The sequence below is a fragment of the Rhamphochromis longiceps genome, linkage group LG12 (genome assembly GCF_057381845.1).
Source record: "Rhamphochromis longiceps isolate RC_006_pf linkage group LG12, R_longiceps_female_GT1.1, whole genome shotgun sequence".
In the NCBI taxonomy this organism is placed as follows: Eukaryota; Metazoa; Chordata; class Actinopteri; order Cichliformes; family Cichlidae; genus Rhamphochromis; species Rhamphochromis longiceps.
This window is the reverse complement of record NC_140568.1, coordinates 2,856,259-2,917,206: the sequence shown is the minus strand read 5'-3', so window position 1 is coordinate 2,917,206 and position 60,948 is coordinate 2,856,259. Positions and strand designations below refer to the sequence as shown.

Genomic DNA, 60,948 nt, shown 5'->3' with positions numbered 1-60,948 from the left:
CCCAGGACACGCTGGAGAGACTAAATCTCTCGGCTGGCCTGGGAACGCCTTGGTGTTCCCCCGGATAAGCCGGAGGAGGTGGCTGGGGAGAGGGAGGTCTGGGCTTCTCTGCTTAGGCTGCTGCCCCCGCGACCCGGCCTCGGATAAAGCGGAAGAAGATGGATGGTTTCTTTTTCTTGCCAAGCTGCTTGTTATGCATAGATTAAACACTGGTTGATGCCTTGCTTTTTTGCAAATTCTGTTCAGTATTAGGTGGTTGCACAGTACTGTATATATGACAAAAGTTAAGGAACCATTGTTCTGTTATTTTATTTTTATTGATTAATTTGTTTTTATATTGTGAAGTTCAGGTTTTGAACCTGATCACTAGGTTTAAATGAGTCAATAGCATGAATGCAGTACAAAAAAAAGCAGTTCCCTCTGGGCTTATTTGCTCCTGGTGATGCTCTTTATTATTTATGCATTGATACGATGAGAAGCACTCATTTTTGCCCAGTTTATATAACCTAATAAAAGGGTAAGTTACTCAATTTAAAGACATCGGAGACTACACATACAGCCCACAGAGAAGCTGTTGAGTCACAGCACCCAGGAAAACTAATTGATTAAATCCACTCGCTGCATTCTCTATGCACCATGAGGAAGGGGTGGGACCATCAGGAGCTGCAGCACACCTGCTCATGTCAGACGCACAATGGCCAGGTTATTGCTAGTGCTCTGTGCTCCCCGCTGTCATCACTGCTATTAGATGCTGAGGAGGAATGTGCAGACCACAGCTTCCCTCTGTCCTGGTTCCTGGGCAGCTGCCAGCTGAACCATGACTGTCTTTTGTATACAGCTGCAGGACAGTCACACCTGCAGACACCACATGGAGGAGTAGCCCACATTTTCATTAACTTTTATTCAGTTACTTTAATGGTCATTTCCTGTTTTATCAAACGCTGTTAGATGAAGAGTTTAACTTCTATTAAATCATGATCCAGCAGCTTCTAAATCCTGTAGCCTGTAATGAATGAATGTAAAAAGAAATTAAGGAGGTAAAAACTAAGAAATTATATATAAATTGCCCAAAATAATAATGTGGGGTTTTTTTGGCACTATATTATATAACTTATATAGTACTTTGGCACTATAAAAGCGTACACCAGTTCATGAAAGGTAGTTAGGGGCAGAATAAACTGCTACAAATGTGAGATCGGGATGAAGATCCCAATTCCACAAGTTAGCCCCTCAACAAAACAGCCAGTGGGTTTTTCTGCAGGCTTTAGGACTGAAGTTCTTTCAGCTGCTCCCTCATGGTTCACCACATCAGATGATCTTCTTTCCCTTTTACACTGACTGCTCTTTCTGATGCAACCCCCAGGGGATTTGTGTCTCGCCTCAGTTTTGAAACAGGAACCTTTTACATGTTGGGCAAATGTTGTTGTGTAGACCACAACACTATGGAACCACTTCACTTAGGCTTTTGGATTAATGAAAAAAAACGTTTCATATGTTTTGAACTGGAAGATTATATTGATAAGACAGGCACCAGACATAAAATGCTAGCTTTAGGTTATAAAGACATTTCACATTGGTCACCTCCACTAAACTTCTGTGTTTCACTTAATGACCATCAATGTCTCAAACAATGTCTCTAGTGTCCTTCAGCCACTTACCAGCTACCACATGTTGAGGGAAAATGTAAAATTCATGTGTGCTCTTTTCTTACCATTTTCATGTTGTAGCACAAAATGTGAACGGTTACGTTGAACCCAGACATCTGAAAAAGAAGAAGTGGGAACAACAGTGACAACCCATCTGCAGAAATCATTGCAAATATTCTATTTAATGGTGGAGTTATGTGAAAACTTGCATCCTGCATCCTGAGGCTTTTATGTGGGGGGGGGGGGGGGGGGGGGGGGTGTTTAATATTTTTGGTTAATATTCTGTAATGCTCAATTAAAATTAAATTCTCAGAAAACTGAGACCATATACATATCGCCCCTCACCAGGTGAGAGGGGCAGAGTTTTCACATATATAAATTCTGTCTAATCCACTCACTGCTGTGGGTCCTGTCTGGGTCCCTGTTGTGTCTTTCTTGTTTCGCTGTGGTCAGAAGCAACAGCACCTCCACACGTATCCTGCACATACTTCCTGTTTGCTTCGAAACTGTGATCCCCACTCTTTCTGTGCCATTTGGTTTGCCAGATTTCCAGGAAGTCTCACATTGAAAGAATCTAAAAATATCAGGATAGAAAATGACAGCTGGACATGGATTCATTCGTGCTGCCTTGCTTGATTCATGCAGGAAAACTGACTTGTTGGAGGAGTTGATAGGAAGTTAGGCTGGTGGTTGGTGTCAGATATTGAACTGAGAAAACAAACAAATCCCTGATGCCTCCTGACCTCCATGTGGTCTGGAAAAGTTTGCCTGGCTGACAAACAATGGTTGGCACACAGTCAGGGCAGCAGGCTGCCAAACTGGCAACCTCTCCACCCTCAACTCCTCCTGCTCCTGCATCAGTGTCCGATGCACATCGTGGCCAGTGCACACATCCTGGCTTTGTGGGCCAGGAATGCCAAGAATCCAGACTACTGCTCACCTCCCTGCTGCTGCCCAGCAAGGTGCTTCCCCCCCCCCCCCCCCCCTCTTTCCCATTGCTGCTCAGCGTCCCAGTTGTTTTACAAGCCAGCTGGCCGGGCTGTCTGGGTGGCTGCTTGCATAAGTCGGGACACTGTGTTTGATTTGATGTTGCACACAGTAACATGACTGCTTCAGTCTGAAGCTGCAATGCCTGCTGTTAGGAAGAGAGCTGAAGGCCACAGGCTGGCTCACTGCAGCATGCTCAGATTTGATGAAGCTCTCAGGGTGGGCTGTGGGAGGCTTGGGTGAGTCTTCAAATCACGTCTGAATGTGAAATCTTTGACACCTTGAAATGTCTTGGTCATTTCGGTAAACAGAATTACAAGATAAGTGAAGCAGTAAAATATATTTGCATGTATAACTATAATATAGGAGCTGCAGTGGACTGTGCTAGTTTAAGAATGAAAGCATCCTCCAAAGATGACATAAACTTCATAGGCATGTGGAGTATTAGCAGATGGAAAAGTGATAACTGCCAGCAAGCAGCTGCACTGAGTGACAGTTCATGGCTGTTTCATGTGGATGTGATCAGGCTGGGTCACAGTTCAGGTGTCTGGCACCAGGGCCAAAGCTGGTCCTGAGACACCTGGACCTCCTTCCTGAGAGCAGGAGTGAAAATAGTCCACTGCAGGAATGAAAGGAGTCTTTGTGGATGTTTCAGCAGCCTTTCTTCTCCATGTTAAATATTGCAAGTAAACCGGGTCTAATGATGCTCAAGGCGCTTTACATGCTGGGAGTGATAGATGTGATAGATGTGATATGTCTCATTCACCCATTCATCCATGTTCTATGTCTCAGGACTGAATCAGAGTTCTGTGGGGAACTCTTGTAGAGCCTAGAACACAACCTACATAAGTGGCTGACGTTGCTCACATTTATGCTATTGTGTGGTGAATTACATGTGAATTACAATGTGGTGCCTAGAAATAGAAAAAAATTAAATGCTGAGACATTTTTCTTCTTCGTCATTATTCTTTATGTTCAGGGGATGAGTGTTTTTCTCTCACTCTCAATAAAAGTGTAGCTGTAAATGCACGACAGGAATCAATGGAACAGGCTAATCACAATAGTCGAGGCTCTGCCAAGGATTTCAAGTTTTTGTTATAGCTTATCTTTTTACCTGCTTCTTCTTTTGTCCTCCGCGTGTCCAGTTTCCTCAAGTTTTGTAAGGACACACTGCACACCATGCCAAGATATGTATATGCTATTTCAGAATTGTGTTATCCTTGTCATGTTATTTGTAGACGTGCTTTTGTCACAGGCTGCAAGTAACAAAGTATAGATCTGTCCGTCTGTCCGTTCGCTTCCGCTTATCCTTTTCAGGGTCGCGGGGGGCGCTGGAGCCTATCCCAGCTGTCATAGGGCGAGAGGCGGGGTATACAGGTCGCCAGTCTGTCACACGGCCAACACACAGAGACAGACAACCATTCGCACTCACATTCACTCGCTCATTCACACCTAGTGGCAATTTGGATTAACCAATTAACCTATCCCCACTAACTGCATGTCTTTGGACAGTGGGAGGAAGCCGGAGTCTTCCTCCCACCGTCCAAAGTATATACAATTTAAAATAGTCTGTTACGTGTAGACACAACACCGGTTCATCCCTTGAGTTAAGTGTCTTTGTAAGGCTTGAAACATTCATAGCTCAGTGTTAAGTGGCTTCACAAACTAAACTGTGAGGTGCAAAATGTAAAGCGTTAAGGGGACGATCGTGGACTTTTGCACAGTGCTGCTTTTAAGGAACAGGCCAGAGAAACTTCAGCAGCCTTATCGAAAGCCAAATTAAGTTTCCCATGTTTCTTGACAGCCTAGGCCAACTTAATGCAAGGACTTTCCTGCTCTCCAGCAAAACACTCTTTACGTGCCACCACGGTGACAATGGGAATGCAGAGTTTTTCCTGCCAATCATGGGAACACGAGGATAAGCCTGTGTTTCCTGGAATGCTGCCCATTAGGAAAGAGACGGAGGGAACACAGGATGTTCTGAGCACATTGTCCTTCAGTGTAGAAGAGAGCTGTTTACAGGGAGTTTCTCCATTCTCACAGTTAATCATTCTGAGCCTCACTGAGCGGGATTCCCTCCTTAAGTTTTCCATTACACCTGTCCAACCACTGGCTTCTTTTTTTCATGTGCTAAGTATGTCCTCTGCTGTTTCCTTTCTAGCGTGTTCATGCATAGAAAACTAACGATTTTCACACACAGTCTGAAAACTACAAGCAGTTTAACCAGGATTTAGCAGCTCTTGTAAACCAGGGTTTTCCTGGTGACACCTTTAATGACACCTTGACTCATCCATAATTACACTGTGACGTTAACACATCTGTAAGTGTTTCACACCTCCTCCTCCTCTCTCTGGACGCTCTGCTGAGAGGCGCGGTAATGATGTCACAGGGCAGGGGCATGTGTGTCTATAAGTGCAGAGAGAAACCTCTGACTGAAGTAGAGCTGAGCCACGCTGCTGGAGAGGCACAGGCAAATTTACCTCTGGGTGCCAAACTCACCTCTGGATACTTTTCATCCTGGAGCTGCAAAAATAACTTCTTTCCTCTTGGGAATCTGGATGTGAAAGCCTACTTTTTGTTTGCTTGCTTTATTTGCTGGGATCAGGATGCTTTGTCCTGTTGCTTTGCAGCGGATCTCCTTCACCCTGTTTATGCTGGGCAGAGCTGCAGTAATGGTGAGTTTCTGTGGCTTTAAATGCTTTTTATTTCTGTGATCTTCCATATAGTTATTTTAGATAACATTTTGATTACCATTTTAAAAAATAAATAAATAAAAATCAGTCTGAGCTGACCTCTGACCCTGGTATTTAGGTAGACAGTGCATGCCCAGCTGAATGTTCCTGCCCCCCCTCGCCTCCACTGTGCCTGCCCGGCGTCAGTCATGTAACTGACGACTGTGGCTGCTGCAAAGTTTGTGCTCGGCAGTTTAATGAGGACTGCAGCACGACAGAACCTTGTGATCACATCAAGGGGCTGCACTGCCATCTGGGGGCTGGAGGAAACCCAGAGAGAGGACTGTGTCAAGGTGAGCAAGGAGTTTATTGAAAGCTCACAGCTTCAAATCATTAAAGGAATAATTATTCTGATGTTGGAACAAAAGCTACAAACAAAAACACAGCTCCTGTACCGAGAATCAGACAGCAAGGGTAGATGCATGCACACTGTTGAAATTACAGAGCAACTGTCCACAAACACCCTGCAGATGCATTTTAAAGGAACTCTGGACACTTTTATGTAATGACTCTAATGGCTCTGGAGGAGCTGCTTAAGGTCTAGCTGGAAAATAAATAAATGAAAAAGCAGGAATGCAAACATTTATTTGAAATAAAAGGTGCTATGAATCTGTGGGATCATTACAGATCACAAGGGAGCATTAAACTGTTCAAAAAGCATGAAATCTCCCTGATAGGAAATCCATTTGATTTCTTGGTGTATTTCTCTAGAGTATGACGTCTTAGCTGAAGGGCCAATATTAGGCTCACTTACAGGTTACTCAGGTTAACTTTACTAGATAATGTTTACATGCTTATTTATTATTCTTTTTTTGCAATACATTGCTTCAGCATCTCTTTTGACCTCCAGTCAGAAATGTTTTGTTTTAGCTCGTCCTCCATAAGAAACCTTTTCTTTGACTGCTCAGCTGGCCTGGTGTGAAGAAAAGTAAAAGGTTGAGCAGATTTTACAGATTTTATGAGTATGTGTTTTTTTTGATTCCATGGATCTTGACCTTCACACATGTACCTTCAGGGAAATAAAAAGTCAGTTTGATTTGCACTAAAGCAGAAAAAGTGACACAGCAGCACATTAACACACAGACGATGCTTGATTATTGGTTGATGTTAGCATCAAAGCTGCAGACGTGATAACGCTAACAGTTTTCCTGTTGTGAAGCTGCTGCCACTATAATACACTCAAAGCAACACTCTGAGTCTTCAGCTAGAAAAGTGGCTTTAGCATGGAAACGAAAATGGAAAATGGTGAACTATGAGGCAGCTGACAGCATCTGTGTTTAGAGGATGGCCTCAACACATGTTACATAGATAAACAACAGAGGGAAAGCATGGAAAAGCCAAAATGGTAGTTCATCAGCAGTGTTTCCTGTGAGCGAGACGTAAAAAGCTATACAACATACAAAGTGAGAGGTAAAAACACAAAAACGCAGCAAACAGACTCATTAAGTTTTTGCCGTATCCTTCCATGAAGTTCAAAAGTGTCTGCTAACAGCTCAGTTTCCTGTTTTCTATGTCAGCTGAAGCTCATGGCGTACCCTGTGCATTCAATGGGCGAGTGTACCAGCATGGTGAGGACTTCCAGCCCGTTTGCCAGCACCAGTGCACCTGCATGAATGGTGTGGTGGGCTGCATGCCCCTCTGTCCCTACCAAGTGCCCCTGCCTCGGTGGCGATGCTCAAAGCCCCGGCTGGCGCAGCCCGAGGGTGGCTGTTGTGAAGAATGGGTGTGTGATGATGACAACAGCATCAGCGAGGAGCTGAGTGAGCCAACAGAGAGCCAGCTGCACCCAAACCACATCAGTCCTTTGCTGCCAGTCCAGCGACAGAATCCCCTCCCAGCTGCCAGCGGAGCAGATACATTCAGAGGTAAAGTTGAAAATACTGTAAATCATCAGAGCAGCACTCTCAAATAAGTTGATGACTTTATTGATGTGAAATATTCACAAAACCCTCAAGAACTCCAAGAAGTGACTCACAAGGTAACTAATTGTCTGCTGGCATCCATGACTTCATTGCTGTATTGTGCTCTCACGCAGAGATCGCATCGTTCCCCCTCTCTGAGGTCTTACATGAGCCCCAGTGTTTCCCACAGACCACTGAGTGGACCCAGTGCTCTGCCACATGTGGGATGGGCATTTCAAGTCGTGTGACCAATCACAACCCAGACTGTCAGCTAGTCAGAGAAACCAGACTGTGCCAGATCCAGCACTGTGACCTGCAGCTTCCCATAACTAAGAAGGTAGTGTATACTCAAATGGAGATGGATGTAGAATGCCGATAGGAACATCTGAGATTTGTTATTTAACTGTGGCTGTCTCTGTCATCCTGGAAGAAATGTCAGCGAACCTTCCGCCCACACGAGCCAGTCAGCATCACCTTTGGTGGATGCTCTACAGCTCAGCGATATCGGCCTCGGACCTGTGGGACTTGCACTGACGGCCGCTGCTGCGCCCCGTCTCTCTCTCGCACCGTGCAGCTCCGCTTCCACTGCCCCAGTGGAGACATCCTCTACAATGTAATGTGGATCCAGCGCTGCAGCTGCGGTACGAGCTGTGGTAAACACACCTATCACTCCAGCACCTCCGTCAACCTCTACAATGACATCCACACTTTCAGAGACTGATGCTGACTTATCAGCGGACTCTGCACCTCCCCCTCGCTAAACTCACTGCCTCAATGTCTGTCCGCTGGGTGGGAAAGGAGTCCGCTCGCTTGCACTTTAAGCTTGCTGTCATGATGATGTCACTTTGTCCACGCTACAGGCGGTGCCTCTCCAGCGTCCTATGCAGTCTCGAGGACGACACAAAACAGTGTGACTGCTATGCCACAGTGTAGGCCGAGAGCTTTAACTGAAACTTTAATTTATTTTCAACTTTGTTTTCTTTTCCACAGAGGGTGACACGACAACTTGTCAAACATAAAGAAGGCTTTTTAACAGGCATATTAACAGGAAGTAATGGTTATCAAAGACATGCATCTTTGTTCTTCACCACATTTTAAAATGCTGAGGAGCAGTGGCATCGATTGTTGGTTCACATGGATTGTGCTTGATACAGTCCACCTGTTCCCCGTACAAGTACTGACGGGGAAATGTGTGAGATGTGTCTGTTTTACAGCGACAGGCTTTCAGAAAGGAGTTTACAGACTGTGCTTATTATGCTACTTTGGTATATTGATTAAAATCCTACAGGCTATACAGACTTCACTCTTAGTTGTGGAGTGAGAATATTCGAGGATCACCTCATTTTTCGAGGTGTGATACCGTTGTGTTTTTTAACGTGTGTCTATCACTGTGTACATATAATAAATACATGTTTGGTTCTTAAAGCTTCATATTTGACACCTGTCACTTGTGTATTAGAAGTTTATTGGTTGTAAACTCCTGTACGTCAAATAAAAACTTAACCTGTGATGTGTCTTTATGGTAAACAAAAGTTTGAGGTGATGTTATGCTGGGTGAAGGTTCCACAGCATAAAATGAAGCAATATGAAATAAAATGTTTCTAATTATTCCATTAGTGTTGTGGAAAATGCAGTGTGTCCAAGTAAGCAAACATTTCCAAGCTGAGGTTAAAGATTCGTACACCAATAGGATTGTCTTTTATGCACTATTGTTCCCACCATTTGGTTGGTACATAATGATGTAAAATAATAACTTCCCTCAAAATGCAGTAAACCTAAAGCAACGAGTTTTGTAAATGTAAGAAGTAAAAAGTAAAGAAAGTTATTTAAAATGGAGTAAATGTAAAAAGTTGTCAAAAGATAAATATTCACCAGATACCTGAAAACTCAACTTAAGTACAGCAACAAAGTATCTGTGCATTACTTCCCACCTCACCTCAGGTCCTAACACAAGCTTCTGGTTGACTCTTGGGCACAAACATTGCAGTGGACTACCACATTCCTCACCTGGCCTGTGCCTTTTTCTGAGAGGAGAGAGGAACATGGTGGCTTATTGGCTGCTATCATCAGAACTACTGGTGAGATCTTGGTCACTCACTCACTCTACAAACATTGTGTCTCAGAGTGGCTCTGTAAAACTCGTTTGTTTTTGCTTCTATACTGGACTACTGTAACGTTATTTACACCTTCTTCTAAAAGCTTCTTCTGTTGATCCAAAGTGCAGCAATGAGTACCGACACAACAACAAAGAGACAACATATGTCGCCCATATCGACTTCTCTTCACTGGCTCCGTGTTAAATCCATAACAGACTTTAAAGTCTTTCTCCTCATTACAAGGTCTTCAAAGACCAGGCCCCATCTTTTCTTAAAGACCTCATACTATGAGCACAATAGAGCACTTCAATAAATATTTAAGTAAGATACAAACACCTGAAGATTCTACTTAAAGTAGAAAGTATCATACAGTTATAGCATATATACCTTGTTACGTCCCACCTCTGCTCATGTCCTCGTGCAGTGTTGGCTCTTTAGCACAAACCTTACGGTGGACTACTACATTCCTCACCCCGGCCTGTGCCTCATTCTGAGGGGAGAGTGGAACACAGTGATCTATTGGCTATCATTAGAACTACTGGTGAGTTACATGTTGGCCAACTCTGTAGTCCTGACCATGATCAACTGAACTAGAAAAGGGTTTTGGTTATTTTGTCTTAGTTTAATTGGGCTGCATGTGCTGCACATCAATACTGGGTGTGGGTCTAGTGCAAATATGTCCTAATGGGAATACCACTGGTCCTACTGCTGTACATATTAAAGGCACCATGCTGGTTTGAATCATATCTAATAGATTAAATCTATAAATATAGATATTCATAAAAATGGGGAGTCAGGTTCACACAGTCAGGCTAATTATGGAGTTCCACAGGGTTCTGTTTTAGCACCAGTTCTGTTTACATACATACATGCTTGCATTGGGCAGTACAATTATTATTGCAATTATTAATTATTGTTTAAGTAGGCATATCTGTGTTGTGTAGATATAACCATGTAAAATTACCAATGACAAATAAGAATAAAATTGAGCTGCAGAAAGAAACATACGGTACATAAATGCCTTCTCACCATGGAGACTTCCTTACCATCCACTTCGCTGTTCAGTGCCTCTAGATGACGACAATTGTCTACCTGCACTGTTTGTCTGGTGTAAACTCAGGTAAATGATCCGAGTTGTTATACACTAAAGCTGGTGGCCCCTGACAACAATTAACTGCTGCTTTGTTTAAGAGTCATCCTGGTGTTTCAGTGAATTTTACACCCCCAAAAGAAGTACCCCAGGTAGATATAAGGGAATATTCCTGAGAATATCAGTATATTATATCAATATATATATCAATATATATATATCAATATATATATATCAATATATATCAATATATATATATATATATATATCAATATATATATATGTGTGTATATATATATGTGTGTATATATATATGTGTATATATATATATATATATATATATATATATATATATATATATATATATATATATATATATATATATATATATATATATATATATATATATATATATATATATACATATATATATATATATATATATATATACATATATATACATACATACATATATATATATACATATATATATATATATATATATATATGTATATATATATATATATTTGGAGCACTAGGTGCGGTGACTCCCAAACTAGGCTGATATGTCTCTGTAATGTAATGTCTCTAATACGATTATATTGTTACATTAGTTACAATGCTCAGTATGCTGCCTCTGTCTTTACCTCAGGCCCTGAGAGCATCTGGCAAACAGGAAGGAAGATCTGAGGAAAGGAGGATTACTTACAAGAGCAGTTTGAAATATACAACATCCTTTTTCATAATCATTGTATTGTAGGCTCTTTACTTTACCTCTGATTTGGTGCTATATAAATGAAACTGAAATGAACTCAACCATTGAGATTGCTTCTTTAAGGGTGAGTGACATCATTGATGTAGTCTGAAGCTTCTCTGTTTCAGAAACTGGCTCAAGTGTTGGTGTGATTTATGAACATGTATAAAGTGCAACAGAGTACCACAAAATATTTTAGTGGTCGTGTTGGAGTTTCACCTGTGACAGAGGAGCTTGTTGGCTACACTTTGAGCTCATCTCTCTCAGTCAATCAGGGGTCGGCAACCTTTCTGATGATGAGTGCATCTAAAATTCCCTCAGAAGTCAATGTGCCATATGATTGCATTAGCAATAAATTTAATAATGCTCTATATTAACAGTTACACACTATATAGAACCACTTTATAGAATTATATATGTTCTCAGATGTTGGCAGCTGTCAGCGAATAGTTATCAGCTATTTTGAAACAAAAAAAGACTTTTTATCCATAACAGCAAATGAACTGTACAACAGAAAATGCAAATGCTATCTATGGTCTCCTCACAACAATGATAAGAAAAATAAACTGGGCCAATATGGCATGTTTGTTAATACAGAGACACACATGTTAATATGATTGCTGGTCTCCGAGTGTCCAGCGTTCAGAGGCTACCTGAGGACTCATGTGAGAGAAAATCTGCTCACACAGACATGTAGAGCCAAACACTGTCAATAAGGCCTCTGCAATGTTCTGAAGACAGTTAAACCTGTCAGGTAGTGACGTCCAGCAGGTGAACATGCAGCTCCATGAACACACACAGCTGTGGATTCCAGCTGTGCTCGTAGTTCTGCAAACTTTGACCCCACAGAGTCGAGCTTTTCAGTTCAATCAGCTGCATGTCGATGTCCTCTGTGTCCAACCAGTTAACGAGAGACAAATCCAGCTGCTCATTAAAGCTTCTGGTTTGATCAGAAAGAAAACATTGGTCCAAACACCTGAAAGTCCCAAAAACACATTGTGAATTCTGTCCTGAGTCTACGGATGTATCCGTGTATTTCCGTGGTGCTGATGCTGAGCGAACAGCTGCTGAAGCATTTGAAGTGTCTGAATGTGGAAATTTCAACATCGCTTGAAAAAACTGTCAGCTAGCAACGTCCCTCTCACCGGTAGGTGAAGTTATTTTTAGCCAATTACAAGTTGAATCTGGTAGTTGGGGTTGTTAGCTAAGATACCGTCATTAAGAAGCGGCACAACTAATGTGTGTATGCGAGCTAATTTGCGATGTGCAGCGCTGGCCCGGCCATTTATTTTTGAATGCACCTTCTCAGATTAACTCACTGCGTGTCGTGCGCAGGGCTGGACTGGGACAGAACATCGGCCCGAGCATTTTGACTAGAGACCCACCAGGTATTACAGCCATAAAGCCTTTGAATGAAAACAGACGCTGTGGTGACAGTGATGTACAGTCTTGTTGGTATATGTATGATTTCTATACATTTTACATCAGATACAATATCCAGCTGGATAAATATATTTCTCCTGCTTGTTATTTATTCCTGTTGTCTCTATTTATACTTTATTCTGGCACAGTTAGCATGACGCACAATGGCAATAGAGGGCTTTATTATAATCTTAAAAAAACTCAGACAAGATAGGAAATAGAAACTAAGGTACTTGGAAACAAACAGAAGACGTGGAAGACAATAAATATAGAGGAGGGTGACTAAGAGAAGTTGAGACAGTTGGGAACGCAGCAGGGACAAATCAAGAGAAACAAGGAGGAAACTGGATTAGCTTAGAAGACCATACTGATTATTAGCAACTATGAAAAGTTTCTGTTCCATCTCAAATGTATTAGGCCTGTCTGGAATGTCAAAATAGCATAAAACACACTAATCCTCAGAAATGAAGTTAAAATCTTTCAAAATGATATCTACAATATAAATGTGTAGGGTACATTATCTGGGACAGCATCATGTTTGTGTGTTTGGAAGAACAAAACTGAACAGTAGGAACAAAACGAAGAAAACAGAATTTTACCGCTAAATAATCCTAATCCGAACCCACAGAACAGCATGTGACTCCAGCACATGTGTACTCATGAAACATCGAGGTTTATTTAGAGTGGATCATTTCTGAACAAATACTACAAAACTCACATGACCCTGACTTACCCTCAAGATAAACAGAAAATAGAGCCTCAGATGGAAGGATGTCTCACAGAGCGTGCTGCATAAATGTGACGGCTTGGCAGCCTGCCATCCAGTGGTGCTCTACAGTGGTTTATATTGGCTGGAAACTCAGACTGGAAGCTACAGGTGTTGCCCAGCTTTGCAGCAGGCTGTGACTTTCAGCATGGCCTTGACAGAGGAACAGGAACTGTGTCGGAAATAAACAGGGGCCTCGGGGAGTATGGAAGTTGGCTCAGGTTGCCACTCTTGTCCATAGCAAAAAAACGAAACGTGCTCCCACCGCTACCATGCACTCTAAAGAAGGATGTACTGAAGTGGGATAATGAGGAATGACATTGTATGTCTCCATATAAATTATTACTATTATTCTTGCTGTGCTGAAAAAGAACATGTGGAACCAGGAGAGTGTCACAGCAACATCTTTTATGGAGCTAAAGTCAACCTTTCCACAAAGCCTTCTGATCAGACCGAGAGGTCACAGTCGAGGAAGCACTGTGACGTCAAACACTGATTTATAGGATATCCTTCTAAAATTGCTACTACAGTGTTTCCAGTAGTACTGCGACTGCTGATCCTTTTGATAATAAGGCAACTTTATGTATTACAAGGAACCTAAAGAACTAGTAGTGCTGGTCTAGTTTTCTAATATAGCAGGTAAAACAAATGTCGAGCACATCAACGATTTTCTAAGTAAATATATTTCTAAAGGTGCTATTGACATGAAATTTTCGCCAGATGCCAGTAACGACAAATCTAATCGACACATGCAAAGAAATCAAACCATAAATTAAAAAAAACAATGCTATCTTCTTCTTGTGTTTCCTTTTTATTATTTATTGGGAGTTGGCAAACAGAGAAATGGTGCATTACCACCAACAACTGGTGTGGACTGAAATACAAAAAAATATCCTCCCAAACAAATGAATCTGTCCTAAAAAACAAAATATGGCTGGATAACTTTCACTTTTCGAGTTCTTGTGAAATAAATCAACCAAGTCCAGTCTCACTTTCATATCTCTGAGCTTTTGAATCAGCGATTCATTTTCAGCATCATATTTCTGACAATGCACTAAAACATTTTCTATGGTTTCATCTTCTCTATTGCAGCCAGATTTTCATATATTTTCATGTTTTTTTTCCTGTTAAAAATAACATGTCTGTCTCCTCTCTCCTGTTCCTTTCTGCGCTTCTCATTTCTCCTGTTTTGCTTTGGATTTTGTAAAACCATCGCCCTTTCCTCTCTTCCTCCTGTTGCTTTTGCCACCTTTCTTCAATTGTCTGCCGTATTCTACTCTACTGTAAACTGATAATCCATCACTGAGCCTTTTCCTTGCTTTGATACTATCCCGCTGTGGTTGGCTGTGTTAGTAGATGCATCTATATAGATTTTGACATAACCGTAATACTGATCAATATATGCCTGCACTGTCTGTGAGTTTGGAATTAAACTTTTTGTCCAATAGTGTTGAATCTACTATAGCATCAGGGGACAGTGGTGTAGTAGATTTACCACCACATATCCATGGTGGTATTATTTGGCTAATGCTGATCTTGTCCAGATTACATTCAGCCGCTTTCCGATTGACTGTCCACCCACTCTTCATTTCTCTTTTCTCTTTTTCCCAGCAGGGTTGGAAAATAGTTCTTGTTGGATGATCTTGACCATGTCTTTGTAGACTTGCACAGTAGTTCAGTGTTAGCTGCTCTCCTCTGATTTCTAGGGGCATTTCTCCCATTTCTACCTGTACTGCTGCTGTTGGGGTTGTTTTAAATGCACCTGTGCAGAGTCTTAGCACCTGATACTGGATACTATCGAACTTATGAAGACTTGCTCTGGCAGCAGAATTATATACAATACTGATCTAATTTACCCAATATATATGGCTTTCAAAGATTTCCTATCAGCTCCCCAGTCAATTCCCACTGAGCACCTCATTATATTTAACACTTTCTAGCTTTTGTCTATTATTTTTTAAATATGGACAGTCCATGTCACCCTTTCATCAAACACAACCCCAGAAACGGAAATTGTTTTATCCTTTCCAACTCTTGTTTATATCATTTGACCTTGATTTCATCCCCACTTCTAAAACATCATTTTAGTCTAATGAACTGAGAATTTAAACCTCGTAGCATAAATGTAAACATTTGTACGACGAACAGTGGTCGTACACCTTAATGTTATTCATCTTCCTACCACAAAAACACTTAATCCATTAGAACATTTGATCATTTATACCATCCATCCATCTTCTTCCGCTTATCCGGGGCCAGGACACAGGAGCAGCAGCCTAATTAGAGAAGCCTAGACCTCCCTCTCCCCTGTGTCCGCCCCGGGGCCTCCTCCCGGTAGGAGATGCCCAGAACATATCACCCAGGAGGCATCCTTGTCAGATGTCCAAACCTTCCTGTGGAGGAGCAGCGGCTCTACTCTGAACTCCTCCCGGATGGCCGAACTTCTCACCCTATTTTTAAGGGAGAGGCCATCCTTCAGAGGAAGCTCATTTGTATTCGCTTGTGTCTGCGATCTCGTTCTTTTGGTCACTACCCACAGAACATGACTATAAGTGAGGGCAGGGACGTAGATCAATCAGTAAAGCTTTGCTTTTACACTCAGCTGATCCAAAACCCCATTTCTGCGTTCTATTCTCCGAGGACTCTATACTGAACTACTTGTTTCATAAATATAACACACCCTCCCCTGTACCCTCCCTTCTATCTCTCCACACACTCTCATACTCTTTATAAACTCTTTAATAACAAAATCCAAACTTGGTCGAAGTCAGGCTTCCTGAATACAGATAATATCCAGTTTCTTTCTAAGATCCTTAATGAAACCTCTCTTACCCATTCACTGTATAAAACTCAGACTGTCTTCTCTCCTGGTCCTCCTGACGTCTCATCTCCCCCCAGTCTCTTATGAACATGCTCCCAGGACATTAAAATAAATTAAATTAAAATAAATAAATTAAAATCCTTTATGCCAAAAATGTCTCTGCCCCTTTCACAATTATTTTAATCTTCTCTGTTTTGTGTTTTGCTTGGTCTGTACGGTTTATTGCACACGCAATGAACAAAATCATCTTCTCCACTCTGATTGCTGGATGGGTTTCTTCAGTCTGTCGTTGGTCTGCTGTTGAAAATTGCTGAAACTCTCCCTTCCCTTCTTTTGCACTTTCCCCTTGCACACTGCAGCGACGTGCCCTCTGGCATTTATAAGACCTGAGAGGCAGAGGTATATGTGGCCTTACTGGAAAACTCATACATCCGATCTTAACTCTACCTGGAAGAACCAGTTCTTGGAATTCCAGCATTACAGACACATCAACTCTTTCCTGATTGACTGTTCTCGCCAGTCTTTTAATCCTGCTGACTGCACTGTAAGATATACTTCCTCTACTGGAATACCTGTGATTACTCCCACTTAAAACTCCCCCAATATTTTCCTCTCTCACACACTTTTGCAGGTACTTTCAGTATTTAACACTTTATTTGTCTGCTCTTCTGTTTTAACGGCTATCAACAGACTTCCATCTCTGAGTACTTTAGTGTTACATCTTCAAACTTCTTTTTCAGCTCTCTTGACTAAATTATCAGGCCTAACTGCACCCCTTCATCGTCAGTATTATTTTAAAGTCTTCTCTGATAATCATTTTTTTATTACGTTATCTGAACTATTCCCCTCTAAACTTCTTTTGCTGCTCTAAGTTCCTAACATACTTCTATCCTCTCTTCTCCCTCTCCCCGATCCACTGTATATATAAAATTGAATTGAACTGAATGCCAACCTTCAAAGTCTGTGATCCAAATCCATATTCCACAGCCAAAACCGAACAATCCACTCAAAAAGTCTCCCGATTATCCTCCTACCATGACACCAGCTGAAAGATACCATTAATTAGAAAGCAATCCTGCTACTTAGTGCAAATCAATATCATTCAGTCCCAACTGATGCCCTGTAAAAAGCTTTCCCTGAAGAACTGAAGCTGTTATAGCTGCAAAGGGTGGGCTGATATATTAAACCCTATGTGTTAAGAATGTGATGTCACTTAGGTTCATATGGATGAGAAAGCAGATGAGAAAGTACTTTTGGCAGTATAGTGTATCGCTATATAAAAGTAAAAACATGAATTCATTATCCTTTATAGATGTGAGCTTGTTGTTTCAAGTTCCCGTTCACAGAAAAAGAAAATCAGACACAGAAATTGTCGTTATCCAGCCTTGAGGCTTCTCAGCTGAGGAAACAACAGGAAACAAACTGAAACAAACTCCATTCCAAATGGCACATCAGACCTTTTAGACTTTGGATAGATGGAAAAGAAATTAAATGGTAATATGGCCTCTATACTTTTCAACTTTTTATTGCATTGTCATTAAGTCAAGTCTAAGTTTAAATACTGAGTTTGAAAAAACAAACAAACAAACAAACAAACAACCAACCATGCATATTGCACACATATGATTAGACAGTGCTAAAGGAATTGTTGCATTGCATTAGGTAAATGTTTTCCACAGAGAACTCAGCAGTTTCAACCAGAAATGCAGGAGTAGTACCATGGATCACAGAGGAAGTATATGTGTGTGCACTATTCCTCAGGTCAACAGTAAAGCTGACCTGAACATTTGAACAAGTCAAGTGGCTTTTACTGTCATTTCAACCATGTACAGTACAGAGTGAAACGAGACCCTGGTGCTACATATGGCCGCTGCGTGCTGCTCCGTGAATTACTAAGAGGCTTTAACTCTTCAAAGGTTACACCCACAATAAAAATAAATCATGGCTTAGATTTTGAGCAGTATGTTACGAAAAACATAACAAAATAGACACAAACAACAAAAAAACTTCACTATTACAATTTGGCAAACATTCTTCACATTGCTCCTCTGACTCCCATTGGTTACAAACATTTGCATCATCCCATAAACTATAGCAGTTTTTTTTATTACGATTATTTATAATGGCATTTAAAAATAATGGACAGATACTAAAACAACTTAAAGAAGCAACTCATTGCTTGTCTCTGTCTGAAAGTGTTGAGGCTGATGGATTTGAATAGTGAGTGTTCACTGCCCTCTAGTGGATACAATGAGAAAGTGTGTTGCCCCACCAAAACAACTTGAACAGAGTTTTGGGAGTTTGGGACTGTCACCAGGGCGGTCTAACCTGTTCAGTGCTGGTATCACAGCACAGGGATGGTGTATGTCTGAAAGCAGCTTTAGATTAAATGTAATAATCTAAATTCAGAAAAGCAAAAAAGGAACCAGCTGGTATCATTATCAGTGACTACACTCAACCATCTGTGAAACTGGTTCAGTGTAGCATATTAAATATGTATTATATTGGCATATTATTGTAAAAAACAACCAAACAAAGCTTTAAATGTAAATCTGAAAAATAAACTGATTCCATTATTTCTCCAAGCTCACCTCCAAGTTCAGAACATTATAGGACACGATCCTCTACTGGAACTCAGCTGGAAGTACACTCATGAATGAAAATCTCTGACCTACTGAGACTGCTCTGCTGAAGTGCTGCTGATCACCGACAAATAAAACAGGGTGGGTAGCGTGTACTAATTATCTACCATACACTTCCTTTCATCACTGTATGCAAGTATGCTTAACTGGCTCACTTTAACTATTGAACCATGCCATACTATGTTCCAAAAGTAAACAAACAACAGGATGAGAGAGATTTTGGTCCTTAGTGACATGATATCATCATGCAGTTGCTGTCTGACAGGCAGCGTTATCTTGCTGGAAGCAGCCATAGGATGGCACACTGTGGTCATAAAGGATTGGATATGCTCAGCAACAATATTCAGGTTCGGCTGTGGCATTTAAGCCATGCACAGGTTGTACTAAGGTGCCCAGAGTGTGCCATGTGTCCGGCCATTCTCCTGCGACCTCTAGCATGAACCACGTATTTTCACCGAGGGAGCTGCCACACACTTGGCTTTGCAGGGGAATCTCAGTAGACGAGCATTTTCTGAAACATTCAACCAAACCTGTCTGGCACCCACAGCCATGCCATCTAAATAAGTTCTTTCTATTCTTGGTTTAGGGTCAAACTTCAGCAGATAGTCTAATTCCTAAATGCACTGAGTAGTTAACATGTGATTGATCAGATATTTGTATTAACAAGCCTTTGAACTGGTGAACCCAATAAACTGACACATAATAAAGTCTGGCTTGTAAAATATAGTCAATCAAATACTTCAGTGTATTATTACTTAAGTAGTATGGTACTCTTAAATCATAACAATACACAGTATATAGATAATTATATAGATATGGATTCAGAGGTGCAAACGCATTTACACGATCGTCTAGATATGAAGTTTTAACTAACTTTTCATAATTTCTTGTGTAGAATCTGCAGTTTAAACGACAGTTTTCTGTGACGTAGGAGATATAGATCTAAACTCAGCTATTCACTGCCTTTAAAGAAATGCCCACACAATGTTGAATATTCCAAAGCACTGTAAAATATCCTTCCATAATTATAGAGTTTACACTCTCAGTGAAGCTCTGTAAGGAGCTCAAGGAATGAAAATATGCATATTAATAAGGCCCCATAAACTCATAAATCATTTTGACTGTGGACACGCCTCCTGCTCTTCTACTGGCTGCTACGTGCCTCTCGTCGGCTGCGTCCCCTCTTGGTAATTTAAATAGCCCCCTTACGGAATTTGATGAATAGGGTCGCTGTCAAAAGCGTCAGACGGAGGGGAGAGCTGACAGACAGACAGCTGTGACGGAGAGCGGAGGAGCACGAGCTGCGTCATGTGTCGTCCTCACGCGTACGTCTAGTTATTTATCCGCGGAGTTGGACGTCGGGGAGAGTTTGCTCAACTATTACCGTCCCGGGCTTAATGTTCCGTGGCTAATCCTGTTTTGCTCTTTTCTGGAGCGATATGGATCCTGGAGCATGTCGAGCTTAAGTGTGGGGCCACAGCTTTGAGCGTGCGCAGGCTGAATATTTCTCCAGGTTCAAAAAGTTCTCTCGTCAGGAGGAAAAGCTTCGTCTCCGCAAGGTAACGCGTCTTTTTCTCCTGTTGTTTTACGTCCGCGCGCGCATTTCTGAGCACAGCTCCGCTTTCAAAGCTAGCAGCTCGTGTCATTAAGTAGCATCTAGGCTACGATATAATAATATAAACCTAAAGGACGCGAACAGAAATAGTTTTTGATGTTTCCAGTTACCGGAACTCTACCAAAAGTAACATTTGGTGACTTTCCCCAGCCCTCCAGCGCGCGCGCGCACACACACCTTTGATCTACCGGTAACGCGAGTAAATCCTTTCCCGGTATTTTTGTCATAAAAAGCTTTCTTTTGAAACTACACAGCTCTCGAATGCAAATCTACACTGTATATTTGACCTTTTCTGCTTTACTCGCTGTGCACAAAGAATTCTGGGTAAAAAACATCACAGTAATTCTCTCATGTTGCGTATGTTCTGTTGAGGTCAGCCTGTTAGAGCATGTTGCAGTCATGCTGAAGCCTTGTAAACGTTTAGCATGTGTAACCATAAATGTGAAAAAGTGCTTCAGATTGGAACCAACTCCGTTCTCTTAAGATCTATTCCAGATATTTAATAGCATTAATGTTGTTTTTGAAATCTTTAAAGGGTGAGTGAACCTTGATTGGTTACACCCGTCTCACCCATCCTGTGTATTCAGGAGCCTCAGAGGGCCACAGCATCATGGTGAACAGCCAAGTGCCAGGTGTACCGTCAGACCCCAGGTCTTGTGCAGGATGTGGGGGGAAGATTGCCGACCGCTTTCTGCTCTTCTCCATGGAGCGCTACTGGCATACGCGCTGCCTCAAGTGCTCTTGTTGCCAAGCCCAGCTGGGGGACATCGGTACCACCTGCTACAGCAAAGGGGGCATGATTCTTTGTCGGAGCGACTACATCAGGTGAGAGCCAGAGGAAGGAGGGAAAGGAAGCTGCTGATTTTTAGATTTCCGAGGCCATGCAGATCTTACCAAAACCAAATCTTTGTTTTTGTGTTTGCAGACTGTTTGGGCACAGCGGGGCGTGCAGTGCCTGCCGCCAGTCAATTCCAGCCAACGAAATGGTGATGAGGGCACAGGGAAATGTTTACCACCTCAAGGTAAATCCCCAGCTCTCACGTTACTGTGCTTCATCTCCCGCAGCTTGTTCGACAGAAGCATCTAGGATTTGAAGTGGAGATGTGTCAGGAGAAAAGGGAATTATACCCACATATAATCACGCTTTGAGACTTCTTTTAAGATGTTTTAGGTGCTTTTACAACAGAATTTCAGCATTGTAGAGTTTTATTTTTAATATCTTCCATCCAGCATCAACTGAAAATCGTTCAATTTTGACATGAGATTTTTTTTTCTTCCCCGATCCTCTGCAGTGTTTCAGCTGTGCCACTTGCAGGAGCAGACTAATGCCTGGCGATCGCTTCCATTACATCAACGGTACAATTTTCTGTGAGCACGACAGACCGGGCGCTGCCTTGCTCAACAGCCACCTGCCAGCACTCCAGAGCAGCTCTGTGCTGACAAACCAGAAGGTGAATAAGACGGAGTGTAAATTCACTGTCAGCTAACGTCACTGTGCTGGAATGAAACTTCTGTTAACTCCCTCTTTGACAGGGTAATAGCAGGCCGATGGTATTATTAAAGTGAAGAAAAATATGTGGTAACCTGACTACAACGTAAATGCAGAAAGTCTTACATTCATACAGTACAGCCAATAAAGTTAATAGCTGTAATGCAGTCAGATCGAACCACCAAACTTCAAATTGGTAGATGAACTGCTCCTGAACTACAGCCACTGTGTTATGAAGAAAAACTTTCATTTTTCAAATAACTGAACAAAAATGTTTCACAAGTCAGAAATCACATATTTGATATGTATTATTTGGGTTACTTGGACATTGTCACTAGTCTGCAAAGAACATTAGAAACCCTTGTTCAGTCAAATATGACTGAATTGTTACTTGTAATGACATTTTTCCTTAATGTAGTGCGGTATCGCTACATTACATTAAAAATGTGCACTGATTTTTGTAAAGAACTGAAATGCAACATGTAAACAGTCCTATAATCTCCTTGCTTTTCAAAGCTGCTGCTGTCACACTGCTGTTTAGAACTGTAATAATAACAGGTATTGTGCATTGTTATGCATTAATTTGAAGATGAAGAGAGCACTTGATAAGTGATGCAGGACTCTGTGGTCACTGCTTTTGTTTGTTCATTTGCAGGTATGCTGAGTGGCAAACGTGCCCTGCGCTGCCCTTGCCTTCCTCTCCAAAGCTTCACTCCTTTCTTCTCTTGTGCTACTGTTGCCGTTGTTGTGGATTCCCATCACCACCCACCTGCTTCTCATCCCCTCCCAGAGTGGACACAGTTTCTCAGTTTCTCACTCAAGATATCCCACAACTCGTCATATCAGAGAGACCCTCTGTACTACATGCAAAGTCCCGTCTATGTTGTGGTCAATGTTAAAGTGGTCTGTGCATCATGCAAAGACTCAGGAGTTGCACTAGCAAAAGGCTCTTAAAGGACAAAAGGCTGGATGCCAAGTGGAGGAGAGCAAAAGCTGCTTGAGTGAACATTTGATGGACTGCTGTAAAATGACTGAACTTTTGCTTGATGCCTTGTGGCATTTTTTCCCCTGAGCATCACTGTTTTTATTTTTTTAATTGTATTTTTTTTATTACTAAACTCCTGATCTCGCTCTTACGTACATGTTCACCTGGAGATCTGACACTGAGGAGATAAAATTGATGGATGACAAAAATGTGAAAATATTCAGTCATTGGAAATCCTTTAACCCGCAGCAGAAAGCTTTTAAAGCCTGTCGCTGCTTTGTCACGTGTTGATTTCTCTTGTGCCCTGCACATCGACAAAGTAAAACAATCCCGTGCAACTTTATTTTTCTGCTGTATAGTTTTGTTTCTTTACCAGATGCGTGTTTGGTGTTTGTGTTGGGATGGTGGTGGTATGTGGCATTGAAAGAAAAATTCAATTAAAACGATTCTTGTAACATGTCACAAAGTGATCTGAGGTTAAGCCCGTTAGTGGCATTACAGTGGCAACATGTGGCATGGTACCTAGCGTGGTGGATGTTACTGGCTCTCTCACTCTCTTTCGCCCTGTATGGTGAAAACATGCCTGATTACCCTGAGGAATGGAATTGGGGGGCTTGAGCTCTGACCATTTACAGAAGCAATTAAACATGATCCCTGTATCTGTGCTGCTGGAGCTCCTGGGAGGCTGAACTCGGGGCATATCCCAAGGTTGACTGACTCGGTGGCTGCTTGCTTCTTATAAAGCTTAATCTGAAAGCAGGCTAATTAAAGGGGATGTAGCTCCCTCTACATCCAGGGCGTTTGAAAAAATCTTATGTATTTACTGTTTACCATGTTCCAATTAAAGCTCCCACACAGCCTGGTTTGTTTCCTGTTGCTGTTCTTTGTTCTCTGCCACTTTGCAATGCTTCTGAAATGCATTTCCTTGAGCTGCATCTAACTCGCTATGCCTTTTTAATGCTATATAAAAAGGTTTCAAGTCTTAGCGCATTGTCGGTAGTTTGGAGCTAATCTTGGTGTGATAGTGGCAACAGAGTGCGCCGTGTGCAGGAAGCACAAGATAGCATCTGCTCTACTTTCACACCTTGCCTGGGAGCATGGCAGCCATCAAACTCGCACCTTAATGCGCTTAGTTATTTCAAAGCGTCCCACTTGTCATGCTAGGTGCTGATACCGCATCAATTATTTATTCCACGTCTGATCAAGAAGCGTCACGCAAATTCATTAACGTATGCAAATGATCACAATTATCTTTGTATCGTGATGGTGAAGAAATAAAACCTTGGCACATTCCCGAGTCCCACCACACCACAAGTTACACTTTGCATTCAAACTAATCAAGCCTCATCTGCCTTTTCCTAATTAGCCGGAACGTTTTCAGATGCCAATTAGCGGGTCTCATGAAAAGGCACTTTGCCATGAGGCGTTGTCTTTTATCAGAGCTTCTGCAGGTGTGTGGCTCACCGTGTAGCTTGTGTCATAGGAAAGTGTTTATTCCTGCTAATTAATCATATTAACACATGCAGATGAGTGTAATTGCCTGAGCTCCTCCACCTCACACTGTGTGAAGACACAAGAAGATGCCAAGATATTTTTACATGCTTATGATGAGAAGGACAGGAGATGCCTCCTCCTTGCCCAGATACTCCTGTGACAAATCAAAAATGGCCACCCCCCTTGATGCTGATTTGTCAGTCTGTCAGCCAGAAGCACTTTCTCACGAGTGTGCCTGTGTATGTGAAGTATTTGGAACCAGACAATATGCTGGAGTTGTTTTTCAACTCTGTAATGTGTCACCAGATGTGACCTAGAGTGTGAGCACCAGAGCCAACCCCCAAACAAGCAACCAAAAAAAGCTTTGAGTATACATTTCAATAATAAATCTAAGTGCTCGTTACTTTTGTGCTTTTAAGTTGAGTATCCCCGGTTACATTTGCAGTGTCAACTATCACCCCAAACTACAGAACTGGCAGCAATGCATTCCTGCAAGTGTCAACGCTGCTAATTCTTTTCCAGAGTCTATCATGTACAGGTGATGCATTATAAACTGGAATCTGTGACATTTCAGTTTAAAGACAAATAAATGCTTTGGTAACATGACACAATTTCATTATTCTCCAGCCACTCCTAGCAACGTTGCTTCGAACCTGCAGTATCCCTTAACCTAAGACTAAAACTAAGAACACCAACTGCATCTTCCTTGTTAGATTTTACTCGAGTAGGTCAGAAAATATTTTCAGCCTGGTTCTAATCGAGATTTCTTCCTGTTAAAAGGGAGTTTTTCTTCCCACTGTTGCCAAGTACTTGCTCATTCAGGCGACTGTTGTTGTGAATTGATGTATGAAAAATAAAAAACTGATTTAAATCAAATTAAAGTGAAATTTTTACATTTTAAACTGGTACTATAAGTGACAGTGCTGCTTTTCTTATCACAGTGCAGTATCAGCAGTTTGTGTCATTTTGTGACTAACTTTTTTCATATTTTACTTGTATGAAAATGTGATTTTTCTGTGTATTAAGTGGTATTATACCGCTCTAACATAAGATTATGGATGCACAGCGAATGCCTCTGCATTACCGTAAAAATATGAGAGGCTACAGCAGCACCCCGTAGGGTTAACAGTTATCACAAGGTGCTTCATAGTGAAAGGTAAATCCTTAGAAATATTAGCAAGACAACTCTCCAGCAATCACCTATGAACAAACACTAGAAAAAAAGCCTGGTTCACTTCCTGTTAACAGGAAATATTTCATTTGTTCTGAAATATTTACTATTTATTTTGATTCAATTTTATTTATATTGTAAAAACAAGTGAAGAAGCGCTCAGTGCATCATGGGAAATTCCCCAGCAAGCCCCCGTCTACAGCAGCATAACTAAGGAATAGTTCAAGGTTAGCCCATCCCAAAGGAACATTTTAATGTTTATCTGAAAAGCAAGTGTCTGTCACACCTTAAAGGCCGGTCCGTGAAAATGCAAACTGTGAGCTGGTCGTGCAGAACAGGAGCCTGATAGGTTAACAAACAGCAACGCAGTTCCTTCAGTTCCTTTACACGTGATTATTACTTGCTAACAGAAATCTCGGGTTTACTTTTCTGCTGAGTAGTTTACTTATTCTGGTTTAATGAGATTGTCATTTTTGTTTTCAGGTGTCCTTTAGTACAATATTTGTTCCGACAATATTTTCACGGACCGGCCTTTAAGGTCAACAAAATAAAACCAGTACTGGTACCAAAAAAAGAAGATTTATTCATAACACACGGAAAAGACCCAGGAAAACCGAGTGAACGATTAAAACGATTAAAAAAATAACGATAAAAACCTTGAAAAACGTAAATTCACACCTGAGCCTCAACTCTCGCGGCCTGGTACCAAACGACTCGGGACCGGGATGGGTCCGTGGCATGGGGGTTGGGGACGGCTAGTGTTAAGCTACTTAATTACACTTCGTTTGGATAAAAAATAAACCCTTTCACAACATTAACCACTTATTAAAGGCTGGATTTAATACATTTGCAATAAAACTGACCTCCACTGTCATGATTAACAGCCTATTTCAGAATATAAATTCCATCAGCCTCCTATGCTTGTTAAAAATGATGGCAACAGGGAGCCTCGTATTTTAAAATACAGCAAGGGATTCAGACCAAGTACATGACGAGTTGGAAATCAGATCCTCAATATGAATGATTCAAGTGAGCTTCAGTGTGTGCGGAGTGTGCTTGGTGAATGCTGATAGACAGGTCTTGTCCACCCTGAGGCACTGAGCTCAACACAGGTATGTTTGCTGTAAAAACGCCATCTGGTTTCACTGTTGTCAGAACCCAAGCATGTAAAACGTTGAATGTTGGTGTGCTTAAAGATCTCTACGGCATTTAGCTTTGCTCGCAATCCTACCGAAAGCTCGCCGGCCTGCCAAAGCTATTTATGGTAGCTTCCAAATCCCGAAGAGCTACACGACTGTTTAGAGCCAGCTACAACAATTTCCAACACACACCTAATTTATCATAACCATAGTGTGCTGAATGTGATTTCTGAATAAAGAATAAATCAGAATCAGAATCAGAATAAAGTATTCTGATTCTGATTCTGATTCTGAACTCACTAAGGGCTCCAGTGCTGCAAACCTTGCCATTGTACTAGAGCAAAACACGAGACAGAGCTGAAACATGTAGGAAGCGAGGCATGTTCCAGTCATAACTCACTGCCTACAGCAGGGGAGTAGAGGGGCGTAATGACAGAGAGGGACTTTACAACTCCGAGCCTCATTCAGGAATGTCAGGAAGGGGAGAGGGAGAAAAGTTCTCCTGGCCAATCGGAACGCTTTGAATAATTAAAGTGATTGGCTTAATTAGCTCAATTACCTTAATTTGACCACGGAACACGGCCATATGGTGAAAGGAAACAAAAGAGGGGGGAACTAATTAAAAGTAAAATAATGAGGATTTTAATTAACTGGCTCCCTAGACAGCAGAGCGCAGGGATCAGGAGCCTGCTACCATAATTAAAGTGCTGTAACGCTGGCAACATCTCTCCTCTCTTTCTTATATCTGTGAGGGCTCTATCCATCTAATTAAATCTGTAAATAAATTAGCAACATTGAGGGTTCCTGCTTGACTTAACACCGCCTGTAATCCACCCCCACCACCTTCCCAATAACACGCTCACCTCAATTTCAGCACACTGCACCAACCATATGTAGGCAAAGGTTGAGCTAAGCTCTGTCCTAAACAGACAGATGTGTTTAGAGGGTGGCATGCATTTCATCGTGATTGTGCCGATGCTGCTTGATGAAGAGTTTGCGCCTTTCAAAACCCGGGATTCTGTTTTGAAGCTCTGGATAACACAGATCGCAGAGGTCCAGTGCCAAGGTGACATCTGCATCGTCTGCAAGTGTTGCAGCCAGCCGTCAATGCATGTCAAGTGTCATGTGGCCATCAATGTGTCGTCTGGGCTCTGCCCCTAAAACACCAGCTAGCTCGGTGTCTTTCTACTATCCTTCAGTTATACCTCCCCTGTACTCTCTGCTCAACCTGCCCCTGGCCATTTTACATCCTCCACTGCAACCAGTAGCAGCCGCCGCCCATGGAAGCAGAAGCCGTTTCATTAAAATGCATTCAGATTGACACGAGCCTTATTTGCATATTAAATTAACAAGCACTTAAGAGTTCTGAGCGAACTGTTACACTACCAGCTCGGAGTAAATGAAGAGCAAGCAAGCGTTTGACTGTCATTACCCATAGCTGTCACCGTTGGACACGGTTGAGGAATGGTGTTTTCAGAGCTAGACTCACAAAGACAGATAAATGTGATGGAGTCAACAAATGTAACCCGCCTTTCAACCTCTGGTGTCCCAGCTACATTGTTCTACAAAGACACTGAAAGTGGAAAAAAGCATTGAATGCCTGCAACAGGGAGAAGCTGCAGATACTTCAATCTGCCTGTAAGCTTGTACCTGGGCTTTCTCAGTTCTCTCCTCCTTATTTTTCTACTTCATTTTCCAGCCCTAAAGAATGCTTCTGGGAATCCTTCACCTGTGTTAATCCAAGTGACTGGACTGGTGTTTCTGCCTTTTTGGAGGATTTTTAATAAACAAATAATATCGGCTTTCTAGAAATTTGTGTTCAAATTTTAGTGAGTGAAAATGTAGCATTTTATTTGTCTGTTACTTAGCACTAACTAACAGTGTGTCATACAGCATATCAATGCAGCTAACTAACCAAGCAGACATTAAAGAAGTCTGGCTTAGAGTAATTTAAAGTGCGCTGGTGTCCCTGAGTGGCAGTGTGGTGATTCAGAGTGGGGCCTCTTTTAAAGCCAACAGAGAGACAAACTGAGTGAGAAAAAACTCAAAGTATGTCAAACATCTGAGCTGACGCTAATGTCAGGGCAGCACACTGATCAGTGCATTTATCCTGGATAGCCATCGCTCACTATGATGGTCAGTCACTGTTTTTTGCTGCTCCTCCTCATGACGAATGAATTTCTGTGTCTGCGTTAAGTACTGAAGTACTAATCAAAGCCTTGAAAGAACCGAAGGAACTGTGGCTCTCTGTGGTTGTGAATCCAGAACAATGACTGTAGAAAACTCTGATCATGATGATTAAGAGGTTTAGCTTACCAGACTAGTTTGACAGGATTAGCTCAACACCAACATATTAAAAAGATGCCAACTTCACTGAGTGATTATGATGTGAATTTTGCCAGCAGTGCCTGTGCTAGGGGAGCTCACAGGGGTGTTGTATCAATACCCACCTTAGCAGGCTGTGGGAGAAACCTGAGGGAGGCCTTCTCACCGCAGAGACTCACAGACAGCTGCAGGGCAGGAGGAGAAGGGTGTTTGCAAAGTGGTTGAAGCACCAGCTTACTTCACCTCTCCCCCAGTGTTCTGCTGATAGATAAAAACACAACATCAGTACACAGGCTGCACATATAATAATGGTACATTTACTTTATCTGCTGTTTGACTTTACAGCAATAATACTGAGCAGTTTTCCTGATATTCTAAGGATTGCTGTAAAGTTAACAAATAAATAATGAACTCAAGCAGACTGAACTCACTTAAACAGACAAGCGGCCTCCAAGAAGTTGCCAAAACATCTTAGTGCAAAATCAGGTTTAAACGTGCCTCTGCTTTGTTTTTGTGCTTGATTGATTGCTATAATCGCTCAGAGTATCACGTGTTCGTTTTATTACTGTTCTCTGTGATTTATAACCTGTTCATTACAGTTTTTATCACTTTTTCATTTTGGTTTATTGCTCCTACTTGTGTGACACATTGTAACATTTCTCTAAAAGTGCTTAATAAACAAAGTCATTTCTTCACTGTGTGATATGACGCAGAACCATTGGACTTTTCTGGTCTGCAGAGCACATGTACAGTGTTATATATCACTGTTTGAATGTCTGTTCTTATTCTGTATAATGAATTTTAAGGCACCCTCACTCATATGTAAGACTACAGAAATAAATGCAGTCTATTTCCCATCATACAGTATTTGGTTCCAGTGGAACGAACCACCATTATTATCTGTGAACAATTAAAATATAAAAAAAGAAGAAATTATTTTAACTCCCCATTACTCTTCAGGAGAAATAAAAAGCAAATTCTCTGCATATAAAATGAGTTTTCAAACGCTTTCATCTTTCTTTCATTGTTATCTTTAAAGGAAAATCTCACTCCAGTACAGATACAACCATTGGTAGCATGACAGTGTTACCTAGAGTGATGTAGAAGCTGAGTGTATGACACCGTGAGGAGAGAAGCCAGAGCCTGATCTTCAGCAGAACAAGTGATTAGCAGTCTGGACTGCAGACTCTAACCTTCATATCTTCTTTAACTTTGCTGTCTTGTGTTTATATTTAAACAGACATTAGTGGCGGGCTTTAGCTCAGGAGGTAGAGCTGCCCATCTCAACCAGAAGGTTGGTGGTTTGATCCTTGGCTGCACCCGTCTCAAGATTCCGAACCCCAAGTTGTTTCTCAATCATTGGAGATGTGAAATAAAAAGCACCTAGTAGTAGAAAAATGCTTGTATGAATTTGGGAATGAGGCCCTTTGAGTGCTCAGAGAGAGAAGAAAAACACGATATAAGGAGCTGTAAATTTACCATGCATTTAAAAGAAAGCTCCTGTGTGTCTTCTCAAAGGGATGTGTTTGGCACCGGGGCCTGAACCAAATGTTAAACAGCATCTCAGTCCAAGTCATAGAGTAACACATAAATAATGCCTTGAGTAATCTAATAAACTACTTATCCCAGAAGTATTAAGTAACACAAAGCATTATTTTTTTTAAAGTAGCAAGTAATGTATGCATTAATGCTGGCACAAGTAAATCAGACATATCAAGACCAGCGGCTTCACAGGAAGGTAAGTAAAGAGAAAAAGAAATCCTCCACTATTTAACAAGACAAACTGGATTAAAACACAACATTTTGGGCTGCCTGTCTTTTATTCTTGGGGATAAATAAAGTCTTTCTGATTCTGATATAAGCCGACGCCCTCATGGACCCTTCTGGACATCTTTCTGCAATTTTGGACCAATTGGCTGAAGAATTGTAAAATATTGTGACTTGTCTAGTTATCATCAAAATATTTACTGTTAGTTGATAGTGAAGAGTTGTGGAGAAGGAAAAATCCGAGAAGCTCCTTGTTAAAGTCAGATGTGATTGCATGCAAAGCAGAGCTTGTATCTGATCTCAGAGCAGTGAAATCAGAGCCAGCAGCAGATTGTCTTTCACGCTAGTCTCACATCAAGTTCACGTCAATGCGTCTGTGAAAACACGCAGAAAAAGCTGGTGGGCTGAACGTGAAAAGCTCGAGCCATTGTTAATGAGACACACAGTGAAGCCAAGTTAATCCTGCTTCCACTGATAACTGCCAATTGCTGCTACAAGATGTCGGCAATTTTAAAGGCTAGATTCAGACAGACATGAAACTTTATGAGAGAACAAAGATGAAAGAAGAAGGATTGTGCTCACTTTGATACAATTTAATTGATTTTGATTGGCCAGTGTTCAGTAAGTAACAAAAGCGGTGATGAGTAGTCAGGCTGGTAGCTCCTTAGCCTCCATGTTTACCTATACCTGTGTTAGAGTAGAATCAAGAGAGCAACCACATTATCTGTGAAGTGCTGTTTGGACTGGTGTGTTAATGCTCAAAAAAATGAAAGGAACACACTCGAAAAACCCATCAGATCTCAGTGGGAGATAAATCATGTTGGATACAAACTGCGTAATGTGTTAGGAATGAAAGGATACTGCGGTGTTTAATGGAAATGAAAATGATCAACCTACAGAGAGCTGAATTCAAAGAAAGCCCAAAAACAAAGTGAAAAAATGATACAGCAGGCTCCTCATGTGGGATGGGAACTGATAAGAATTTAGCAATTATCAATATTGCTTATCGACTCTCTTATCGATTGTCATTGGATTCTCTTTTGCACCGTTTTGAGAATAACTGCCTTTGCTAAGCAGCAATAAAGAAATTGCATTCATGCAAATTAATTGCATGCTTGGGGTCAAACATTTATGTATGTTTGTTGAGGTTTTTAACTATTACACATTACAGTTTTCTTAAAAGCAATGCAGTACATTACTTAATTATTCCCAGGAAAAAGTAATTTGCTATACTACTTGTTACATTCCTTTCATGTTACTCTGTAAAATAGCTAAAATACATGGTCTCATAATCACCATCTAACAACATAAACCTGAGGCTACAGCCCCACACACCAACACAAATCCCTAACGAGGACACTCATCTCTAAGATCTTTCTCTTAGTAGCTGACGGCCCAAAGCAAAGATGATGCTGTATTGGATTTGTCTTGTCTCCCTCCCCTCACCCCCAACCAATCACAGCAGATGGCCCCGCCCCTCCCTGAGCCTGGTTCTGCTGGAGGTTTCTTCCTGATAAAAGGGAGTTTTTCCTTCCCACTGTCGCCAAAGTGCTTTCTCTTAGGGGGTCATATGATTGAGTTTCTCTGTAAGGTCTTTGGAAGGACTACCTGTGCAACCTCTGTAGGGTCCAGGTATCATCACTGACCCTATCCAAATGCAACACTAGTGAAAAAATGAGGAGCCCAGGGTTTGTAGTGTATTGTCAACTGTTAGTTATGTAATGGCATGTCTCACGCCATATTTTCGCTGGTGTAATGCAACAAAGCATGTAATTTATTACTTTCTTCACAGAGAAAATATTTACCATAATGCAGTACTTGTTAATTTTTTAAAATGCAAAATACATTACTTTTCTAAAGCAACACCTGCAAAACTTGATTTTTTGCAGTTGATCCTCGCACATTTACGTGTACACAAGTACATGAACTAAAAGAAAAATAACAATAATATTTAAAAAGGCACCAAATGACTTTAGGAAACTGGTGAATTTGTGTTATTCAAAAGCTCTTACATATAAATATAAACACTGTACTATCTCAGGTACTCTGTGTAACATGACTTATTTTTATTTCCAGGTACAGTCACAGTTGTGCCTGCCACTGGGCATCACCCTCATCATTAAAGAAGGAACCGGCAAGATGCTGTCAGATGAATGTCTGGGGATCGAGCTCCCCTGTTTGTCTTGAGACAAACGGGAGAGCTGAGAAAGGGCTGGCCCTCATCAACTCCCCCACTCCACCAGGAGGAACACACGTTCATTAGCGCCCTTTAATGAGAAGCAGATGCAACAACGCTCCTTCTCACTGTCTCGCTCTTTCATGCAGAGCATGAGGTGAACAAACACACATCTGTTTTTAAAAAGACGCTCCAACAAATGCTATGGAGGGTCATGGAACAGAGTCATCGTGTGTTTATATTCATCCACACACACATAGTGCCATAACACAAATAGATCCTTATACATAAAAACACACCTCCATCCTCCACACACACATTGGTCCTATCATGGAAGAGATGGGTGGGGGCTTTTAACAGCTCAGACCTGTGGGCCTCATTTGTCCAATTTAGGTGAATGACTGAGATCATATATCATTGCCTTTATGTCGGACTATTTTTATCATGAAGGAAGTTAATATGGTGGAGCTGTAGGAGACAGAAAAATGCCCTGTCTGTGGATCTGAGTTGAGCTTTCACTGGTGTGAGTGGCTGAACTTCTCATGATTGACAACAAAAGTGAAAGTGAGTGTTTTACTGGAGGAAATGTACAGTGTGTCTGACAGTACTCACGGCACTTCGCTGGTTACAACCTTATTCTAACGTGGATTGCATTCAGTTTTCACCTTAAAATTGTACACATAGTACCCATGGAAAGATTACATCATTTCATTACATTCACTTCAGCAACTTTAAAATGAACCTGTTCTGCTTTTCAGTAGTCATATGTTTTTGTATTCCAGTATTTATTTTTAAATCTACTCATATAATAATTCAAGCCAATACTGTCATGCGCCGTGGTGCGCGGGCACGAAAGGATCCAGGCGCAGACTCCGAGCTAACAAAAAGACACTTTAATAAAACAACGAAAGGCGACCCGGGGAAAGTAGAGAGCAAAACAGAAACTAAAAATCCGGGGAAACAATGACACGAGGAAGCCGGGATCGGGACGGCGGGGGGCTGCAATAGAAAGGGGAGATGATTACTAGGGAGCCAGGAAGCGGGGAGAACATATCAGGACTGAGTTAGAGTAGGGCCTTACGATAGAACGGAACCGTGGGAGCTCGGGAGGGAAGTGTGGCAGTCCGTGGGGGCAGGAAGTCCGTGGAATGGCGAGTGGGCCAGGTGAGCACCGCGAGATCCAGTCGAGCCGGAGGACAGGCAGGTAGCAGACGCCGAGTAGAAACCTGGACAGAAGTAGGCAGGTTAAACAAAGTTCCAAGCAGGAGAGAATGCACACTTTTCGTGGAAGTCTGGTTACCACTGTGGGGATGACTACGGACTGGCGTGGAGCATCCGTCAGCGCCGGATTAAGTGGATCTCCGTGTAATCACCGGGATGGAGAGCAGGTGTGCTGGTGATGGCCCAGCCCGGGGGTGTGGCTACCCGAGCATCACGCATTCCACAGACACAGGACCACGGACCATGACAAATACAAAGGCAATATATTAAACCTTTATGAGCTAAGAAAAAGGTTTATGCTTTTTTCATTAAAGTGATATGGTAACCGGGTAAAATTAGACTGATGTGGTTGCACACGTTAACATGGCTGAATGGATATATTACTGTTACTTTAGATTATGACATACATGTTACTAATAAATACTCAGGACCACAAACATTTTTTATAATTCTAATATTATATAGCATTTTAAGATATATTTGTATATGTATGGTAACAGGGTTGCAAATCAGAGCTAGTACTGGTGTTTTCTCAGAAGAAGATGATAGCAGTGGAATGTAATCTACTGTAAAGGTCAAGGATACATGTGGTTAGACAAATAAAGGTAGGAGGGTCATAGTTTGGTCCCGCCTTCACTGTTGTGATTGGTGAGGGGGTAGGGACAGGCTTAGGGCGTCGGGGGGTTCCCCGGAGGCATCTTCCTTGGGGGGCTCAACCCGGGGTAGCGGTCACGTCCGGTTAGGGGCTCTGTTGGCTCTCAGGTGACTGTTTCCTCGCGGCTGCGTGCAGCGGGGCTAGGGGAGGGTCTGTGCTGACGGACGTGGGTTACTGACCTGGCAACCTGGCTGCCCCTGGGTGGGTCCGGGATGGGCGTGAGGTTCTGGGGGCGCTCCGTCTCTGGGCTGGGGCCCGGGCCGGGCCTCGGGGGCTTGGGTCCTGGTTGGTGTGTTGCCGGGGTTGTGGGCGGGTGGGTGCATGGGGGCCCGGCCCTGGAGCAGGGTGCCGCCGGTGCGTCGAGCCGCCTGGGGGGCTCTTCAACTGATGGGGGGGATGGTCACATCTTGCAGGAGCTTTCCTCTCTTCAGGAACTCTCTGCAGGAGGGGGAGATACAGGAGAGGTGGAGGAAGATCTCAGCCTGGGCGTTTACCGTCTTATGTAGTCTGGAAGATGTGTGGATGGTGGGGTGGGTGCAGTTTTCTCTGTGGTGGGGTTGGGTGGACTGTCCAGGGCTCTGTGGAGCCGGGGGGCGCTACTGCACTGGGCCCCGGTCTGATGGGCCTGGGCCCCCCTTCCCTGGCGGGTCGCGGAGGGTGGGGGTGCCTACTGGGGTCAGCGGGGGAGCTGGCCCCAGGGAGGGGTTACCTGCCCCTCCCTTCCTTCCCTCCCCATCTCCAGCTGCCTCCCTCTTCCCGCTCCTCCACAACCACCCACACATGCAGGGCCTTGGAGTAGGGGTATGTCACCAGGGTGCAGAGGAGGCTACCCTCCCCCCCTGTCCCCTTCTGGCTGCCTCTGCCTCAATTTTATCCCACAACTTAGACATTCACATTATTCACACTCTCATTACACATACATATAGGATCTTGGGGGTGGGCACAATCACGGAGTCCAAATCACCATCAGGGTGTATACCTCACCCCTGACGTCGTTGCCCACCTCTCAATTTTAAATACACTTAGTCATTGAGGGCTAGCAGGAGGGACTATGCGCTTACCTGCTGCTCCTTGGCAGGTAGCTCCATGCCCTCCTGGGTTTTAATTGCACCTTAGAACACATATGCATCAACACTACAATGAGCGGGTGGAGGGAGGTTTGGAGTCTTCTCCCACCCCCATTCTCTGCGGCCTGCTGGAGCGGGAGGGCTAGTAGGAGGAGTTGGCCGTCCGACTGCGGTCTGGGCTGTGGGGCCTCCCTGCTGCTGCGGAGTCGGGGCGGTCTGCCTCTCCCCACCGCAGGGAAAAGGGTAACACCACCTGGGTCTGGGTGCAATTCCCCCCTCCAGGGGCAAGGGTACCTAGACCCGGTTTGTAGAGTACGCTTGGGGAGTGTGATTGTGTGTACAGCGTCTCTTTATGTCTGTCTCCACGTTGGTTGAGTGTGGAGTGAGTGCATATGAGAGCATGAGGGTGGGAATGGATGTTTGTGTCTGTGTGTGCCTGTATGTCTGTGTCTATATGTCAGGTTGGGTATCAGACGCCACCTCTCTGGGGACACCTCAGGCCCTCCAAGGTTTGGAGGCCTATCTCCACCCACCACCACTTCCCCTGCCGGTGGCGGACTCCCTCAGGTGTCGGTGTGTTGGTGGTTCTTTGTGTCTGGGGGTGGGCGTCCGGGTACACACCGGCTCACTCCTTGGCGGCCGCTTGTCGGGGCCTGGGGCCTGGGGCTCGCTCGGGCCCCTTTGGAGGTGGGGTGCCCCCGGCCTCTCGGCCTAGGGCTCGGTCACTCAGGCGCAGCTGGCTGCCGGCGGAGCTCACGGGCGCGTCACTGCAACTCCCCCTGACTTCTGCTCCGCGGCTGCTGGGCGAGCCCTCATCTGGGACTCTCCTCAGCTCTTACTGGGACAGTGGCGCGGCTGCCCCTCTGTTGGTCTTCCATGGTCTCTTGTGTTCTGGGGGCCTCTGGATGTCTGGAGTTTTGATCTCCTCCATACCCGCTTCACACCCTGGAGGACGGGGCTGTGGCCCCCCCACACTCCCTAGCAGATCATTACATGGAGAAACCTTTGGAATGCAAGCATGCTGATCCACACAGGTATGCACACATGGGTATTCACAGACGCGGACTAAAGCTTTCTTGGCTGCTGCCTCAAAGCACACTGTGCGCTGTCTATCTTGCGTGCTGCACAATATCGTTTATTATTTAGTAAATATTGATATCTATGACTAGCTAGTTTATTGTGATGGTGCTTTGTTTTCTCTATTATTATGTTGCTCTTTGTTGTTTGCTGTCTCCTCTGTTTGTTTTTTTTTGTTTGTTTTTTTTTTTTTTTCTCCATACAGGTGACCCAGGAGTTCTTTTTTTTTTTTTTCTCTCTCTTCCCCCCCCTTCTCACCGTCTCTTCTCCCCTTTGGTTTTCTTTCTTTCTCTCCCCCTCTTTCTCTCATTCATTCCCCCTGTCCTATTTATTAAAAAAAAAAAAAAAAAAAAAAAATGACAAAGGATGAACTGAAGCTCTGCCATCACGTAATGTCGCATACTGCTGTTTCTGATGTCATTTAAAAAAAAAAAAAAAAAAAGAAAAAAAAAAGAAAGAAAGGGGAGATGATTACTAGGGAGCCAGGAAGCGGGGAGAACATATCAGGACTGAGTTAGAGTAGGGCCTTACGATAGAACGGAACCGTGGGAGCTCGGGAGGGAAGTGTGGCAGTCCGTGGGGGCAGGAAGTCCGTGGAATGGCGAGTGGGCCAGGTGAGCACCGCGAGATCCAGTCGAGCCGGAGGACAGGCAGGTAGCAGACGCCGAGTAGAAACCTGGACAGAAGTAGGCAGGTTAAACAAAGTTCCAAGCAGGAGAGAATGCACACTTTTCGTGGAAGTCTGGTTACCACTGTGGGGATGACTACGGACTGGCGTGGAGCATCCGTCAGCGCCGGATTAAGTGGATCTCCGTGTAATCACCGGGATGGAGAGCAGGTGTGCTGGTGATGGCCCAGCCCGGGGGTGTGGCTACCCGAGCATCACGCATTCCACAGACACAGGACCACGGACCATGACAAATACAAAGGCAATATATTAAACCTTTATGAGCTAAGAAAAAGGTTTATGCTTTTTTCATTAAAGTGATATGGTAACCGGGTAAAATTAGACTGATGTGGTTGCACACGTTAACATGGCTGAATGGATATATTACTGTTACTTTAGATTATGACATACATGTTACTAATAAATACTCAGGACCACAAACATTTTTTATAATTCTAATATTATATAGCATTTTAAGATATATTTGTATATGTATGGTAACAGGGTTGCAAATCAGAGCTAGTACTGGTGTTTTCTCAGAAGAAGATGATAGCAGTGGAATGTAATCTACTGTAAAGGTCAAGGATACATGTGGTTAGACAAATAAAGGTAGGAGGGTCATAGTTTGGTCCCGCCTTCACTGTTGTGATTGGTGAGGGGGTAGGGACAGGCTTAGGGCGTCGGGGGGTTCCCCGGAGGCATCTTCCTTGGGGGGCTCAACCCGGGGTAGCGGTCACGTCCGGTTAGGGGCTCTGTTGGCTCTCAGGTGACTGTTTCCTCGCGGCTGCGTGCAGCGGGGCTAGGGGAGGGTCTGTGCTGACGGACGTGGGTTACTGACCTGGCAACCTGGCTGCCCCTGGGTGGGTCCGGGATGGGCGTGAGGTTCTGGGGGCGCTCCGTCTCTGGGCTGGGGCCCGGGCCGGGCCTCGGGGGCTTGGGTCCTGGTTGGTGTGTTGCCGGGGTTGTGGGCGGGTGGGTGCATGGGGGCCCGGCCCTGGAGCAGGGTGCCGCCGGTGCATCGAGCCGCCTGGGGGGCTCTTCAACTGGTGGGGGGGATGGTCACATCTTGCAGGAGCTTTCTTCTCTTCAGGAACTCTCTGCAGGAGGGGGAGATACAGGAGAGGTGGAGGAAGATCTCAGCCTGGGCGTTTACCGTCTTATGTAGTCTGGAAGATGTGTGGATGGTGGGGTGGGTGCAGTTTTCTCTGTGGTGGGGTTGGGTGGACTGTCCAGGGCTCTGTGGAGCCGGGGGGCGCTACTGCACTGGGCCCCGGTCTGATGGGCCTGGGCCCCCCTTCCCTGGCGGGTCGCGGAGGGTGGGGGTGCCTACTGGGGTCAGCGGGGGAGCTGGCCCCAGGGAGGGGTTACCTGCCCCTCCCTTCCTTCCCTCCCCATCTCCAGCTGCCTCCCTCTTCCCGCTCCTCCACAACCACCCACACATGCAGGGCCTTGGAGTGGGGGTATGTCACCAGGGTGCAGAGGAGGCTACCCTCCCCCCCTGTCCCCTTCTGGCTGCCTCTGCCTCAATTTTATCCCACAACTTAGACATTCACATTATTCACACTCTCATTACACATACATATAGGATCTTGGGGGTGGGCACAATCACGGAGTCCAAATCACCATCAGGGTGTATACCTCACCCCTGACGTCGTTGCCCACCTCTCAATTTTAAATACACTTAGTCATTGAGGGCTAGCAGGAGGGACCATGCGCTTACCTGCTGCTCCTTGGCAGGTAGCTCCATGCCCTCCTGGGTTTTAATTGCACCTTAGAACACATATGCATCAACACTACAATGAGCGGGTGGAGGGAGGTTTGGAGTCTTCTCTCACCCCCATTCTCTGCGGCCTGCTGGAGCGGGAGGGCTAGTAGGAGGAGTTGGCCGTCCGACTGCGGTCTGGGGTGTGGGGCCTCCCTGCTGCTGCGGAGTCGGGGCGGTCTGCCTCTCCCCACCGCAGGGAAAAGGGTAACACCACCTGGGTCTGGGTGCAATTCCCCCCTCCAGGGGCAAGGGTACCTAGACCCGGTTTGTAGAGTACACTTGGGGAGTGTGATCGTGTGTACAGCGTCTCTTTATGTCTGTCTCCACGTTGGTTGAGTGTGGAGTGAGTGCATATGAGAGCATGAGGGTGGGAATGGATGTTTGTGTCTGTGTGTGCCTGTATGTCTGTGTCTATATGTCAGGTTGGGTATCAGACGCCACCTCTCTGGGGACACCTCAGGCCCTCCAAGGTTTGGAGGCCTATCTCCACCCACCACCACTTCCCCTGCCGGTGGCGGACTCCCTCAGGTGTCGGTGTGTTGGTGGTTCTTTGTGTCTGGGGGTGGGCGTCCGGGTACACACCGGCTCACTCCTTGGCGGCCGCTTGTCGGGGCCTGGGGCCTGGGGCTCGCTCGGGCCCCTTTGGAGGTGGGGTGCCCCCGGCCTCTCGGCCTGGGGCTCGGTCACTCAGGCGCAGCTGGGGGCCGGCGGAGCTCACGGGCGCGTCACTGCAACTCCCCCTGACTTCTGCTCCGCGGCTGCTGGGCGAGCCCTCATCTGGGACTCTCCTCAGCTCTTACTGGGACAGTGGCGCGGCTGCCCCTCTGTTGGTCTTCCATGGTTTCTTGTGTTCTGGGGGCCTCTGGATGTCTGGAGTTTTGATCTCCTCCATACCCGCTTCACACCCTGGAGGACGGGGCTGTGGCCCCCCCCACACTCCCTAGCAGATCATTACATGGAGAAACCTTTGGAATGCAAGCATGCTGATCCACACAGGTATGCACACATGGGTATTCACAGACGCGGACTAAAGCTTTCTTGGCTGCTACCTCAAAGCACACTGTGCGCTGTCTATCTTGCGTGCTGCACAATATCGTTTATTATTTAGTAAATATTGATATCTATGACTAGCTAGTTTATTGTGATGGTGCTTTGTTTTCTCTATTATTATGTTGCTCTTTGTTGTTTGCTGTCTCCTCTGTTTGTTTTGTTTTTGTTTGTTTTTGTTTTTTTTTTCTCCATACAGGTGACCCAGGAGTTCTTTTTTTTTTTTTCTCTCTCTCTTCCCCCCCCTTCTCACCGTCTCTTCTCCCCTTTGGTTTTCTTTCTTTCTCTCCCCCTCTTTCTCTCATTCATTCCCCCTGTCCTATTTATTAAAAAAAAAAAAAAAAAAAAAAAAAAAAAAAAAAAAAAAAAAATGACAAAGGATGAACTGAAGCTCTGCCATCACGTAATGTCGCATACTGCTGTTTCTGATGTCATTTAGAAGAAAAAAAAAAGAAAAAAGAAAAAAAAAAGAAAGGGGAGATGATTACTAGGGAGCCAGGAAGCGGGGAGAACATATCAGGACTGAGTTAGAGTAGGGCCTTACGATAGAACGGAACCGTGGGAGCTCGGGAGGGAAGTGTGGCAGTCCGTGGGGGCAGGAAGTCCGTGGAATGGCGAGTGGGCCAGGTGAGCACCGCGAGATCCAGTCGAGCCGGAGGACAGGCAGGTAGCAGACGCCGAGTAGAAACCTGGACAGAAGTAGGCAGGTTAAACAAAGTTCCAAGCAGGAGAGAATGCACACTTTTCGTGGAAGTCTGGTTACCACTGTGGGGATGACTACGGACTGGCGTGGAGCATCCGTCAGCGCCGGATTAAGTGGATCTCCGTGTAATCACCGGGATGGAGAGCAGGTGTGCTAGTGATGGCCCAGCCCGGGGGTGTGGCTACCCGAGCATCACGCATTCCACAGACACAGGACCACGGACCATGACAAATACAAAGGCAATATATTAAACCTTTATGAGCTAAGAAAAAGGTTTATGCTTTTTTCATTAAAGTGATATGGTAACCGGGTAAAATTAGACTGATGTGGTTGCACACGTTAACATGGCTGAATGGATATATTACTGTTACTTTAGATTATGACATACATGTTACTAATAAATACTCAGGACCACAAACATTTTTTATAATTCTAATATTATATAGCATTTTAAGATATATTTGTATATGTATGGTAACAGGGTTGCAAATCAGAGCTAGTACTGGTGTTTTCTCAGAAGAAGATGATAGCAGTGGAATGTAATCTACTGTAAAGGTCAAGGATACATGTGGTTAGACAAATAAAGGTAGGAGGCTTGAAATGAATGTGTCTTCTTTTAGCAATATGGGTAACAGGGTTGCTTTGGTTACAGTGAAACATTCAGTCAGTGCCTGACCCAATCATGCCACTTCTTCTTTGTCATCTCATTGTTTTTTCTCTTCCTTTTCCAGGCTAAATAAGTTTGGTAACATGGTTGCACATGTTTTTGGGGACACAACTAACAATGCAATTACTGTTCTTTAAAATATATTTTTATGTTAAATTTTTTTAATAATTATAATTATTAAGGTTAGCTGTAGCTCAGGAGGTGGAGGAGGTGGTCATCGACTAATTGGAAGGTCTGTGGCTCTGTCCCAGGCTGCTCCAGTCTCCGGTCTGCATGCCTAATTATCCTCCTTGCTTGTGTAAATGGGTCAGTGAGGTACTCTACTTGAATACTCTACTTTGAGTGCTCAAGTAGAGTAGAAAAGCTCTATTAAAGAACCAGTCCATTTACCATTTATCGAGACCATCATGGAAGAAAACGAATGGATGGATGGACATGCAATGTGGCTATCGAAAAAAAGAAAAAAATATATTTTTGGAACTTCTGAAGAGCTAAATAATATTTCGGGAGCAGTCCTTATTTCTGGTATTGTTACTCTCATTCCATTAATTTGTTGCAATGACGAAAAATAATCACGTTTTTCTTTTCTTTTTGTTTTTCTTTTCTTTTCAGGTAACAACATTTGTAAACCCAAGTAATATTATGTCTTTAAATATTACCTAGCTAACAGAATTATTAATGAATTAAACAAATAAAACTGTGACACATTTATCACACTGCCACATTGGATGTATGCTCAGTGTGGTGTTGCAAAGACCCCTGAACCAAGACAGCTAAGAAGGTCAACTAATATGTTGACCGAAGCACAATCAATAACACCACTGAAGGAAATCTATTTAAATGATTGTGTAACACTGAATGTTTTATGCTTCCTCCTCAAACTAAAACATGATAGCAAGTTTTAAAAAGCGTCTTTTCTTCTTTTCTTTACACAGTCATTCAAATATCAGGCCATGAATTTTCAGACAACAAGGACATGAAAGAAGGTGTAAGCCCACCACCTTTCAAGTTCACTGTGAATTTCATAACTTAACACCATATCATCACTTGGGGACCAGTTAGTAAGCTGACACTCACTGCTGTTTGACAATTGCCAAGTATCACATTTAAAAATGTGTTTCCTTTAATAACAAATAAGGATGATATTGTGGGGCAGAAAATTAAGCTCTGATTGGGGGAATAAGCAGACAGTAGTAAGATTAGGTTTTGTGACTTAGGCCATTGCACTGAATAATCCAACGGTCCATCCATCTTTTTCCGCTTATCCAGGACTGGGTCACGGTTGCAGCAGCCTAAGCAGAGAAGCCCAGACCTCCCTCTCCCCGGCCACCTCTAGCTTGTCCAGGGGAACTCCAAGGTGTTCCCAGGCCAGCCGAGAGATATAATCCCTCCAATGTGGGACAGTGTGTCCCAGTGGGACATGCCTGGAACACTTCGCCCAGGAGGTACCCGGGAGGCATCTTTGTCAGCTTCAGCTGGCTCCTTTCGACGTGGAGGAGCACCGGCTCTACTCTGAGGCCCTCCTGGATGGTCAAACTCCTCACCCTACGGCTAAAGAAGGGCCCAGTCACCCTTCGTGGGAAGTCCATTTCCACTGCTGAATAAATGTAATTATAATCACTTAATTAGTAAATAAATTATATATGGTGAATATAAATAGAGCAGACCGGGGTGGTGGTCCCCATCTTTAAGAAGGGGGACCGGAGGGTGTGTTCCAACTACAGGGGGATCACACTCCTCAGCCTCCCTGGGAAAGTCTATGCCAGGGTGCTGGAAAGGAGAGTTCGTCCATTAGTCGAACCTCGGATACAGGAGGAACAATGCGGTTTTCGTCCTGGTCGCGGAACACTGGACCAGCTCTTTATCCTCTCCAGGATTCTTGAGGGTGCATGGGAGTTTGCCCAACCAGTCTACATGTGTTTTGTGGACTTGGAGAAGGCATTCGACCGTGTCCCTCGGGGTGTCCTGTGGGAGGTGTTGCGGGAATATGGGGTGTCTGGCCCATTGCTACGGCCCATTCGATCCCTATACAACCGTTGCAAGAGCTTGGTTCGCATTGCCGGCAATAAGTCGGACTCGTTCCCGGTGGGTGATGGGCTCCGCCAGGGCTGCCCTTTGTCTCCGGTTCTGTTCATAATTTTTATGGACAGGATTTCTAGGCGCAGCCAAGTGGCGGAGGGCTTTCGCTTTGGTGGCCTCAGAATCTCATCTCTGATTTTTGCAGATGATGTGGTTCTGTTGGCTTCATCGGGTGAAGGCCTCCAGCTCGCACTGGAACGGTTCGCAGCCGAGTGTGAAGCAGCGGGAATGAGGATCAGCACCTCCAAATCTGAGGCCATGGTTCTCAGCCGGAAAAGGGTGGAGTGCCCACTCCGGGTCGGGGATGAGTTCCTGCCCCAAGTGGAGGAGTTCAAGTATCTCGGGGTCTTGTTCGCGAGTGATGGGAGAAGGGAGCCGGAGATCGACAGACGGATTGGGGCTGCAGCTGCAGTAATGCGGACGCTGCACCGGTCCGTCGTGGTGAAGAGGGAGCTGAGTGTAAAAGCGAAGCTCTCAATTTACCGGTCGATCTACGTCCCTACCCTCACCTATGGCCACGAGCTGTGGGTAGTGACCGAAAGAACGAGATCGCGGATACAAGCGGCAGAAATGAGCTTCCTCCGAAGGGTGGCTGGCCTCTCCCTTAGAGATAGGGTGAGAAGTTCGGCCATCCGGGAGGGGCTCAGAGTAGAGCAGCTGCTGCTCCACATCGAAAGGAGCCAGCTGAGGTGGTTCGGGCATCTGACAAGGATGCCTCCTGGGTGAGGTGTTCCAGGCATGTCCCACCGGGAGGAGGCCCCGGGGCAGACCCAGGACACGCTGGAGAGATTATATCTCTCGGCTGGCCTGGGAACGCCTTGGTATTCCCCCGGATAAGCTGGAGGAGGTGGCTGGGGAGAGGGAGGTCTGGGCCTCTTTGCTTAGGCTGCTGCCCCCGCGACCCGGCCCCGGACAAAGCGGATGAAGATGGATGGATGGATGGATGGATGGATGGATGGATGGATGGATGGATGGATGGATGGATGGGATGGATAAATAGAGCACAATCATTTGGTTATGTATTTGATCTTTTCTATCATGGAGGAATGCCGACATTTGGCATGTTTCAATATAATGTGGTGAACGTTGGGACGAATGGCTTCGACAGTGCAACACCACCAACAGTAGGAACACAAAGCTGCTTCTGTGTTTACATGATCTCCATTTATTTACCATTGTTCTCACTGGGACTCTTGTCTGAATTTGCACTTTCTTCCCCAATTTGCTGATCAATCAAACCAACCTGAGTCTGCAATGATTTTAACCAGCTGGCCAGGCAAAGGCAGGCATGTTTAAGTGCAACATTATTAAAAAGGTTTTACTGCTTGCACAGAGTAATATTAATATTGGCATTGCTTGTTACACTTTATCTTTCTTTCTAGTAATTTGTAGCCAGTTACATTTCAAATATAACCTTCCTTGTATCCATAAAGGTTATGTTAACAGAAGGAGAATGGAAGTCTACATCAATAAAAGGTGATTGCTTCCTAATGTCTCTGTTGTTTTGTTTGATATTAGATATTAGATTGATATTAGAGCCCTAGGTCCTGCATGAAAGGTGCATTTTGTACTTACCTGTGTTGTCTTTGTCAAATATTAAAATTCATTTGAGAATCTGAAACATTTTAGTATGAGAAATATGAAAAAGCTTTCTCTTATATTATTTCTGATAACTTTGTAATTTTTTCTGTAAATTTACAATTTTAATCTTTTAGCCCTAATATTCTCTCATAAGTAAAAATATCTTAGTTTTTCTTCATGTTACATGAGCAGTACTTTGTTTATTTTATTTCACTCTATCTACACTCAGCACAGACCTTTTAAAAGTCAGAAGTGCGCCACTTATCCATACTGATACAGGTTTCAGTACCACAGGCATTTTGCCCTTTATAAAATAAATATCCCTTAAAATGCCCTCCTTTGGTGAGTGAAACTGCAGTCTTTTGATTACACATGTGATGCAAGGATAACTTAACACTACAGCCTCCAACTGCTCAGAGATCTCAGTGATTCTGAAGAGCCAGCACAAAGGCTGATCAGAAAGAGTAAAGCTGAAATGTCACTGTCTGGTTTGTATGCGTATATATGTGTGTTCAAGTTTGGCATTTCAGAGGGAGATATCACTGCGAAGCACGGTGAGAGGTGCACAGAGTCAGTTAGGGTGGGGTTGATGTTCAGTCCCAGCCTGACAGTGGTGGATTGTGGTTTTCCTGTTTGAAACAGACGATGCTGGGCGAGAAGTTCAAGTCCCCATGGCTCTGCTGGGTGCCTGGCTCTCATTCTCCAGCCTGATAAGCCCTGCTGCCTCTGCCCTCCTCGGCAGTACTTTCCCTGGATGGAAATGCCAGTGTAGGGCTGAGGGCAGAGCTCACCCTTATGTGGCCTAACCTCGATGACCCACTGGGCACCAATGCTTCTTATCAGCACGTGTACACCTGCACAGCCACTACAATAGGATGCGTGTCTGTGTGGTGACAGTTAAGGGTGGCACGAAGAAAAAGTATCCCTATATTGGTCTGTTGAAACTCGGGGAATTGAAGGCTTCCCAAGAAAAATAAAAATAAAAGATATGCCTGACAGTTGGTTATCTCGGTGTCTCCAGCTGTATCTGCTGCAGTGGAAGTTTGCTGCTCAAAAAGAGATCAGGCCAACAGCCCCGTCCACCAATCTGTGGCCTCATTTTAACTCTGTTTGCTTACTCTGCTGGTCATGACCTCAGAAACTGAAGGGAACTGACACAGTCCCACTTTCTGTGCTGCTAGGTGAATGCTATGATGGATTTTTGTAATAAAACAACCATATTTGTCGCTGTCTGTTAGGCCTGTAAGACTTGCTCTCTAATGGGCTGTGCAACCGCTCAGCTGCCTCAAGGAGGATAAGTTGATCTATTTTTGATATAAGTGGGCTGCTTAATGCCTCTTTGCCTGTGTGTGTGTGTGTGTGTGTGTGTGTGTGTGTGTGTGTGTGTGTGTGTGTGTGTGTGTGTGTGCGCGCGCACAAGCATGGCTTCAAGTGTATGTGTGCTAACACACTTCTGTGTGTGTTTTCTATAATTGTGTAAGCCAATCAGGAACTGATAAGCCTCATGGAGCCAGACGGCAGACACTTAAAGATGTCTGCATTGATAATAAAAGGAGACTTTAGTATAGGCAACCTCTCCTCCACACACACAGGCACACTGTATCGTTTTTCAGCCTGGGTTCCTGTATACTTCAACTGAGTTGTACACAGATTAATCTCATCAATGGGATAGTAAAGCTTCGGCTGAATCCCGGTCTGTGTGATGCTATCAGGACAACATTTGTTGTCATCCTAGTACTGCATTCTTGTGCTTCGGGGATGGGGAAATGCAGCTCTCCCATCAGGTTTAATGTAAATGTCCATGTTGGGACGTCTGAGATCAAAGCACAGGACACACAGTGTTGAAGCGAGCTTATCTAACCGCTGTGGCAGGACATTCATGATCTCAGTGATCACTGAAATGAATCCTCTATGGCTGCTCTTTGAAAAAACTGGCTGCAGAAAGGAGGTTAAAAGCTAATTGATTGCATGTTGTCACAGTGCATGAATTGTGCCTCTGTCTGCGTGCACATAAGTGCACTAGGACATTGCAAGTGCCTGTGAGTGTTCATGTTGTGTGTCCCTCGCCCCCACCCCTCCTGTCTGTGTTTTTGAACTAGGAGATGAAGCCATCTGCACTGCTCTCTGGAGACACAAGGCTCCCTCGTCTCTCCTCCTTTTTCTGCTCCTGCTATAATGGGGAAATTGCTCTGTCTTTACGCTCTAGTTGGGATTGGCAGCCTTGATAAGCATTGCAGGGACAATTAGAGTTAGGAGTTTTCGTTGAGAGGCTTTTAAATGACGCCAAGTTGTCACTGGCAGCTTATGCTCCCCCCTGGGGACATACCATTGTGCCGCCACACGACACCCTTCTTGGTAAGAGGACACCCCTGCTTCGACGTGAAGTCCACTGTTTGGGTGTAGCAGCAACCATCCTAAAGAGCTACACTTTTCATAGTTTTAATTGCATTGATCTGAGAAGTAGACTCACTCTGACAATAGATGTGTGCAGCAGCTGGTCTTACTGCCTTGTTCTTTTCTCCTGTGATGCTGTTTGCACACAGAGAAGGCAACAAAAAGGGCCTTTTACCCACCAAGTATTGGCTTTGTTTTGATGTGTACGACGAGCCCGTCATTATCTCAGCATGCTCCAGCCGCCACAGCCATACCTTACCCTTTTCTTTCTCGCAGAGTTGGGGAGGGATCCAGGAAATATCTCACTGTCCTTTAGTTCCTCAATTCATTACTGTTAAAAAGGTCTGACATGACTTGGAGGGAGGTATGGAGAGAGAGGCTGAAGCTCATATTCAGGCAGAAATATGAAGGTGTGGAGGGAACTGGAGGCATTGTTTATGAGCTAAGTGAAGTGGACCATCACAGAGGGAGTCAAACAAAGGCCAAGTAAGTGATGGAGGGACCGATTAGAAGAGAGTGAGAGGGGGAGTGAAATGGGGGTAGGGGAGCAAGAGCAACATTCCAGCATAGGACCTGATCCCCATTTTCAGTAACAGGACACTCTTGTCTCTGCATGTTTCACATATCCAGTCAAAAGCATCTCCTCTGTCTTCACTCTGTGTTTTCCTTCTCCGCGTTTAAAACTGCAAAAACACATCTGCTTGCAGTGTGTATCGTTTCAATCTGTGTTTCAGTTCCACACGCTCTCTCTGAGCACGCTCAGTCTCTGTTCTCCTTCTCAGAATTTGGCCTTCAATTTCCTCATGCATCCTGATTTAGGCACCCTTAAAAACCCAGACTTTTTTCTTGAGCCATAATATTAACAGCACTAGATGACTCAGTGGCCGCTCCAATCACAGCACACAGCTAACTGGCCAGAAAGAAGCCCATCTGGGTTGCTTTACTCTTGGGTGAGGTAGCGGGATAGCAGCTCCCTCCCAGCTAAGTTCCACACTCAGCCCCAGCTAACAACAAAGACCACCAAAGCAGATCTCATAATGTGAAACCTGAACTACACCTCACCAGCACCACATAAAAAACTGCAGTTACAACTTATTCCTAAGCCTTTCCTGCACCATAAATCAGCCTGTGGCTCAGAGCTCCAGTGAGAAGGGGATAAAACTGGGGGAGAGTGACTGGGACAATGGAATGCTGAACACAAGAATACTGTAGCAAGTGGAGGTGTAGTCTGCAAGGCTTCACTTTTCAACAGTGCCGCATGATGGAATGTGGCAGGGTTGTGAATCAGTAACTCCGACTGTCCCATCAGGTGCTTACAATGATCTTGTAGCTGAGAACTGTGGGTCAGTTCCACAGTAGTCAAAATAAGGTTGTTATTCCTATCTACAGTAAAATGATATGTCTGGTGGGCTAAAACAACACTAGCGAACATGAAAAATGGAAAATCTAAACTTCCTATTTTGGTTTTATTAACATAGTGCTTAAAAAAAACATTTTTTACTAGAATAAAAAAAAAGTCCCACATAGATCTCAGCTGTGACACTGAGACTGAAAAAACAAACAAACATCATCCTAGTGATCGATTGTTTCACTGTTGGCAATCAGATGTTTTGAGAATATGTCCTAATATCACACTTTGTCTTCCTTTTTCCCTGCTGACTGCGATCACAGCTCTGCACTGGAGCGTATTACCACAACATATAATCAGGTTATATAACTTGTAGTTAAAACTCATATTATTTGAGTAAAAAAGTACTGTTATAGTGTTTTTTTCTAAATAAGTTCTTGTTCACTTCATTTCAGCTTCATAATAGATAGTGGCAGTTCATAACAAAACTTATGTCATGGCAACAGATCTATTCACCGCCATGTTGTTGTTCACACAAAACCAAAACAAAGACGATTGAAATCACACTGACAAACGGGGGGAAAGTTCCTACTCATCACTCAGAAGGTCGTATGAACTGAGCTACATCTGCAAAAATACTTTTAAATGGTGCATGCATTTATAAAGCATAAAGCTTTATCTAGTATTTAATAATCCACTCTAATATTATGCATGCATTTTCTAGGTTATAGCTGCAGTATTTCAGACGTGAAGTAGTTTTATGGCACAATAGTTTATTACAACCCTTCATGTTGTGGTCCAGCAGCAAGTGCAGAGCTTATAGTGTCTTTGCTCCACAGTGATGCGAGTCAGAGGTAGCCATGACTTCTATGTCTGTGGTGCAATGATGATACTCAGTCACACTGTCACATTTCATACAGTGTTGTACCCCAAACTGTACATACTACTGGAGTCTGGAAGGAGCAGGGGGTTAAGCACTTACATTTTACCCCAGAGGTCCCACAACTCAAACTAGTCATGTTCAACACATTTCAAATATATCAGTGATATGAAGTAAGCAAGTAATGATATCAGAAACACTGAGACACTAGAAGTGAGGAGTATTACCCACCATGTTTTACCACAGAGCTCATACTGACCCAAACTTAAAAGTTGCTAAAACCTCTGAGTTTCACAGAGTCGTTAGGTCGCCCTGTTTGATGAGCCAACTGCAGTCACTTCCCATTATGACAGGTAATAGTTTGCTCTGCTTTGAGGTAATGTATTGTATTAGTATGAGTGTTGGGCAGCAAGCTGTGCAAACAGAGTAGGCAGGATGCGCTGGAATTGATCTGAGGCTAAAGGTGGGAAAGTCGTGCCAACAGGCCTGGACCCCACAGAGTGGAACCAGTCAAATTTACCATTATTTGACTTTAAACTAAGCAAAGGTTAATGAGTTTGTGACTTTGGGAATGTAACTTTTTGTTGTTATTCTAGTTGGTTGAGGGAATTGGTGGAAATCCTGCCTGTACTGTAGCTGCTTTAAGCAGTGGTGTTATCTGCCTGCTAGTGCTGCCGTCTTCCCTTGAATTCTGGTTGCTGCAAATAACAAATAAACACAGTGAGATCAGTCAGTACACCAAAGAAGCAATAAGTGAAGAATTCTGATACATAATATGTCCAGCAGAATTTGCCCCCATGAGGGCCCTAAACGGTTGTAAGAGGACGAAAATAGAGTGAATCATGCGCTGTGGCGTTCACTCAGCAGATCTCATCCCAATTAAACACCTATGGGACATTTTGAACATGTGTTAGACAGCACTCACTATCACCACCATCATCACACACACTGGGAGAAAATATGCTTTGGAAGAACGGCGTTCCATCTATCCAGCAGAGTTCCAGGCACAAGGAAAATTAATGCCAAGAAGAACTGAAACGAATCTTCCAGCACCTGTTAGCGTAAACCACTTGTGAAAATCAGGACATACATTTGGGTTGGTCTGTCTTTTGAGGCTTTTCCCCCCAATTCTTTCACTTTGTCATCCATTTGTGTGTTCTTCTCTAACTCAGTTTGTTCTGCTCTTGTCTCTGTATGAGCTCAGTGAGAGCACAACATGTTTCTTCCTGACTCCTACCGCCGACTGTGAGCATAGAAACCCCACACATGACTGCTGCGAGTGTGCTTTTACAAGGGAAAGCCAATCAGAGGAAAGCTGTCTCCGAGGAAAGGGGAAGAAAGCTAAAACAGCTTGTTTCATGTAATATGACAGGTCTTCTTTAGTAAAGCCTTGACGCACATCTTGGACACACAACCAAATCCATAAGCCATTTTTGTAGTTTTATTTTATTTGAAATTTTGACAGTTTTTTAAAGTTGTAGAATAAAAATGAAATAATACTGATATTCATGAGGCTCTCCCTTGGAACTGGTAGCAGGGTACAATCTGGACAGGTCAGGTCTGTCGCAGGGCTAGACAGGCAACCATTCAGCCATTTAGAATGACCAGTTAACCCCACTCACTGCATGCCTTTGGACTGTGGAACACGTCTCGAGTAGTTGTGCGTAGAGCAGGGCAATATGACCAAAAATATTTATCACGATATACATTTGAAAATTCCACAACTTTATTAGTGCAAAAGAAAAAACCCATCAATGTATTTTCACTTAAACAAGCAGCTGTTTTTTGCATTAAAGTTATATAAAAATGTAACAGTGCAAATTCCTCGCTGACAGTTTAACCAAAAGGCGTTTCCAGTGGAAACTGGCCGACATATCCTCAGCGTAACCATGTATAATATCCACAAAACTTAAAAAGAGGTTATACACACACAATACGGTAATATTATGTTGAAGCACAGTACGTATCACTCTGCGAGGCTCCTGCCTACGATAGCCGTAATGCTCCCACAATCCATCAAGCGGTGCGGCTTCGTAGCTTAGCAAAGTCGTACTGAAACATCTGACAGATTTTCGAGCGCCGTGTGTGGTGTAATCTATATTGGTGAATATCATGCGCCACTAGGCGGCAGTACTTACCCTTCTAGACAGGAAGTGAGGCTATGTTTGGATAGGAAGAGTAAGCTGGAAATAAAGATGGTGGTGTTCCACGTTATCGCCTAAACGAGGAGTTTTATTAAAAGAGCCCAACACAACATGGTGTCAGAAGTGCACTCGCTCTAGGCGGTGAACAGAGACAGTGGACAAAATAAACGTCAGCTTGGCGAATGGCTAGCGACGAAAATGACGGAGCAAGCAGCAGCTCTACCGGCGACTCCTGGCCCGGTTACGGCAGCTCCACCAGCGGCTACTTTCACCATCAAGCCACCGGAACCGTTCGACTTCACAAAGCCCCAAGAATGGGAGAAGTGGATCAGACGTTTCGAGCGTTTCAGAATGGCAAGTAATCTGAATGGTTCAACTGATGCTAACCAAGTGAACACATTAGTATACTGCATGGGAGACGAGGCTGACGACGTGCTAAGGGGACTAGACCTAACAGACGGGCAGCGCCAGCAGTACGATGCGGTCAGAAACGCATTTGACAGACATTTTGTCCCCAGAAAGAATGTGATTTATGAAAGAGCGAAGTTTAATAAGCGAGTACAACAGCCAGCGGAAACAGTTGACTCCTTCATAACAGCTCTATATGCTCTCGCTGAAAACTGTGAATATGGTGAACTCCACGATGAACTTTTGAGGGATAGGCTCGTTGTGGGTCTTAAAGATTCATCACTGTCGGAGAGAATGCAGCTCAACAAAGATTTGACGCTAACCAAAGCTATCACAATGGCGAGACAATCTGAGGAAATAAAAAGACAGCAAACTGACCTCAGAGGCGAAAGCAGCACAAGCAAAACAGCCATGGATGCCGTGCATGTCAGAAAGTCACAGCCAAATAAATTCAGAAGCAGAGAGCAAAAGCAGTTCAAGCCACGAAAACCACAAATAACAAAACAAGAGACTAAAACATGTTTTAAATGTGGAAAAACACAGATGCACCCAGCAGCACAGTGCCCAGCTAAAACTGCAGAATGCCGCAACTGCGGGAAACGTGGACACTACGGGAGAGTTTGTAGGTCTACAGCTGTGCATGAGGTGGCAGACTGTGCAGATGGACTCTTCCTGGGTGAACTGGATTCAGGAGAAGACCCGTGGCTCGCTAACATCTGCGTGAGAGGCAAAAGCATGACCTTCAAATTAGACTCGGGGGCAGATGTCACAGCTATCTCAGAAGAGACATTCAAAGACATTAAGCAGCCAAATGAGCACCTGCAAAAAGCTGAAAAGCCACTGTATGGACCAGGAGGTGCAGCACTGACCGTGCTCGGGTCCACAAAGGAGGACATTTCCTACAGTGACAGGAGCACTGCAGAGACGATCTACGTAGTCAGAAACCTGCGTGTAGCTCTCTTAAGCAGGACAGCTTCTGTGAGACTGAAATTAATTGCCCGAATGGACAATATTGACCTTGAGACGGTGAGGAAAGTGTACCCGAAGCTATGGGATGGGCTCGGGCTTGTTCAAAAACCGTACACGATTAAGCTGAAGCCCGACGCTAAACCTTATTCACTGAAAGTGCCCAGGCGTGTTCCGCTCCCACTACTGGGCAAAGTCAAAGCAGAGCTACAGAGGATGGAACAGTTGGGGGTGATCAGTCGTGTGGAGGAGCCCACAGACTGGTGTTGCGGCATGGTCGTAGCCCCTAAAAAGGACAAAGAGACAGTCCGCATCTGCGTGGACATGACACCTTTAAATGGGTCGGTGTGCCGTGAAAGATATATCCTTCCCTCTGTCGACCAAACACTAGGCATGCTCACAGGGGCGCAGTATTTCTCCAAGCTCGATGCTAACATGGGCTTTTGGCAAATACCGCTATCCAAAGAATCTGCTCTCCTCACCACGTTTATTACGCCATTTGGGAGGTACCATTTCAACCGTTTGCCATTTGGTATTTCCAGTGCACCAGAGCATTTCCAAAACATGATGGTGACAGAAGTGACAGCCGGCCTCGCGGGAGTCGTATGCCACATGGACGACATCCTGGTCTGGGGATCTACGAGAGAGGAGCACGACATGAGACTCCACGCTGTCCTCGACCGTGCAGAGAAGGCAGGCGTCACCCTGAACATGTCAAAATGTGAGTTTGGCAGAAGAGCAGTGAAATTCTTAGGATTAATTGTGTCATCTGAAGGCATGAGCCCTGACCCTGACAAAACTAGCGCGGTGCAGAAGATGAAAGAGCCAAGCACTGTGAGTGAGCTTAGGAGCTTCTTAGGAATGGTGAACCAGCTGGGGAAATTCATCCCAAACCTTTCTGAGAAAGACAAACCACTGAGAGACTTGCTTTCAACTAAAAACATGTGGTACTGGGGGCATGAGCAACAAAACGCCTTTAACAGTTTAAAACAAGAACTGTCATCTGCACCAGTGCTACAGCTCTACAACCCAAACAAACCCCAGAAGATCTCAGCAGATGCCTCTTCATATGGGTTGGGGGCAGTCTTACTACAGAAAGACAATGATGGGTGGTCACCTGTCGCGTATGCCTCGCGATCATTGACAGCCACAGAGCAGCGCTACGCTCAGCTGGAAAAAGAAGCGCTAGCGCTCACCTGGGCCTGTGAAAGATTCAGTGACTTTATTCTAGGGCTACACTTTGAGCTTGAGACCGACCATAAGCCACTAGTGAGCCTACTCGGAGGACAAGCCCTGGATTTGCTTCCACCGCGGATACAGAGATTCCGCATGCGCCTGATGAGGTATTCTTACACTATAATGCACATTCCAGGCAAAAGCCTCACCACAGCTGACACGCTGTCACGGTTGCCGTTGGCAGGCAACGTGATTCCCAGAGACAATGACCTTATGGAGGACACTGATATCTACGTTGACACAGTGCTGGAGGGCCTTCCTACTAGCAGCAAATACCTTTCAGATCTCCGTGAGCAGCTGCAGTCTGACAGCGTCTGTTCGCAAGTCATGAAGTACTGTGCAGAGGGCTGGCCGGACAGGAACCAGCTGCAGGGAGTGGTAAAGCACTACTGGTCGGAAAGAGCAGTTTTGAGTGTACACAATGGACTACTACTGAGAGGTACAAGATTGGTCATACCTGCAAACATGCGAAACGCAGTTCTGGACAAAATACACGAGGGACACCAAGGAGTAGTCAAGTGTAGAGAACGTGCGCGACAAGCAGTGTGGTGGCCAGGCCTGAGTAACCAGATCGGTGAACTTGTCCTTAAGTGCAGGCTGTGCATTCAGGAGAGAGTTAATGTGAGGGAACCTCTTATGCCCACACGTTTACCTGAGAGGCCATGGCAGAACTTAGGAGCTGATCTGTTCACACTAAAAGACAAAAACTATCTGTTAGTAGTGGATTACTTCTCGAGATATGTCGAGATTGCTCAACTCAGTCCAACTCGTTCAGCCAATGTGATTGTGCATTTAAAGTCAATATTTGCACGCCATGGCATACCGGAAGTATTGATCACTGATAATGGGCCACAATTTGCATGTCAAGAAATGAGAGACTTTGCAAAGGACTACTGCTTTGAGCATGTTACCAGTAGTCCCAGGTACCCGCAGAGCAACGGCGAAGCGGAGAGAGGCGTCCAGACCGTCAAGAATCTCCTCAAAAAAGCTAGCGATCCATACAAGGCGTTGCTGGCATACAGAACAACAGCACTGGCAAATGGCTACAGCCTGGCTCAACTTCTCATGGGGCGCAGGCTTCGTACTACCTTGCCAATGCTTCCTGAAACCTTACAGCCCTGTCTGCCTGATTTTCAGCAGGTTAGTTGTTCGGAGAGAGAGAAACGGCTGAGACAAACCGAAAGTTTTAACAAGAGACATAGAACAAGAGAACTGGATAAACTGTTGCCAGGACAACCAGTCTGGATCACGGATGCAAGAGCACAGGGCACAGTGACAGCAGTCCACCCGACTCCACGATCGTACGTCATCAGTGGGCCCCAAGGGACAATTAGAAGGAACCGCAGTCATCTTGTGCCGATCCCACAAACAGAGGCTCAAACCGAAGCCACACAGATTCAAGCTACTCCTACCGAGACAGTTTCTGAGCCAAGCGCACCCCATACACCAGGTGTGATTAGAGCCCGGTCGGGTAGGGATGTGATTAAACCGAAAAGACTTGATCTGTGAAGCTGATTGTTTGAAAACAGAAAAGTGTGTTTCAAATGCTGAGTTGTGGTTTTGAGGGTAGCATGTTGAAGGAAAAAAATGTTTATTCTGTTACAGGTTGAAAAGAAGAAAAAGTGTTTATTCTCTTGCGGGTGGAAAAGAAGAGAGAAAGTGTTTATTCTGTTACAGGAGGAAAAGAAAAAGTGTTTATGACAATACTGACTTTATGTTTCCTGAAATGTTGGGGTATGCCTGTAATGAAAAAACTATATGCAGTTATGTTTTGTTTGAAGAACAAAAGAATGTACCAGTCTAACTTCAGTAAGGGGGATGTGGTGTAATCTATATTGGTGAATATCATGCGCCACTAGGCGGCAGTACTTACCCTTCTAGACAGGAAGTGAGGCTATGTTTGGATAGGAAGAGTAAGCTGGAAATAAAGATGGTGGTGTTCCACGTTATCGCCTAAACGAGGAGTTTTATTAAAAGAGCCCAACACAACACCGTGCACATAAAATCGTTTCGAGGTCAGTAAACACAACCAGAGTTCATACATAAGGCACACGGGATTATAAGGGGCTCTGTCGACTTTCAGAAAAATCAAAGGATTGATTTTAAGTGTGTCGTATTTTCCACAAACACGGTAATAACGACGGCCTGCTAGCATGCTCTACCAAAAATAGTGCTTTGTTGTGTATCTGACGGACGAAAGCTAAACCAGTTCCACACCAGTGAAGCTGCAGCATTTTTACAAACCAGTTCTGCTTCATCGTTTCATTCAACGATCCGCTTTCGCCACCATGCTTTTTCCGACGTGTGCGTATGAAACCAAAGGCACTGCGCATGCGCGTTTTACCCATATTCTATCGCAATATTTCTTTTTTCTATCGTTGCCCAAAATTATACCGGTATTACCGTGAACGGTATGATATGACCCGGCCCTAGTTGTGCGTGTGCAAGTGAATCAGGTTCCTGGCACTGTAGGCAGGTTTCTTTCACTGTTCAGAGGTACAAGCAAGAAGAAACAATGAAAAGTCAGTGCATGAGTTTGCAACATATGACTAGTAGCATGTGCTGTATGTGTGAATGTGACCTGCTGTTGAGGAAAAACCAACAGAGACAGACACTAATCTGGATAAAACTACCGAATTAAAATAATGAATCCACCGAGATTGTGCAAGTGCACACTTGAGGGCAAGGCTGAAGTGTCAAGTCACTTAGTTATCTATATCATTGTTTTACCCTGCACATGTTAATACAGATTAACCTTTAACTATCATGTGCAATATTGATTTTATAATTGCCAGCCGCAGCACAATGCCATGAAAAAGGATAGATTGAGAAAACAGACAGAAAGGGAACTAAGGGAAGTTGTTGATTATTAAACTGTTGCTTTGTCATCTGACAGAAATGTGCATGTTTGTATAGGTGCTGAAATAAATAGATGCATAGAAACAGAAATAAAGTCTGTAAGCAAGTACAAAGTGTCCTACCGAGTGCAATTTTTAAGTAAATACTTAGGTGCCCTGTTTTTGGCTTGAGCACTTGCCCTTACAAAATGTCATTGTACGCAACTCTGTAAGTGTGACAGGTGTTAAAGTGAGGAAAAGGCAACAGCAATTTCATTCCCATTCATTCTGGTGATAGCCTTGGTGGTGCCGAATGTTTCCACTAATGCACCACTTGCAGGTAACACGCAAAAATAGATTTTTAATCTCATTATCTCAGCAGCTGTGCAGGTGGAGAGGGAGTGTGTGAGGAAGAGAGCTGCAGAGAGAACGTGTTCATACATTAGTGTTTGGGAAGCAGGAGGGGGCACAGATCACTCCCGTCCTCTACTCCTGGGTGCTCCCATTGAAAGGACGCTTTGGTTATATAAACAAGAGGTACACGTCAAGTTGAAAATTAAATATTTGGAAGTGATATACATTTCAGTGGGTGAACCCTAGCATAAGAAAGCCGCCGATGAAGAGATAGTTATGTGCATGGAGAGCCCGCTCTCTGCACCAGAGTCTCACCTCGTCTCTCCTTCGCAGCACAACAAGCTCTAAAGCTCTATTTCTGTACGCTGCAGTTGGATCACACACCACTGATTGTTTTTTACATTTCAATAGGCTGTTAAAGTGCAATCTGCACGTTCCCTGTTTTGTTTTCTTTTCCTGCTTTACTTTGTCTGTTTGGTGCTAAGCGCTCATTACTGCAGTTTTTCTCGGCACTTCTCGGAGATCAGTCAGCAAGTATCCTACTGCAGCTTCTTTCTGCTCCGCGTTTTGAAGTCATAGCTTTTGTGTGACTATTGTGACTTGTGATAATTTGTATGTCAGATGTGGCAAAAAGTTGAAAAGTCTAGCTTTGTTTAAAGGAGCAGCCAGTTAGAATTCCCAGTAGTCAGGATGGGAAATATCCCCTCATTACAGACACTGCAAACTAATTCTAATTATACAGATACTGAAATAAAAATAAATTAATGAGAGAGAAAGGTTTGCAGATTATGCTGTTTTAGCTTTTAACCAACATTTTGGTTCATATGATAATGACTGAGACAGGTTATTTCACCCATGAAGGCAAAATTCTTTGAAAAGTAAATGGATCATGTTTAGTTATAATGGGAATGATTGTCATTGTAAAACAAGAGCTTTCCATATGAAACTGTACAGCAAATGATCAGAATAATGGGCCCAGGATGAGAATATCTCAATTTAGTTTTCATTTCACATTTTGATGCAATTAACCCATTTTTTCCTTAACCCAACAAGTCCTTTTTGTGCCAGCTCACCACCGTGTGAATTCTCAGAGCCACCAGTGGCTTTGACATCAAACATCAAATTTAAAGTGAGAGCAATTGGACCTGTGACTTAGCATTGAAGTAATATGAAAGCGTAGACAAATGCATGTTATCTGAGGCTGCTGTGACTTAAGTAGTCAGTGTTGGGAAGGTTACTTTTAAAATGTAATCCACTACAGAATACATGCCTCAAAATGTATTTTGTAACGTATTCCGTTACGTTACTCAATGAGAGTATGTAGCGTCCAGTCGAACTGAGAAGGCCAGAACTGATGGTTTTTGAATAACCTTTATTATTATTATTACCGGGCGATCGTGGCTCAAAGAGTTGGCAGTTTGTCTTGTAACCGCAAGGTTGCCGGTTCGAGCCCCGGCTCGGACAGTCTCGCTCGTTGTGTCCTTGGGCAAGACACTTCACCTGCTGCCTACTGGTGTTGGCCAGAGGGGCCGATGGTGCGATATGGCAGCCTCGCTTCTGTCAGTCTGCCCCAGGGCAGCTGTGGCTACAACTGTAGCTGCCTCCACCAGTGTGTGAATGTGAGAGTGAATGAATAGTGGAAATGTAAAGCGCTTTGAGGGCCCCGAAAAAGCGCTATATAAATGCAATCCTTATTATTATTCCTTGCCGTGTATCAGACAACGAACCAACGTAAGAGCTAGACAAACAAATAAAACAATTACCATGTTATTCATGTGACACCATTTTAACCGCTCATTCACTCATTCATCTAACCGTTTTCTATTAAACTATACAATACATATTATGGGTTTCAGATTGCTCAAATTAAATCATGCACATTACAAACCTTGTTCCCCTGTTGACTGTAGCTAGAACTATTCGTTTTTGTACAATTTAACCATGTTTTTCTCTCCCTTTTCTCTGTTAGCAATAGTTTACCGTTTTCTTGCGTCTTTTTTGTACATCAAGCTAGTTACCGTTAGCAAGACGTAACCTCTAGTCTTCTCTGTCTTAATTTCAGGTTTTCACCATGTGTTCTAGATAGTTCAGGAGATTAACTCGACCAAGCAGTCCACTTTCGGGTACTGATTAAAATACCAGAATAGGGAGGATGGTGTAGGTTTAAGTTTATTAGATTGATACATATATACCAACAAGACAGTGTGCATCACTGTGACAACAGCGTTTGTTTTCATTCAAAGGCTTTATGGTTTTTCCTATCATACCTGGTGGGCCGGTCTCTAGTCAAAATGCCCGGGCCGATTTTTTGTCCCAGTCCAGCCCTGACAGTGGTACATGTATTCCGTTACTCTTGAACACTGTAAGTAGTAGAACAGGTCATCTACCAGTAGAATCGTCAGTGGATCAATTCCTGACTCCCGCAGTCTGCATACTGAAGTATTCTTGGACAATGTTCTGATTCCTGAGTTCAAGGGTGTGTGAACACTAAGAAATCCTTAGGATGAAAGTACTATATGACGTCCATAAGCAGTGTGTAATAGGTGAATGAGACTTGTAGTCAGGCGCGATTTTAGCCCATTAAATGGGCTAAAATCGCCCCCAAAGATTTCTTAATTTTTTGATAATATTTGCTGTTTGTGTGACACACTACTGAAAATATAAAAAGTATACAGTACTTGGTTGAGACGTAACACTTTAGCAACAAAATTATAGATAACCCCCCCTCCCAAAATGGTTTGTTCCAGCTCGCCTCTCCCCTGCTCTGGCTCTAGCGCTCTTGCTGCCAGAGCGATGGTGGCTGAGACATATTAGCTGCATTTAACCTTCAGTTA

At 43.9% G+C, this 60,948-nt stretch overlaps 2 protein-coding genes and 2 long non-coding RNA genes across 6 annotated transcripts; 3 read left to right on the top strand and 1 right to left on the bottom strand.

The window, feature by feature from the left end:
• Window positions 1-470: 470 nt before the first annotated feature.
• On the bottom strand, window positions 471-9,832 carry LOC146656574 (uncharacterized). The gene is made up of 4 exons (XR_014914013.1): window positions 9,750-9,832; window positions 2,045-2,220; window positions 1,712-1,762; window positions 471-855 (listed from the first exon to the last, which is right to left on the bottom strand). It is a non-coding gene; the product is annotated as an uncharacterized LOC146656574 (long non-coding RNA).
• ccn1l2 (cellular communication network factor 1, like 2) lies at window positions 4,996-8,882 on the top strand. 2 transcript variants are annotated; one of them, XM_085424335.1, is made up of 5 exons: window positions 4,996-5,308; window positions 5,449-5,658; window positions 6,883-7,230; window positions 7,401-7,603; window positions 7,697-8,882. In XM_085424335.1, the coding sequence occupies exons 1-5, from the start codon at window positions 5,011-5,013 to the stop codon at window positions 7,985-7,987; spliced, it is 1,350 nt and encodes a 449-aa protein (XP_085280461.1). In that variant the 5' UTR covers window positions 4,996-5,010; the 3' UTR covers window positions 7,988-8,882. The 2 variants fall into 2 exon arrangements, with proteins under 2 accessions (XP_085280461.1, XP_085280462.1); XM_085424336.1 differs by having other exon boundaries at window positions 5,091-5,308; window positions 5,445-5,658; window positions 7,697-8,874.
• Window positions 9,833-20,039: 10,207 nt separating the features above from the next.
• lmo4lb (LIM domain only 4-like b) lies at window positions 20,040-25,139 on the top strand. 2 transcript variants are annotated; one of them, XM_085424334.1, is made up of 5 exons: window positions 20,040-20,416; window positions 21,008-21,297; window positions 21,398-21,494; window positions 21,765-21,923; window positions 22,617-25,139. In XM_085424334.1, the coding sequence occupies exons 2-5, from the start codon at window positions 21,083-21,085 to the stop codon at window positions 22,623-22,625; spliced, it is 480 nt and encodes a 159-aa protein (XP_085280460.1). In that variant the 5' UTR covers window positions 20,040-20,416; window positions 21,008-21,082; the 3' UTR covers window positions 22,626-25,139. The 2 variants fall into 2 exon arrangements, with proteins under 2 accessions (XP_085280460.1, XP_085280459.1); XM_085424333.1 differs by having other exon boundaries at window positions 20,043-20,416; window positions 21,060-21,297; window positions 22,617-25,138.
• An 11,392-nt stretch (window positions 25,140-36,531) lies between these two features.
• On the top strand, window positions 36,532-37,499 carry LOC146656572 (uncharacterized). The gene is made up of 2 exons (XR_014914171.1): window positions 36,532-36,995; window positions 37,244-37,499. It is a non-coding gene; the product is annotated as an uncharacterized LOC146656572 (long non-coding RNA).
• Window positions 37,500-60,948: the final 23,449 nt, after the last annotated feature.

Bases quoted from the DNA above. Each gene is read 5' to 3' on its own strand.
- lmo4lb (XM_085424334.1), top strand. From the start codon at position 21,083: ATGGTGAACAGCCAAGTGCCAGGTGTACCGTCAGACCCCAGGTCTTGT. The intron at 21,298-21,397 runs GTGAGAGCCAGA...TTGTGTTTGCAG, and splicing joins TGTCGGAGCGACTACATCAG to ACTGTTTGGGCACAGCGGGG. The intron at 21,495-21,764 runs GTAAATCCCCAG...GATCCTCTGCAG, and splicing joins GAAATGTTTACCACCTCAAG to TGTTTCAGCTGTGCCACTTG.
- ccn1l2 (XM_085424335.1), top strand. From the start codon at position 5,011: ATGATGTCACAGGGCAGGGGCATGTGTGTCTATAAGTGCAGAGAGAAA. The intron at 5,309-5,448 runs GTGAGTTTCTGT...GTATTTAGGTAG, and splicing joins TGGGCAGAGCTGCAGTAATG to ACAGTGCATGCCCAGCTGAA. The intron at 7,604-7,696 runs GTAGTGTATACT...TCATCCTGGAAG, and splicing joins AGCTTCCCATAACTAAGAAG to AAATGTCAGCGAACCTTCCG.